The sequence below is a fragment of the Brienomyrus brachyistius genome, chromosome 15 (assembly GCF_023856365.1).
Source record: "Brienomyrus brachyistius isolate T26 chromosome 15, BBRACH_0.4, whole genome shotgun sequence".
In the NCBI taxonomy this organism is placed as follows: Eukaryota; Metazoa; Chordata; class Actinopteri; order Osteoglossiformes; family Mormyridae; genus Brienomyrus; species Brienomyrus brachyistius.
Window position 1 is genome coordinate 9,963,243 of NC_064547.1, and position 72,089 is coordinate 10,035,331.

Sequence of the window (72,089 nt, forward strand, 5' to 3'; positions counted from 1 at the left end):
TGGCATCATAAGTGACTCGTGTTTCTGGGTCAGCTGTACAGTAAGAACTGCATTCTTTAAGTGCAGTGAGCGTGTGCATTTAAAGGCATATATAACGTCAGTCAAAAATTTTACATCCAGCGCATCAGTACAGTCCTCTTTCAACCAGTTACTAGGAGAAGGTCGTGGGGGGCGTGGGGGTGGGGTGGTGGTGGGGGGGGGGGGTTATGGATAAAATCCCAGGCAGCATGGAGCACATGGCAGTGGTACATCCTGGGAAATCCATCGCAGGGAAGACATGGACGCACTCTGTGGGGGTGAGGCAATAGTGTTACTCACTGAGCCTGTGTGTCATTCTGTATTAGTGTAACCATTTTTATGCAGGATGCCAGTCCATCAGTAGGCACAGAAACACTGGCAGGACAGTTCACTTCCACCACAAGGATGCAAAGAACATCCCAACACAAGAAGAACATGCAACCCCCACCCACACAGAGCAGAGGGGGAATTAAACACCGGCGGAATCTGCAACCTCAGAGGAATGGGGGCCATAGCTCATCTCACTCAGTCATTAAATACGTGAGAGTGAAATTTAAAATGTTTGAAAAGTGTTTCTGGTTCACTTGAGACTAGATAAATATATATTTTTAGCATCTTCCCTAAAGATGTTTATTACAAAGCTGTCCTGGTTTAGCAGTGAAAATATGTGCAAAACTCTGTACTCAGCAGGAGTCAGATGCTCACTTCTACAGCTTCCGAACCTCGGAGGTGCCGATGTGACGTACTCGCTAGCTCCCCAGGTCAGCCCCCATACCTCGTGCCCCCGGGGCTCGTGAGCCAGGGCTCCCACAGGGGGGGCCTCGAGAGGTTGTCAGCACTGTCATCTCCAGGGCTGACGTAGGTGGGGTGTCCCAGATACACTGGGGCTCCTTTGCCACAGCAACCCCCCCAACCCTCCCACGCATCTCAGGCTCCTCTCCAATTCGCCTCCGGCTGCAGTCACCTAACACAGTGGGGGGGCTCCAGAGCACCGTCAGCTTTTTCCACTTCCGTGCTGATAATTCTTACAAATGTAAACGTTTATTTGTGTGGCATATATCATTTTAAAATGATTTTGTTCTCATTACTTTCGACACAGGGGCCGCAGCGACCAAAAGGCACGTCAGGCATTTAAACTGATATATTTATAACTATATTTCTCCTCCCTCAGCGCTTTTAAACATTTAGGCCTGCAGTTCTCATTGGATAATTGAAAATGTTATTTATTCAGTAGGTGGAGGACTGTAGTGGGGTTTGGTAACAGTCAAAACTGGAGTTCATTATAGCCTTTCAATAAAATTGTCTTACTTAGCTCAAGTGTATAGCAAAGTAGCCAATTTCAGTGTATTAAATTCGGGAGCGTAGTTTCTGTGTTTGATTAAGCCATACGTTTTGTTGTAGAAAAACTTAAGTCCTAGTAGGAAATGAATTTACATCATTATTACTGACAAACGGGATTTGAAAATATCACACATGCGTATGTCCTTTTCTGATTCAATGACCATTAGGTTTTGCAGAATACAGAAATGTGTAATTTGCAAGTTTAGATTACACCTTTTTAATATTAATATGTGCAACTCTAATTACATACAGCCATCGCCTATAGAATGTACTCTTTAAATTATCCTTGACCCTTTAACATGGTTGTTAATCACTTGTTGTGTTCCAGTTGGCATCATTAGATCATCAGATCGGTTATAAGCAGGGATCATAAGCCTGTCTATACACAGACGAACGCTAGTTAGCCTCCATGGTAAAATGAAGGATATGTTTCTAAATACGAGGTCCGTTGTAAAAATTCTATTTTGATCTCAGTGTCCGTCAGAATTCACCAGACACATGGCCAGTCGTACTTCGAACAGTGATAGCGATTCGCTTCTCAGTCAGGGAGTTTGTCATCTTCCTGTGTTTTCCAGCTGCAACACAGAGCTATAACAATGCTGAGAGTCACAGAGAGGGCCGCAGTGCAGCAGTCTGTAGTCAAACATGCCGAATCGCTAATCACAAAGGTTCTGCTCCTAACAGAGAGTCAGTCAGTCATTCTCAATTATTTTAATCATTCCGATTGCCATACAAATGCTCTGTGACACTTAATCCCTTCACGTATTATAACTGTCACGGTTCCAGGCCAGTTACATTGATCTATAGAGCAGCGGTGATTGTATAATATATCTCCATCGACACAAAGAACAACAGTCCTCCCAATGTTATGTAACAGTGCCTTTCATTCAAACACAGTTGCACGACAACTGCAGAGAGACTTTTTTTTCTACCAAAGTACTAAAATCTGAATTCTTTGTTTTGTCCTGAACTGTAGCTTCTTACACACTGATTTACCAATCAGCAATTGTGTATTTTTTGTAAATGTAACTTTTTTTAAGTTTTATGATTTGCACTGATGAGGCCAGACTTTTTCTCCTGGAATGTAGTATGTAATAGACATTGTCCAAATATAAATATTTTTGAGTGTCATACATTGTTTATAGTCTTTTGCGGGGAGATATGTGCACCTACTATTAACGGCATGCAGGTTTTTGTAAATACAACTAATCATTTTAAAATCTTTGAGTTTTTGTGTGCCATTTGTGATAATGGTCTGGTATTAGCAAGATGTGTGTGACTATCTGTCTGTCTATCTATCTATCTGTCTATCTATCTATTTTTGCATTATGCATTTTAAAAGTGGTTACATGCTTGACTAACCATTCAATTCTTATATATTGGCATTGTTGGTTGCTTACTGTCAGTACACGTTACCATCAGTAGTGCTGTTTTCCACCTTTGGCTGAAGTAAAGGGTCAGTTTCCTGATGCTGAGTTCCACTGAGCCACACGTTTGGGGGTATTTGCTTGAAAGCCCAGGTGCTGCTGTTTGCCAGCGGGGTTTCTGATGAGCTGTGCTGTATGGGGTGTAAATCACAGTGTCTGGGTTTGTGTGTGGCATTAAAATGGAGCTTAATGACAGTGTTGCCCCACCCCAAAGACAAAGGAGAGCGTTAATTGGGTGCGGGCGGACGGTGTGGTGCGGGGGGGGGAATGCCAGGAGCGACGGGAACCTGGGTGGAAACACACTCATTTTCTCCTCTCACACACTCAGAGCCCTGCTGTTTTCCAGGAAACAAATAACGGCTTAGTCAGAGCGCCCCCGAGTGCGGCCACTCACCAAAAATAGGCACAGCGCACGGCGCGGGCGAGCACAGAACACGGGGGCCGTAATCGCCCTCTTCCTGCTCCTCAGGCGTCCGTTACGGGCCATGCAAGGGGGAGGTCGGGACCCCACAATTTAGCACGGGTCACTGCAGATCCTGCTAATTAGCGAGAGCGGCGGGCTGCAGGAACGGGAGGGGAGGAATATGTGACAGAAAGAAAAACGAACTGTTGTGTAGCTGCGGCGGAGATCGATACACTTGGTGCCCCGGTGTCCGCGGCGACAGATTTTGGAGATCGTGCAGGACTGCAGACCTGGGGAGTAACGGGCTTGGTGGTGTGTCTTTAAATTCCTTTTATTTGCTGACCGCTTCGTTTGCATCGCCAGTTTCTGCTTCCTCAAAATGCTTTTCAAGCTGCTCCTGGCTTTAAGACTGACATGTTTGGGGATGGAAAGTGATGGAAAATATTTAAACCGACCCTAATTAAAACCTTATAAAAACAGCATCAATTGTATTTGCAATTCTACCTGGTAATTAACAACAGAAGCAAATGTAACCATTATTGTAATGAAGCATTTTGGCTTGTCCATTAGGGTTTGTTTATTCTTTTATTATAATGGGCTCTTCTTGTTCCGTTTTTACATTTTTAGATGTAAGTTAGTTTTTTTTTTTTTTGTTATTATTTACCTGCTTCCATTAGCTGGCATTTTCTGTTATGCAAATCAGAGTTGGGGGGGGATTCTCTGAATCAGTGGATTTAAGCAAAAATTCTAATAACGAAATGCAATGAAAGGCGTCCACTGGCTCTGATTGCACAGGACTGTCACCCTGACTCAGGCCTGCATGCTACAGACGGCTGTCGGAAAGCAGCAAAGGGTTCCAGAGAATGTTCCGGGGAAAGGGTCCTCGCTGAGGCGTGACGCCTGCGGCCAGCGCGGCCGGCACTCGGACGGGCCCCATGGCGGCCCGATCCCACAGGCCCGTGGGAGAGAGCGCCAGACGGCAGCTGAGGCACCTGCCAGGGCTATTTCAGGCATGTGGCGCAGTGGGCTGTACCCGCTCCCCATGCACGCGCAGAGCGGCCCGTTGTTGTGACAGGCGGCGCTCAGGCCGCCAGCCCGTGTTGGTCCACAATCTGCAGCTTCTGCCCACGTCAATGTGTCTGCGCGAGTGTGTGTCGCAGTGTGTGCGTGAGACTGCTGGGGGTAGAGTGGAGGTACCCATGGTGGGGGGAGGGGGAGACGGCGCTTTTGTCTCAGGGAAGCAGCTGAGCCTTGAGACGTCCTGCTACCCACAGTGCCGTGGCGCAGGTCCGGCTCGCTGGTGGGCGGGTTCCCCGCTCGGAAACGCCTCCGGCTGCAGCAGCTGCTTTGGCCGCTTCTCTATCCTCCTGGGGGGGGTCACAGCTTCCTCTCCCCAGCCATGCCAGAGTTTGGGCTGGTCGAGGGTTGGAGCCATTCTGCTGGGGGGCGGGGCCATGGGACCATGGAAGGAATCCAGCAAGGGAGCGACCCAGGAACCTGACAGGAATCCGCTGTTTTCTGAGGGTGGCAGAAGGAGGCTGTTTGCCGCGGCACAGAGGACCAGCCGCACTGGCGGGACATGCCTCTGTCTCCAAAGGTGTGATGGCGAAGGACTCGATGCTCCAGTGGGCTGACTGATACCCGTCTAGGTTTCCCCCCTGAAACACCACAGTCTTGCAGTTTGCTCCATGATGTTGCCTAACGCAGCTATATTAACCACACTATGAGTGTGTGGGACTGTAGTTATTTCTGTGTTTCTATTTTGGATCCACAATGGAGTACCACTGTCGGATCAGCATCAGTAACATCCGCGTTGAGTCAAGAATATCCTCCTCAGGACCAGGGTAATCCACAGAGAGTGAGGGAGAGGCACTATGTTTGCTGTGGGGAGCACAGTTCCTGTTCTGCCCCGAGCCGGCGCCCCAATAGTGTTTATGGGCCCAAGGGGAGGAGTTCTGACTTCTTGATTCACCGTGCAGCGTGGCATAGTCTCCGACCGGGCGGGGGGGGGATGGTGGGGGGGGTGTCAAATGAGAGATATTTTGGGGATGTTGAATCTTGAATCGGCCACTGGGAGCAATGATCTGGAAGCGCTAATCTGTGCAGTCTTGTGAGACACCTGGCGGTTATTTTAATGTGACACCCCCTTTCTCCATTCCAGGACAGAGCCTGGGCTACGGATTCGTCAATTACATTGACCCAAAGGATGCGGAGAAAGCCATCAACACGTTAAACGGACTCAGACTTCAAACCAAAACCATCAAGGTAAGCTCAAAAAGAGCACTCTACTACAGCATGGCTGGCAGGTCCGTGATGGCATGGAAGGCAGGCCCGCAATGGCATGGATGGCAGGCCCACGATGGCATGGATGGCAGGCCCGCGATGGCATGGAAGGCAGGCCCGCGATGGCATGAGTGGCAGGCCCGCAATGGCATGGATGGCAGGCCCACGATGGCATGGATGGCAGGCCCGCGATGGCATGAGTGGCAGGCCCGCAATGGCATGGATGGCAGGCCCGCGATGGCATGGATGGCAGGCCCGTGATGGCATGGAAGGCAGGCCCGCGATGGCATGAGTGGCAGGCCCGCAATGGCATGGATGGCAGGCCCGTGATGGCATGGAAGGCAGGCCCGCGATGGCATGAGTGGCAGGCCCGCAATGGCATGGATGACAGGCCCGCGATGGCATGGATGGCAGGCCCGCGATGGCATGGATGACAGGCCCGTGATGGCATGGAAGGCAGGCCCGCGATGGCATGAGTGGCAGGCCCGCAATGGCATGGATGACAGGCCCGCGATGGCATGGATGGCAGGCCCGTGATGGCATGGATGGCAGGCCCGCGATGGCATGGATGGCAGGCCCGTGATGGCATGGAAGGCAGGCCCGCGATGGCATGAGTGGCAGGCCCGCAATGGCATGGATGACAGGCCCGCGATGGCATGGATGGCAGGCCCGTGATGGCATGGAAGGCAGGCCCGCGATGGCATGAGTGGCAGGCCCGCAATGGCATGGATGACAGGCCCGCGATGGCATGGATGGCAGGCCTGCGATGGTATGAGTGGCAGGCCTGTGACAGAATAGGTGACAGGTTCGCGACAGCAGCAGGCAGCACACGGACCAGGACTAACAAACATAAACAGCAAGTAGCGATCAGATGGTGCCGTGGGAGGGGGGGGCTCATGGGGAGGGGGGGGTGTGTCTTCCCTCTGCTGTCACATGTACGGAGGAGTTCTGATACCTGTTAGAAGGCAGACCCGAGAGCCAGTATCCGGCAGTTTGGTCTGGGCACATCGCCGCCAGTGTGGCGTTCCTCCAAGGACATCCGCACCTGGCTAATTCCCCCCCCTCATCCCCTGGAAAGAGGCGTGCGTCATGGCACATGGCACGGGCTTGCAAGGTGGCCCTCAAAAGGGCTCCGAAGGAACGGCTAGCGGGATAATGAGCTTCCGGAGGTTGGAACGCCGAAGTCGAACAGCGGGAATAAATAAAATTGGACATTAATGGAGGGGACTGCTCCACGCTAGTGCGGGAACATGGCAGAGAGACCGCTGTAATCACAACGTTAGCCTGCGGAAGGCGCACTCCCCATCCCAGAAAATAAACTAAATCTGACCCTTTCTCTGCCATAATGACCTTGATTATCTTATGCTCATCAGAAGCTAAGCAAGACAATTATGATTATCACAAATCACAATATGGAAGGTGCCTTTGGCAGCCTAACAGTCAATTAAGAGAGCCGCCGATGGCTGCTTGCGTAGGATTCAGGTGCTGAGCAGTAGTTGAAAAACTCAGGGAGGCAGATGAAGTGTTTATGGAAGGTGCAAAACCAGCCTACGGATGAAAGTAATATATACTACAATAAATGTTCGGTGGTATCTGATGTTTTTATGGGTGTAAATTTACGCCCAAATTAGACCAGAATTAGATTAGTCTTCTGGACATGCAGAAGAATTTAATTCATATGTGTACCCAGCCAATCACAGTGAAAAGATGTAAGCTAATTACGGTGTTACAAAGATAAGACAGGGTCCTGTGGTACAGACCTGGGGGTAAATGCAGTTGCTAGCCAAAACACTAGCTGCTGATTGACATTCTCCCAGGAACGCTAACCATTAGGGTAAGGACGTGCCTTTGAGGTGGACCCCGATGGTGGGGAAACAGGTTGCGATCAGCCGGGAAGTAGCTGAATCCTGCATGACTAGAGTGATCTTCAGCTGAGGATTAGTGACTCTGTGCATCCTACTCGACAGAGAATGAGTCACTCAATTAATATTCTCTCCGTGCTGCTGCCGCCCCCCTGCTTCTTTTGGGTGAGCTACCACTCTGAAATGACACCGCGAAAACAGGCGTGTGTCACAGAGGGGCTTACAGCCGTCTTAAGCCAAGTCCTCCAAGATGGTGGGCTTCTGCGGCCAGGCCAGTCTTAAGGACCACCAAGCTGACGGGGAGCATGAAGCACAGACAATACTGATACGCGATGGAGGGGACACAGAGTGAAGTGTAGCACTGCTTTTTTGAACACCACTGTATATCCCCTGTGTAAATAGCTACACTGTAGCAGTCAGGAGACTGATATAAAGCTGTAGGCAGTAAGCCCTGGAGCACAGTGGCTGCAGGTTCAAACTGCTCACATTAACACACTCATCAAAGAAGAACTACCTTCAGCCCTGTTCCAGGCTTCAGAGGGGAAGGCGCTCGTCTCATCCCCCTCTTTCGATTAGTGTTCTCTCCCATTTCAGTTCGGTTTTAGGGAGTATTTAGTCATTCCGATCACTGCGGAACAGACCACCCCAGCAAAAAAGGGGGGTGTGTGAATGCCTCTTCTGTATTTCCTGAAAAGTGTGGTCAAGGTCATCCTGCTCTTCAAATATCCAGTGGCTGCCACGGGCCGTTATTTCTGCACCAGAGGTTATCTTGAGAAGCCATGCAGATGAAGACAGGCTCCCTAATAGCAGCAGACAGGCCGGCCTCGCAGCTCAGCGCACCGCTGTCTTTCGGGAAAGTCAGATGGGCGGTGCTCGGAATCGCAGGACAGCTTGCTGCGGAGAAGGAAAACACGTTTACCGAGAGCGAGGGTGGTGGAGACAGAGGAAGAGAGAGAGAGAGAGAGATTGGGTTTGCGGGGAGAATGACTGTGATTTGGGGGCAGGACTGTGTATGGGGGGGGGGGGGGTACTTGTATTTTGTGGGTAGCCGGGGGGGGCTCCTCTCTGATGGCATACCAGCTGCCGGCCTCCAGAGCATGACTGAAGCTCCTGATCTCCTTGACTCTGATCTCACCTTCAGGCCAACAGCTCACGCCCCGCTCACCCTCAGTGACGGGGGGGTTGAGGGGGCAGAGAGCCAGAAGGCCCTAACCCTAACCCTCCTCTAATGACCCTTTGCTCTAGGTCAGTATATGCATTTCAGCCCCCATCACTGGTGATTTCACACAGGCTTTTTTCACTCTGTTATTGCGTGTTTCTCCTCATGGGGTGGGGGGTGGAGGCAAGGCACCCAGTAGAGGTGAGAAGAACATCGCCCCCTGCAGGAGAGACGGGGATCATCAACCTGACGAAGTGTTGATGGATCAGACATCTGGATTCGCCAGACTGGAAGAGATGGGGGAGCAAAGAGAGGGAATGCAGAGAAAAAAGGAACAAAGGACGGATGGAAGACAGAGGCGGAGTCGTTTATCGCTCAGAATGTTATCGTTTTGCGTTTTGAATTATAACTGCAGTTTCTCTGCTTTCCTTCATAATTAATTGTTGATGGATTGGAAATGCAGCCGGAAACATTCCCTGCATGTGCCTTGGCAATCGAGGATACGTTTAATTTTAAAATTGGATATAAAACACAGACAACGCCTTGGCAGTAAATGAAACTGTAGCGAATCGGCACAGCTCCCTGTAAATGCCTAAATCAGCCAGGCGATTTGTTTTGGGTTAGGCCTGTTTTTCACATGCGGAGCAAGGAAATAATTTGAGATGTTTGCTTTTTAGTGTGGACACCTTGGAAATATAATGGCGGCTGTCCACAAAGACGTCAGTGGGTCTGCTTACGTTGTGGATGAAGCCTGAAGGTTGCTGTCCATGGTACTGGCTGGACACAGGGTGGGGGCTCTCTCTGCAGTCTCAGCGCCCCCCCCTCCAGGTAGCAAGATAAGCCAGAGGCCCCCCACTGCGATACCGCCTAAGACACGTGTCTGTGGCGTGTTCTCACTCGCAGGCATGCTCTGGTACCTTCAGGCGCGTGTGCACACGCGTGCCATTTGAGAGCGGCGTGAGTCACCACTCACACTTGGCGGGTGTGTGCGGGGGGGGGCGGCATTCATCGTACGTGCGTAGTAAAAGGAATTAAGTAAGTTTGAAGCCAGAAGCAGGCGACTGTGATGATTTTTAGCTGGCAGTAAAGGAGGAGGGGCATTCAAAAGAGCAGGAATGGTAATGGCAAGCACCTCTCTGTGGAGCCCTACAGGGCCAAGCGGGGGCCCCAAGGTCAAACAGGAAGGTCAAACTGGGAGTCCATAAACACATGATCGCATAATCAATTATTCTACTTATTGTTTATGAAAACCTCTTACTGAGTCCCCCCATTGTTAAAGTTACTTTATTTCCTTGTTCCATATTTCTTAGTTACTTTATAAAAAATGAATGTTTTCACATAGATTTATGATGTGTCTTAAATGACAAATAAAAGATGAAGGACTAAGGTGATAGAAAATGCATATTAATCAAAGCATTACAGTGTGACAGGCGTAGTAGTGTCTGAAGTCTGAGAAGGTCTCGTTGGTCAATTACCTAGTCGGCAGCCATTTGGGTTTAATTACCGTAGTGACCATCAGCATGCTTTCTGCCTGGCGGTTTGTATGTTGTTCTCTTTATGCCCACTAGGGGAGCAGTTCTGCCCTCTGTAAAGGTAGTGTAGTATACCGTTCGCTGACATCGCTCCCAGAATACCCCATGTCTCCCTGCCTCACACAGGTATCATACGCACGGCCCAGCTCAGCCTCCATCCGAGACGCCAACCTCTACGTAAGCGGCCTCCCCAAGACCATGACGCAGAAGGAACTGGAGCAGCTCTTCTCCCAGTACGGGCGCATCATCACGTCCCGCATCCTGGTGGACCAGGTTACAGGTATCCATGGATCGGCTGTTTACCCGCACACACAGACGCGCACGTGCCGGTCACACTGTTTGCTGCGGAAGGTCACGTGGGGAGAAGAGGGATCGCGCCGTTTCCATAGGTCTAGATGTACTCGCTTTCCAAACTGTGGACCAGCTGTACCCCAGAGGTCCCACCTACAACAGATTCTGTTTTGTTTATCGACAAACCGCAATGAGAGAGGATGACACGCGCTGTCTGTGCTCGGGAGCTGCCTGCTTTCCCGTCATCCGGAGAACGACAAAACCAAACATTTTACCTGCCTACAAATTCAGCATGCAGCCCTGACAGCAAGGCCGTCTCTAGCTATTGAAAAAAATCAGGGCCTAAGTCAAGTTTATCTCTTTTTATTTTTTGAAGGAACAGTGGCATTGGGGGTAATATACTCAGCGTTAGGCTTAAAATACTCAGGGCTGTAGCCCGAGTGATCGGATCGAAAGAAGCCTATGGCTGGCAGAACAAATTAGCTAACACTGTCAGAAAAAATGGTACCGATTTGTACCTTTGCTTGTCAATGGGGCTGTACACTAAAGGGTCTGACAATTGTACCCTTAACTGTACGTAACCTTTAAGGAGAAATGGACTCTGAGGAACATCCCCAAGGTACAAACAACATTAATTTACCCCCAATGGTACAAAACTGTTCCTCAGATTCCATTTTTGGTACATTCACCCTTGAGAGTACAGCCCCGGTGTCAGCAAAGGTACAAACTGGCACCCTTCTTTCTGAGAGTGATAGGTGCAGATAAATAGTGGACATGAACGTGTAGACGCAGTTTGGACCTCAACCCACCTTACTCCACCAGTTAGACCATTGTGCATGGGGGGGGGGGGTCACACATAGAACCACATAGAACGTGTACCTCCAATATTTCATTTGGCTTCATTCACCCCCCCCCCATACATAGACCTTTGTACCTTGGTATATACATTATTAAGCTGTGCCCCCCCAATATGAAACGCTCTCCTATGTCACTGGGGAGCTCTGTACGATGTCCCCCAATGCTCAAGCGACCCCGCAGTGCTCCACCCACCCAGCGAATCCATTTCCTGCCCAACCTCAGGAGGCCGGGCCCCAGGGAATAGGGGGGGCAGGTCTGCTGGAGGAATTTTAATGACTAATTAAATTTTAGTTGCTAGTAATTAAGAAACAAGGAGGACTTGGGAGGGTCGAGAGGAAGCGCAGCCAGTAAAGATGGCGCAGAAGGGCAGGATTCTCCAGGTGACCTCTGGGGGGGGGCAGGGGCTGGGGGGGGCACGCTTCCATGGAGATGCCCCTCTTCAGCTTTCACGCTGAAGGCATGTGGCCTCCAGAAACTGGCCAATCAGACATTGAGAATAATGCCGCCTGTCACAGTATTCAGCGTTTATTTAAACAGCCACCCAGGGTTAAACGCCATGCCGGGCGCTATGGAAACAGGACAGCCACTGCTTATCACAGCTCTCAGCCGAGACGTCAGGAGCCACTTGCACTCGCGGCGACGTACCGCGTGGACCTTCCTCTGGTCTCACCCCGTTGTTTTTTTCCAGTCGACAGCACTTGAGGGATGCCACTTTGAAGTCCTTAACCAGCGTGCCCCTGCTGGCAGAGATGTGTAGTTTCACTCATACAGTGGCCTTTCCCTCAGTTGTGCATCTGTGACTCAGCAGATCTCGATGGGGCACTTGGGGCTGTACAGAACTGCAGTCCTTCACATTCATTTAGATTCTTCTCTGATATTTCATTGATTGTTTTACATTAATATCTCATATTTCCCCCTTTTCTGACTGAGAGGACATCAGTCGCAGGATTTGTACATAATATCAGCCCACTTGTTCTTCAGGGAGAGTTTTTAGGTCATGAAGTTCAGTAATAACTATGAGTTTAAGCACACGCTTGAATGAAAATATAATAATGGGCTGGCTTTAACTGATAATTAAATATTTTAAGCCGTTGGTCTGAGCCAAGCAGGAAGCCATCGTTCCTGTCAATAAGAGCAAGTATGTCTATTAAAAGTATATAAAATAAAATAAGTTCTTCCTCTACTTCGAATCCCATGTAAGCACACCTTTAAAGTTAAACCACCAAAGATAATTTGTACTTCTCACTTACAAATTATCCATCCATCCATCCATCGAGCCATCTTCCATACTCCTTATCCAGTCCAGGACCATGGGGTTCCTGCATTTTTATACAAATATTGTCAGTGTAGGGCATAATGCCCACTCAGGTGTGACCAAATTCTGTTATATTTGTTGTGATTTATATTTATGCTCCCATGTTGAATTATTTATGCTATAAATCATATAATGTTTTACTTTCCAAGGTCAGAAATAATTTCCTAGCTCTCCCATGTCACTTGTAAACAGAGCATCACATCAGCATGCTTCGCACGCCTCATCGGCCAGACGCCTTCGATTCCACACCTTTCCGGTGCTGACCCCCCACATCAGCACCTACCTCGACGCGAGCCAGTTTTCTGCAAACCCCGGTCCGAGTCAGCAGAAGGCGGGGAGTGATTTAATTTGCCCCCTCTGTAATGTACGTGACGAACGGAGTTAACAAACATGCTGGCACCCCCCCCCCATGCTGAGCACAAAGAAAACAAGCGACAAGATGGGCCTTCACAGCAGTGAGGCGGCTTTCGTTAGTGGCCCCACCCTCCTGGAACATTCCAGGTTTTCCAAGGGGCTCTATTCGTTTTCCCTGAAAATATGGAGGTGCGGTGGTTGGTGGGGGCAGGACGCCGATGGCTCCTCGCTCCTACCCGTTATTAATAAGCCCTCCCTTCTCAGCGGCCACCGTGTGTGTGTGTGCCCGTGCGTGTGCCTGGTGCGCGTGTGTGCCAGGCTGAGATAGGGACAGGTGAGGCTGTGTAAGTCGCAATAGTGGTTACTGTGCTGCGTAATAACAGTTACTGCGCCGAGACACGGCGTTCAGCAGGGGAAACACAGCAAGCCAGCTGTTTGCTTTGCTTTGTGCTTCCATCACCAATCAGCCAGAAGCTCGTTATTTTAACACAGGGAATGAAATAGGTGCAGAAAACAAACACTGCCATCAGATTTTTTTTGCCATAACTTTATCTTGCAGTGTCTATTTTTGCCCGTCCCTTTAAGAACCTGCTCAGCCAGACAAAAGGCCCGATGACAGACGGGTCTACAGAATGAGACTGTGATCAGAGGGAGCGGCTGTCAGTGTGGCGTGCCCCCCCCCCCCCTCCCATCAGGCAGGTGTGATGGGCACAACTTCAGGGGCACAAAAGTTTAACATAAGCTCACGTTCCTGGACTTGCCAGGCCCTCTGTGGGGGGCGATAAGTCCCCCACCCCACCAACTTGCTGAGTATTATAAACTTTTCCCCGACATCTCTGTGTTATGCCTCGACCGGTGCCCATAGACCCTCTGCCTACAGGCAGGTGCCCGCAGGGTGGGAGAGGGTCACCTTAGAAGCCATCCAGAGAGACCACTCAAACAGATCGCTTTTGTGAATGCCAGGGTTAATGATGAATGACTAGCCACTGGGTGATATTCATAATGCACTAGTGTGCACACATCAGAGCTGCACCAGTGTCCTTCGGGGTATTTATGGCAGCTGAAACATTCATATGACGCAGGCCCTTTTAAAAGCGAAAGGACCGCCGTCAGCAGTTTTCCGGCTATTCGGGAACGTCTCCGGGACTTGAGCTGTCATGAGTAGGAGCTTCTGGGGATGTAGTCCATCGCGCCTCCTGTTATGGGTGCAGAAGGGAGCTGCTTCAAACCCCAAAGCAGGTTTCGTACTCATAACTCAGAGCAGTTTAACCTGGAAAGATATCCAGTTCTGTAATTGGATTTATTTACTAGTCACTCTGGATAAAGGTGGGGGCTTAACATTGAAATAAGTGTGTTCCGGTGTGTGTTTGGCCACTCGGTTTTAGGTTTCAGGGGTCACAAAACACAAGAATTACCGTAAGCAGCTTTTCAGGTCCGCTTCGGATGTGACACCAAGCGGGAACCATCCATCATACCTTCCATTCACCAGCACATGGTGATCGCAGGTTGGAGTCGAGGTAGGGGCGGAGACAGGAATGGGAGGAGCGGAAAATTATGGTCAATGAAGTCGTCGCTGCACCCTGCGCCATTTCATAGAGGCCTTTGCGCCCCCTCTCCATGCGCCTGGGGCGGGTGTTCTGTCAGGGCGTTCCCTGGGGGTGGCCCGTCTGAAGCACCTTCACAGGTTGGCAGGCTTGCCATCACTCGTTGAGGTCCTCCACGTAGGCGGGTGCGACCCGTGTCAGGTGCTTTGAGGGGGAGATGAAAGTCCCCAACCCCCCCCCCCCCCGAACCCGGCGCTTGCAGCATTCATTCCGCAGCCGCCATCCCACCCCTGTTCTCCCATTTATTCTGTCTCCAGGTGAAATTTCCCCGGTCATAACGCGATTCGGCCCCTCGCTGCAGCGCCCACTCGTTACGCGATTAGACGCTATTTTTAAAAATGCAGCAGAGCGAATCGGGGATGATGCAGAAAAGCACAAATACCTCGTGGTGGCAGGCGAAACAGCGTGGCCCTTGGCCGTTAATTACAGAGGCAGCGGTAAGCCAGCACTGTCAGCGTGTCTTAAAGGGCCGATGCTCAGTGTGCTGTGTCATCCCCCCCCCCCCCCCCCCCAGGCGGTTCGCGGGGCGTGGGCTTCATCCGCTTCGATAAGAGGATAGAGGCGGAGGAGGCCATCAAGGGGCTGAATGGGCAGAAGCCGTCCGGCGCCACCGAGCCCATCACCGTGAAGTTCGCCAACAACCCCAGCCAGAAGACCAGCCAGGCCTTGCTCTCCCAGCTGTACCAGTCCCCCAATCGCCGGTACCCAGGGCCGCTGCACCACCAGGCCCAGAGGTTCAGGTAAATAGCCCCGGTGACGCTCGACCACGGGGATCAAAGGGAATAAAGTCCCTCATTAAAGACGTGTGTGCTGAAAGGGCTCGCGGGTGTGCATAGAGGAAATGACGTTGCATCAGCGTGTTATCGCCATGCGAAAAAGGAATTGAAACGTCTGACTGTGGTTATATTTGGAGATAAGCCAGTCACAAAAGCTGTGTGCGATGGAGTAATCTCATTGCAGGTTCCCGGGAACAAGTCCCCACGCCTGGGCCTAACCAGCGCCATTAAACGCTTGAGAGAGACTGTGCACAAGAGACAGTGGGGTTCTGTCGTTCACAATGTCTCCCCAGAGTTCCCTGCAAGTGTCATTCCTGCGCCTCACGCTGCGATCCCTTCTTTCTTGTTGCCTGTCCGTTCTCACCCCTATCTTCCCCTCCATTCCCAGGCTCTTCCTTACTTTTCCTTCTTGTACTTTCCTCCTCTCTTCTCATTCCTGCTCCTCCTTCCTCTTCCCTTCAACCCCCCCCCGTCACGTGCTCAGCTCCATTTTCACCTCTCATGCTGCATTAACAGTTCTAACTATTTTTAAAGTGTGATATTTTCACCTGCCACCTAACAGTTTAAATTCCACTTCTGCCATCACAGTATCAGATAAAAGGACGATCGGCCTTTTTGGGTTTTTTTTTCCCAGACAGTAGATATTTTAAACAGTCTTATTAAACACTGCTGGTTTATTGCCAGTATAAATAGTTAGACTAGAATAAGTCTTTGATCGTGTTTAGGAGACACAGTAAGGAATCAGTGCAAACGCTCACCCCGCACGTACTGAGCAAAACGGCCATAAACCACAGGATGAAATGTTATCTAAACCTTAAAGTGCAGGAACCATTAGGGATCTGGCGCTGAAGACCAGTTGGTTAATGTTGTTTTTATGTCCCAGCCTGCGTGATTATTCTCCTCCGCCCCCCCCCATCCCCCCCCCCCCCCAATGCTCACGACGCTTCTTGGCCTGAAATGTTCATCTCATGAGCATCACCTGCTCAGCACAACACATTCCGGCCCAGAATTGAGTTTCCTATTACTGATGACTGTAATTAGCAAATTATCTCTATTATCTGTAGGCCGGCACTTATAATAATGGCGCTGGATTTAAAGGAGGTGCCCCATCTGCAGGCATTAGAGAAGTCGCCTCACTGTAGGCCGGGGCCTTGAAGAGGGAGGGTCCTCCGATGGACCGGCAGACAAGTCCATAGCAGCAGCCCACAGCAGCTTCCTCTGTACCTCTGGTCCAATTTACTCATTTAGCCACAAAGCAGACTGCACAGTCCCTGCCCAGATAATTGGCTAATTGCGGCTTTAATGATTCGTTACCTCCTGCCACACACACCTCATATTCCATCGAGTTCCCTGAAGGTCCAGTTTCCAACTGTTGACCTACTGTTGATATGGCTTGTTTTTTTAGGAGCGGGACAGCCTGTAACTGGGAGGAAGCAGGGCAGGTTCTGGTGCGAAACCGGTCCAGCCCAGTCTGGTACTGAGATATTACTGCGGGCTCCGAAAATAGTCAGCGAAAAAGAACACGTCCGCTTTGGGATTTTTAAAAACATTATTCATTTTTAACATCTGGATATAACTTAAAGATGCAAAATAAACCCTTATTTAGACTTAACAAACGAATGATAAATGCAAACCACGAGTTTTTCTACATAAGCTAACAATTTTCAGATATCACACTTTGTTTTTTTGTTTAGAACATTATAAATGTACACAGTCTCCATCCACTGTTATACCTGCAATCTTAACCATCTTATTCAGGTACAAAACCATTACTGACAGAACTCTAAATTAACCATTCGATACTGAAAGTCTCTGACTAACACTAACAGAGGCAATTGGATTCCTGGCTGTCACATCTTACACTTCATATCAGCCTTCATTCTTCTCATCTGCTGAGTGATTCCTCATTTTTTAGGTTTTGCTGTTGAGAATTTGGTAACAAAAAAAAAAAATCAATTTGTCCATTGAATAATAAAGCCAATTATGGTAATGCAGCGATTCCAATCATAACTGTGGGGAAAGAAGCCCAGTAAAATCCCACTGGTGGCTGTACTGGTGACGGTCTGGCTCCCACAAGTGCACACCAGAAAGAACGAAAAAAAGAATTACAGCAAACTAGGAAATGAGTGGAATTTCCCAGAGGGCCAGAGGGCAGACGGGGGCCTGGGCTCCATGCCCTGCTGCCGGTGCTCAGCGTGTGCTTGTCCCGCTCCCCAGTCTGGGGGGCTCCACAGTGTAACGGCCCCTTTCTGGATGTTTCTTCCTTGAGTGACGCAGGGATGTAGCATTATTTCCATTGAGTGAGCCGACCATCTGCCTGGCATTAACCCCAGAACCCTCCTTCTCTTACAGGCTGGACAATTTGCTTAATATGGCCTATGGCGTAAAGAGGTAATTAAAACTTCACCGAATGCCAGATGTCCATGTTGACAAAATTATTTATATTCTGTTTTATTTATTTTTGAAAGTCACTTGCTTTTGATTCAGTTCGAGGCTCGTACTTGAATTTCTTTTTTTTTATATATATATATTTTATTTAATTTCTATTTATATTCACCAACCACTATTGAAGATAGGAAAATTAAAAGCGAACCGGGGCACTTTCATTTCTCAGTGTTGAAATTTGCATTCCCTGATTGAGATGATGGCCGCCGTTTTGAGTGTGCGCTTTGCTGCCGTTTTCTTGCAAGTGGGGTTTTCTTCAGACTTTCTGCCACGTGTAGTTCTTGATTTCAGGCATGGCCCTTGATTTAGTTGCCCTTCCTTTTGCCTGCTGTGAAGCTCAAAGCCGCTCTGCTCTGGCGTTCCTCTGAGCTCTCAGCTCAGTGTCGAAATATCCGTAAATCCCTCACACCGTGAAAGCGTATCTGCGACACGCGTTAGCGGCACCGTGCCCGCAGCCGTCAGGCAGACTTACCCACGGGCGGCCGTCAGTTCGGACCAAAATTTTTCCGATAATGAACCTCAAGGCCCAGAATTATTGCCATCAGCAGGGGGAGGAACCCAGCGTAGAATTGGGCTTCACAGCCCAGGGAAGTGAGGCGAGACACCTGGACCCCTGCAGGAAGCGTAGCGACCCCCCGCAGGCCAAGAGACCCTCGATAACACAACCCCACTGGCACATTTCCACTGGCTACCGCCATCGTTTAGCGACTGCAAAAGGCAACATGCTTTCTGCTTGCATTTTAACACCAGTACGCCTTAGGATCACACCGAGGGCAGATCAGCGCCCTACTGCAGACCGCCTGAATAAACAGCTTGCTTGGTTGTGAAAACAGTGAATCCTTTATATTCACTGGCTTACATTACAGCAATTAGCTGCAATTTCTGCTCTTGTGAATCAAGGGGTGCACACAATACTGTGATACAGTGAGGCACATGAACAGCCTCCAAATGGCAGGCTTCCCTCCAACCTCCCAGGGTCCAGTTCACCCTGGCAAGGCAGTGTGATTTACACTCACTGGAAATGCACATTCTTAGTGTCAAATCAAAAACATATTTCACAGAGGGCTTTTTGAGAAAGCACAATGACATCCAACAACATTCTGCCTCAAGCTGTTCTAAGCAGCAACTGGCTTTTTGGGAAAACAATAAAGACAAAGATCTGAGATTAGTTGCCGACGGACGAAGCAGGAATCAAGATACCTCAACGGCGCAGACCTGCCTTATATTAAAACGACTCTGCTTGCCGGGCACGTCGCTGAACGTAATTATCCGAACAAAGGCAGGTTTCGCAGGCAGCTCGTGGGAGAAGGAGCGCTACCTGCACGAAGGGGTCTCTGTCGGCTGATGCACATGCCTTTGACTGTTAGATCAGACTGCGTCTTTGCGAATAGCGCCGTGTCGACGCCTCTGCTATGCACAAATCGAAATGCGCTTAAACGCAGAGTCATTATTTGCGCATTTTGGGTTTAGCTGCTAGGATATAGTGTTGAATACGCAGACAGGCAGGCTGCCAGTCAGGTCCGGGTCTGTCGTGCACGATGGGTTATCGATCGGTGTCAGCCGCTGCAGAGCAGACGAGGGCTCCTGGTATCGCTTCCCCCTCCCAGCAAAGCACACTTTCCGCTTCGCTGGCTCCGTCTCCACCCCCCTCCATCCACCAACAACTAGGAGAGAGGCTTCTCCCGGAGACATCTGCGTTTAAGCGGAAATCTCACTTACACGACACCCCAATAACGCCTACAGTCACTCCAGCGGGTACGGAACTTTTACGCAATTTACCTTTTACTTTAAGCGGAAACACAACTAAGCATAGACATCTATGTATCTCCGAAAGAGGGGGAATATGCATAATAATATAAATAGGTTTATTTTGTGAATGACCCGCCGCCCTCCCTGCATTTTACGTGTTTTGACTCAGCGATCCCCCGTGCCTTGCTAAAGCCGACCAAAAGCGCCGCTTCCTCCCTCTGTGCTGGCGGCATTTCGCAGCGTCTTACCCCGCAATCGACGCCGGCGAAGTGTCCTTTCATCCGGACGGCATGCAGCTACGGCTGTCGGCTATTCGGCCGGCAAAGAATATCCTTAGACCCAGGCCCATTGTCAATTAATTCCGCGATACAAAATTTAATGTTGAAGTTTGTGGCTCACATCAAAATAACAGCAAACGTCAACACCATGTCAGCCGAATAATGATGTTACATGGTCTTAATTTTGATTACCGGTAATAATTAATCATCAGCCTCAACAAATACGATATCCATGTCATGTTTTAAATTTATATTATAAAAAGACAGTTTGTACCTTGTAGATCCATCCTCATAGTGTGGATTTAATACTTGATGGTAAAATATTTAAAAGTTAAATTTGTTCCCATTGTGAAACAATTTTGGGTTGCTGTTGTCATAATTTCACTGTTGTTTTATCATTTTCGTACATCCTGATTTTGAATTAATAGTTTTTTTCCTTAATTTTATGTTTTATATATATGAAAGGTGTTCATGTTTAACGTTACTGGGTATCTGTCCCACTTTAGCCTGCAGGACAGTAAACCCAGCATAAGGTAAATACTACATATAGAACCTTCTGCCAGCATTAGACATTGATCTCTTACTGCAGTTGCTGCAGGCAGGGAGGAGTGCCCATCTTACACTGTGGGAATCTGCTTTTTTCACTGCTTAATGGTAGCTCATCTCATTAGCAAAGCTTTCAACTGACCTTGGATCTCTCTTTTTTTTCCCTTGTCCGTTCTTCCCGTCTGTCTCCATCTTTCCCACCTGATCTAGGTTTTCCCCCATAACCATCGACAGCATGACGAGCCTGGTGGGCATGAACATCCCCGGACACACAGGGACGGGATGGTGCATCTTCGTCTACAACCTGTCCCCGGACTCGGATGAGAGTGTCCTGTGGCAGCTCTTCGGGCCGTTCGGCGCCGTCAACAACGTCAAGGTCATCCGCGACTTCAACACCAACAAGTGCAAGGGGTTCGGCTTCGTAACCATGACGAACTACGACGAGGCAGCCATGGCCATCGCTAGCCTGAATGGGTACCGGTTGGGTGACCGCGTCTTGCAGGTCTCCTTCAAAACCAATAAGACCCACAAGTCCTGAAGGCCATGACTCGAGATGAAAAGCCTGTTCGCCACCGACACCACCGCCCAACAGCTGCCCACCACTGCAATTTCAAACAGGAAATCAAACAAACAGAACTGTAAATGGCTTATAATATAACTTTGGACCTATAAGCCAACGCTGCCTAAGTATTACAAAATTAAGAGAGAAAAATTAGTGATTTGGAAAACCTGTAACATTGTGGGTTTTCTCTTGTGTATCTTTTCTGTTATCGTTTTGTTTTCTCTTCTCTGTAAACAGTAGCAAAACCAGTTCCCCATATTTCAAAGAAGAGAATGTTCTTACTTAAATTCTATTTTCTTGCTGTTGTTTTAGGATTTCTTTTTTAAATCCGGATCCACTGTCCTTAGAATATTGCCTTCCTGGGAAATTTAGGGAGGGGGTTCTTTATAAAGTAAGTAACCGCTCATTCATTATCTGTGGGATATGGACACCCCCGTTTAAAGTAGTAGGGATAACACAAACATTTTTTCCTCTGATGCAGAAAAAAAGAGAATTTCTAACATGTTTTCGTTTTGTATTACAAACACGTCTTTCCTCACTGGGGATTGGGAGCTGGGGGAGAGGGATGGGATGGGATGGGATGGGATGGGAGAGCTTTCCTGATGACATGACACGTTAGGTGATTTAAAAACCACTGTTGCCAAAGAGAAGATCTCTTTGCTTGAAAATGCGTTTAGAAAAATAAAAATAAAGAGAAGAAAATCTATTTTTATAAATATTAATTAAAATAATAATTATTGAAGAATTTTTACATGAATCTGGATTTGAAAAAAGAGAAAATATTTTGACTGGCTAATTTGGGAGGGGTGGGTTGGCCACCTTGTCTTGTTCGTTCTGCTGTGGAACTTTTTAGGATAAGAGGTTGTTTGTTTTTTGGAGGACTGGATCGGTGATGGTTACGTAGGCGGGAGGTTTTCTTGAGGGATGCAAACACAGGCAGGTGATCATAACTTCGTAACTTTTCTTAGTGCGTAGCTATCCGAAGGCGAGGCCCGATGGGGGAGAGGGTGCAGGGGGGCATCCCAGGCGTAAACGTCCTCACAGTCCAGAGCCCAAACCAAGGCGATGCGTTGTCTACTCGTTTTCTGTCATCAGTCTACAGAATATCAGTAAAGAATACACACGTCCATTTAGAAAACACACCTTATTTTTTCTCCTTCTTTCTTTTGATTTTGTGGAAAGGAAAACGTTTTCAATGAAACTTCCTTTTAGCGATCAGCAGTAGGTGCTATATAACATGACTCACATATCTTAAATATCCAAGTTTGTTGTTCTATGTGTTGTTTAGAAAAAACTTCGATGTTGGCATTGAATTGAGCTGCTGTTTTTTTGTTTTTAATTGTTGGCCCTCATCAGGACTGAATCGGGGCCTTGTAAGAATCACTTAACACGTTTTTTTGGCTTGCTGACTTTTAGGTTAATTGCTGAGTGTGAAGCGTTTTGTCAGAATTCAATAATTATTAGCTAGTTTTGTTAGTCTAGGTATTTGTTTCCACAAAGGAGCTATTTAAAAGGTACAGCTGTGTCTTTATTTGTTGTGTACAAATGAATAATATATAGTCTGATTTTTTTGTTCCACAATATCTATATCTATATGAGTTGTCAATGTTTTTGTTTAAGCTCGTCTTTTTCATATGACAGCTTTATAAAGTGATGGTTCAGTTACTTAGAAAACTCGTGAGGAATCCTGTTTAATATGTTGTCATGTCGCTTGTGGAAAAAAAAACGTTTTTGGATTTACTTTTAGTTAACTGCCGCGGCAAAGAAAAAAAGATGAACAAAAGCTTCGAAAATAATTGTATTTATTTATTAATCGATCGTTTCATGGATTAATTTATTTATTTATCTGGATTATTTATTTATTTGTTACGTTGTCTGTGTTCTTGCGTGATTCTGGTATGGGGAGGGGGGAGTATCTGAACAAAAAGGGAACAAAATGACTAGGGGGGAGGCTCTTCCATTAGTCCAGTGCACTGAAACCTTTTAGAACGTTTGTGCTTTGTACCAATATATCGAAATTACAATATAAAAAATAAAAAAAGGGGAAAACAAAAAAAATGTCAAGAGGGTTGGTGACGCTCTTCCCTGATTACTAGAAAACAGTTACTCGCTATGCATAACCTAGTTGATAGTTAAATTTGCTATTGCTTTTTTCTTGTCTTGTTACACTAAATCTTTAAATCTTTTTCAATAAAGTTTAGTCTTACTAGAATGTTATAATGGTTGTTCTGGTTCAATATAACCTGTGATAAGTTTGTGTAGTTTTAACAGCCGCTCTAAGCCCCTCCCATCACACACTACTATTGCTTTACGACAAACTTTATGCAAAAATGACGGTATGAAGTGTAGTTTTAATAGGTTCCCTGTGAAGCGGTTTTTACGGCGGTACTGCAGAATATTTTGATCAAATTACTGATTTATACGGCGATACCAATATTTGATAGGTGGTGTTAGAGATGGAAGCGTGATCCCTTTTGTATTTTGATGCAGGGAATAGTTTGAGGAGCGGGAAAATGGGTCTTTATGCAACACAAGCCTTTGTGGGAGATGATTTCTACTCGCAAATACACACCCACAAACGCACTCGAACACATACCTTTTCTTACGTTTTCGAGTTATAGCCAACAGAATCTCACATGTCACTTCCAGTCGATGTTCTGAGTACAGAGTCGAAGTCGGGCCCCTAGACGCACCGGCACGGCTGGGGTTTGCGGACCGCGTGCTGACCCCAGCTGTGCATCTCTTCCGATGAGTGTGCACATCTTCTTTTCCTTTGATGTCCTGAGAGGCGTGCGTGCGCGCGCCCTGTCCAGACCCTCGTCCGTGTGTGCGTGTCTTGCGAGTGCGTGTGTCTGTAGGGGTGCTTAAAGCCGCGAGGTTAAGGCGTCGGCCTGCCCACTGTGGCACTTATCACCCCCTGGAGCTCCTTACATTGGCAGCCTGCCAATAGGAAACCAACAACCAGTAGTGTGGGAGGGAAGGTCAAGTGAGGAATCAGGCTCGTGTCATTTAATTTCTTCCTTAAATGTGTTTGTTTTACTATCTGAAAATCTATAAACTCTTTGAAGAAAAAAAAGTTCACTGGACCGAACTGGTCTCTCCTACTTTGTTATTACTTATTAATTATTATAATTATCATTATAATTATTGTTATTCTTATTAATATTATTATTAATCAAATTACTGCGATGAATGACTTCATGTTATCCTTGCTAGTTTAGGTCATTTCTGAAACTGGAAACTAAATGAAAAAAACTTGCTGTAAATGTTTTTGGTTATTTTTGTTTTTTTTTTTCATAAAATTGTTGTGTTTGAATTATTTGTACTTTTGAATGTTGGGACAATAAAATGAGGTGTTAAGAGGTGTGTCGGTCATTATTGTTAGGGCAGAAATGTACTCACTGGGTGAGGAGAGTTTCAGTGTTGTGACGTGGGTCTAAACTTAAATTTACCATCGCTCATGTTTAAAACAGTGCTTACTAACCAATCAAATTCAGATTTTTTTAAACATAAATAAAACTGTGGAGCTGAGGACAGCATAAAAATTGCAGTGCAAAACCCCCAAATTTACACGCCTGTCTATAGACCCTCAGAGTGAAGAGCTTTATGTTGAAATATAACACAGACACATTTACCTGTGAAATCACAGCCCATCCTGTGTCCTCATATTTCCATAGTGCATCTCCTCTATTGATATCATTTTAGTGACGCTCGCAAAAAATTCAAAGCTACAGAGACCCTTTGTCAAAGCTTGCAGTCGGTTTTTTTTTGTTTCCAAACAGCTGCCTTTATATATATAAAAATGATAAAGTGATCACATATTAAAAAGGCATTTTCACCAGGGTTGCTTTTTTTCCGGTTGTTAGTGGCTTAATGAGCCAAAAATCTCATCAAGACTCTAATATCCAAACATGAGTCACCCCACTCCCCGGCTCCCCCTCAGCCTTCTGTCCTGAACAGGCCTAAATCAGCATGAAGAAATGACAACGACTTATTGATGTGTGTGTGCTACAGCTCTGTGGAGCAGAACTCCCTCGTTAACTCTGTGCTAACAGCAGCCTCGCTAAGGCTGCCTCTCACCTATTTATGTTGGCCATCGGTATATTTACCATTCTGACAATCTTCAGCATTATTATCACTCCAAGATATTAACCACGATATATAAGGTGTGACTATATGTAGTCTGAATGTCCTTGGGTAAATTAATTCAATGCACATTCATTATATAAAACATTAAACAAGCATTTGACAAGTAAATGAGAAACATAATATGAAGAAAAAAATAGTAACGTACATTAAATATATCAAGGAAAAGCTGAGAAATTAGTGAATGACTTAAAAATTACATGGCTGGTTAATTATGGCAGTTTGTTATGTGAACACCGAACGGCTCTGAATGCCCCCCCCCCCCCGCCCCCCCCAACTCTATCTGCCACCCAGGTTCTCGCCTCCAGCCTGTTTTGCCTTTGAGCTGCAATGTCAAGCCTTCAAGGCTGGTAACTTTCCACTCTTATGTTCTTACGTTCCTCGGACTTCAATAACGGCAGTGAACAGCCGCAGCAAGCCGTGCCCTGAAATAAACACCACAGGGACTCACACGGTGCAACATGTGAATGGAAATGCTCCCCCCAACCCCCGCGACTCCGCTCCATATGGCACCGCGGCCCTTCATCACCCGGAGCTTTCCACACCTCCCGGGGAGCCGCCAAGTCCTCATCGCAGTGGGGCCACGCGGGCAGGGCGGGCAGTGCGGGGGCAGCGAGGCTGGGAGCCGCAAGGAGCACAGCGTGCCCAACGCTCCCTGTTTACACAGCGACAGACGGTGACGCTCTACAGCGTCCGTCCCCCAGCTTCGTGTCCTCGGCAGGAGAGATGATTCCCGCCTCTCTCTGCTTCGCCTCCATCTTTCCCTAAATGCCTATTGAGGCTACGTGTTTTCTCGTCCCCCGCGGTGGTGTCAAACTTATTTTAGTTCAAGTTCAAAGACTACAGTGAGAGCAGTTTGAAGAGATAAAATGTGATTTTTACTCCGTGATGACATGCCACAGCCCTGTTTTTAGACATCACATCCCCGAAGTTCACACACTGGAACTGTCAAGTCGAACATCTCGGCTTTGTCGACTAACTCTATAGTCATATATTATGCGACACAGATTTACATAAATACAGAGAATAAAAAAAAAGTTTTCTAGGGTGGATTTCATATGCATACTGCAAAGTACTCCAGACTGTAAGTTTGCACTATGAACTTTTCAATAACTGTCTGTTAGACATGAATGTAACAAACCTACAATCGCTGTAATAGTGAATAATCAAAAAAATTGCAGAAATTCAACAGAAGGCGATATAGTCACAGATCATGTACTGTGACACATTGAGTATAGGTGGCATTCCTGAAATGGGTTTAGGGAAATGCAAATTCCCCTAATACTCTAATCTTTTCATCAAGATGCAGAGCTGAATTGGACAGCCTTAAGGTACAATACAGTGTACATGCTGCTCTTACTCCACCCTCCTAATTACTAATTTATTTGGAAATCATGACTATGTTGCTGCAAAACACAGTCTACAAAAATGTCACTGAATGCCGCGAAGATAACAATTGCACGGTATTAATATTCCACAGTTGATTGCTACCTTTTCAGGACCAAAGTTACCATCAGAGTTCTGTTCTTGATGAACCAAAAACACATGCCCATTTTACATTTTGATAATTAGGGGGGTACACCTACAGAACTGTGTGGCCTCGGGTCTCTCCCTGAATTGACACAGAATCAGGGACACAACACCCCCCACCCCAACCCCCTTCAGCACCCCATCAATATAATCACTTCCCAGAGTACTGGATAACAAGCAGGACGTCTGAGAGTCACAGAGAACACACTAGACTTATGGTCTCTCACCAGAATTAGCATTTCAGTCACGTTATTCATTATTGGTAAATCTGTATATTTTTAGCAAATTATTTCGGCAAGTCAGAGGGTGTGAGGATCACTGTGGCCAGAGAGCCATGTGACGCAGGGATTGGCCAGTGAAGGGCGGCTTTATTGGAAGTTGTTGTTTCTCGTTCTGGGAATGGTATTGGGAGATCAGTGCAACACACGCTGTGTCTGGTGGGTTTACTGGGGACAGATGAAATTAAACAGCACAGCTATTGCTCTTGGGGATGCATCTAGGCTGCAGTCCAGGCAACTGGAGTCCAAACAAAACAGAACACATCAATTTATAAATAATGCAGAAAACAAGGGACAGACTAAACTAATCAGCAGCACAAACCCTGCTGGTCACCTGACTCTGACTCCAGAGGAAGACGTCAGTCACACCCCTCCCACAATGCCCAGTGTTCCAGCTAAAATCTCGGCACACCTGACAATTTAAACAAAATAATTCAGTTTTACAAAAGCTTCACTGTCTCAGTCTACAAGCCTAAAGTCCTAGTCAGTCACATATTAATTTTTTAAGGAAAGCTTGCCCCCCCAAACAAAAATATAAAAAATGGCCTACAGCACATGGAATAGACCTGGTATTTGATCTGGCCTCTGGTTCATGTGACTGCAGGCCCAGCCCGCTGGCCCCCAAATGATTAATTTTCCCTCCTAACCAGTAAAGGATTTAGGCCTTTCACTTCGATCATGTTGTGCTTCTAACTCAAGGGTGTCAAACTGCAATCCTGGAGGCCTGGAGCCCTACGCATTTTTGGGTTTCCCCTCATTTAACACACCTTATTCAACTCCTTGCAACTCCTTGTGCTAATTACCACATAGCTCTTGAGCTGAATCCTTTGTGGTGGAACAGGGAAAGGACTAAGCGACACAGGGCTCTGGCCCCCCAGGACTGGAGTTTGACATCCCTGTTCTAACTTGAAGACCACACACCTGGACTTAGCAACCTTAAAATGAGATTAGGAAAAGGAGAGCTTCTTGATTCTTTTTTGGATGTGGTAGCAACGCGCTCATGCTAGAGGCCTGGAGGGGAGAAAAATGAGCATCAGCGTCTAACTAGCGTGGCTGGGCTCCTCAAGCGGAGAGGGGCAATGGAGGGAGGCCAGCTCCATCTACAGCGCTAAAAAAAGATTCTTTCAGCATCAAGCACTTTGAGACTGCAGCCATTTCTACATTCCAGTCACACGTCTTTCTGAATGAAAACGCTGGCTATGAGGAAATGCTCTCGTGAGCTGCTGAGCAGGAGTGCTCAACATGTGAAGCTGTACATGGTATTGAAAAGCACTTAATGTCATTATAAAATGCTAATGAGGACAAGTTGTGTTAATTGAGCACAGAGTTAAGACCAGATCAGCAAATGTGACGTGACTCAAGAGTAACAGATGCTGGAGATGCAGGTTCAGTCTTCATTTCTGTGGTGTAGTTCAAACTTTGATTTGCAGGACTTTCACAGTTAAAGGACATAAATTCAAAGAAAACTACATTTCATTTTTGACATATACAGCAAGGTCCTCTGGCTAGCCTAAAATCTTCTTTGAGGTTTTAGCCTTCCTATACATGCGGTCAAACTTCTTGACACTTCGCTGTCATTTGACAAAGCAGATATTTACCTAAGGATTTACAGGAATGCTACAGGAGTGGAAAAAAAAGAGCTACGTCCATCTGCTGAGGTAAGTGGCATCCACAAATTAAATAGCTATCGATCGTTATCAGATCTTTGACCATCTCACAAACTCTTAGGTACTGACAGCAACTTTTGAGCTGGGGGAACCCTGGCAGAAGATGGTCTATAATAAACTTTAAGCCTGTAATTAGCAATGCAGAGTCATACAATCGACTCAGATATGGGCGCGACCCAGAGAGCCCAGCATCATGAGGAAACGTGGATGAAAACAGAAAGGCACGTTCATTGGGCCATCTGGGGGCAGGCAGCCAGACAGACATCTTCTCACCTGGTGAAGCACCCTCTCTCCCTGCTGTCACTACTGTCTGTTCCGAACTTTTCATCTCCCTCTTAGGTCAATGCCACCTCACCTATGCTTCACCTCCAGGTCTAATTAACCATGCAGAATCGGCATCATCTCGTTCACCTGTCGTGTGCCAGGTCTCTTTCAGCACTGGTGCACTCATACTTCTCACCATCACAGTTGGCGTACATTGTATTGATTTTGTGGCTGTTGACGTTTTTGTGTATAATATTTTGTGTAACTTCAGTCTAAATACATTTGTCTGCTGTTGACTGTGCAGCCAGACCTGTGCATAATTGAGATTAGGCTATGAATTATGCACTTATATAAAGAGACCCTGTAGTTCTGAGCGGTTTGAGGTGGCGTGGTGTGCTTGGGTGAAACGTCCACTTCTCGGACCACCTGTACTCTCAGTCCTCTTATAACCAAGTCCAAGTGAAGTATTAGTGGATATAAACTGCTCTTCAGATTAAGTATTTACAATCAGCAGTTAATATGTTAAGCAAAGAAGCCACTTCAGGCAGCAGGTCAATTATGACCCAATCGAACACATTGAGAAGTTCAAAGTTTGACATGAGAGCGATCACATGATGCAATGGGCTCTTTGCAAAATAGAATAGGTGCACGAGTAGTGAAAAAGCAGAGAGGTTTCAGGGAAATGTTTAGCCGTGGTCAGTTACAGGTATGGACTGTTTAGATGTGGTCACACACAGGAGTGTTCTGTTTTGTTGTGGTCATTCAGAGGAATATTCTGTTTAGATCGTGGACTGTTTACATGTGACCATTCACAGGCGAGGACAGTTCATATGTGGCCAGTTAGGGGCCTGGACAGTTCAGATGTGGTCAGTCATACATATAGACTGTTTTGTGGAGAGTTACAGGGACGGACTTACTTGTGTACTGGACAATTTGCAGGTGCGCATCTTCCCTGACAGATCTTCTTTGTAATTCTGCATCTAGATCATCCGGATTTCTGCTGAGGTAATATGTCTGCATTGATTTACACCACGGTGCATTAAGGTGCCCGCAAAGTAGATGGCCCCTTTAAACAGGCTCTGCTATATGTCGTAAATATTGAATTGGATTCTGATTCACTGACCTTCATCGCTCTCATGCCTTGCAAATGTAATCACATGTGTAAGTGCCTCCACCGTTTCCCACCAAAACCAATCTGGTATTCACATCCTCACACGACGTGCGATCTGGACCCGGAGACATAAACAGCACTGGAGAGTACAATCTAGCTGCCAGTGGGAATCGTGGCAGAGATGCAAACACGGGGGCTCCTGTGCCGAAGCAAAAGCAGGCTTAGGAGCAGCCCCTGCCGGTGACCATCCAGCCTGCTCGTATTCCCGCGGTACGCACAGAGCGTTTGGAGCCATTCCCCCCCCCCCCGCCCCACCCTCCTGTACTACTGCAGGTGGAATTTTGCATGCATGGCCGGCCCTCTTGGCTGCAGTCTGCGTTGCTAGGCGACAGACGATCCAACGGCGAAGGGGACCTGACATTAGGAAAAGCAAATTGACCACGGGAGGCCTAATCTGGCGTGAAACAGCAGCTGGACGACTGCACTCCATCAAGAAGACCAGTGGTTGTCAGGGGGACAGACCTCCCTGAATCCCAGCATGCCGCGCTCCCATAGGTGGTGGGCCAGACGGGGCCTGGCTACTTGATCCATATTGGGTCGCGCAGGAGGTCAAGGCTGAGACGTGACGGTACAGATGCCTGTCGATGCTTGGGACAGCTGTCTTAATGCTTCACGCCTGATGCCTGGGCCCTTCTCAGAAGGGCACCTGGCACAACGGACAGATACAGGACGTCACAGCACCATACCTCTTCCGTCTGTCCCACTAGGGATAATGTCCATCCAAGGGTGAATCCATTTCAAGATTTAAGATCAAGATTCAAGAAGGTTTAGTGTCATTCCAAGAACAGGGGGGCAGCATGTTAGCGAACAGCACTATAATTTAAAACAAACATTCACTTTTAGGAAAAAAAAAAACTCAAACGGCGCCAAGCAATAGGGCAACCGCCCGCTAAGCCGGGAAAGCAGCAAGGACAAAAGAGAATCACAACACACCAGAATTTAAGGAAAATTAACAAGTTTACAGCAAAAGCTGGAATTGAATTCACTTGAACTGGACAATGTGGTGCGTAAATTAACTCCCTATTAAAGTAAAACTGGCCCACAGTGGCCCCACACTGTTTACTCCCTCTGGTCCGACACTCACACCTCTCAGGATTTCCTGGAGTGTGTCGTACAGCTCAGAAGTCTTCTGTACTCTAATGAAAGAGCGTGTCTGCTAGCCTGACAAAACAACTCAGTGTAATGATGTACTGGGGTTTCCTGGCTCTGCGAGGGAAGGCAGGGGGTCTGCATCTAGTCAACACACTGTCTGAATAAATGCAAGGCACCAGACACCGGCACAATGGGCTAGGCAGCTACTTATTATATCAGTTTAGCCAACAGAGGATTGTTTGGACTTTTATGTCAATTATGTTCTTTATCAGCTTTATTTTTTAACATGTAGCAGTTATTCTTAGGAACAACAGCAGAAAGAAAGATGGGAATTTATATAACAGCCCCTCCTAGATTTTCTGTTACCAGGAGTTGGTCATATTGGCTTTAAAAGAGGCACCCAGCAACCATAATATATCTCCTTTAGTCTAACAAGTCTTCAAAAACCACAGGTTACATATTTGTCGTGTGAGGCTCAAAATATCTGCTTCCGAAACAGTAAATTCTCATTACGGGAGTTTGGTTTGCCTGGGGGCACACAAATACACACATATATACACATTCACTGACACGCTGAAGACAATTTAGGGTAAGTAAGTAACCCCAGCACCATAGGTTTTGGAATGAACACCATGTTTCACACAAAGCTGGGACCCATTTGCACCCACAATGCATTTCAACTCAATGATAGATAGATAGATAGATAGATAGATAGATAGATAGATAGATAGATAGATAGATAGATAGATAGATAGATAGATATTGCTTTATAGCCTATTACAGCCTTGCAAAGATTTACATTGAGTGGCCATTTTATTATATATACCTAGTTAGTCCCAGACAAGACATTCTTCCTCCAGAAGTGCCTCTATGGTAGGAAGGCAGAAACCACTCTCTGCTCCACTGTTGTACTGAGCCATTCTTTTAGTGCATGTGCCATTCCTGTTAGCTTTAACAAGTCACTGTCCTCTGACCTTTCTCACTAACAAGGAGTTTTCACCCAACACACTACGGCTGACAGGACGTTTTTGTTTATCGCACTCTTTTCTGTAAACTCCAGAAAGTGTGGGAAAATCCCAGGAAGGTGCCTGAGATGCTGGAACCACCATATCTGACAACAACATTCACGGCACATTTCAATTCAGTTTGATCGGGCATCTTATCCATTCAGACGTTGAGCCAAGCAGTGAGTGAGCCCCCTGACCCTGTCTGTGTGCTGTATGTACTCAGCTTCAGCCACGTGATTCACTGTTCGGAGGATCAGCCTGTTTGTAGGTACATCTAATAAACTGACCACTGTATGTACGTTTCCAAACAAGGTGAGTATCTGTATGATAACATCAAGGTGCAGTAGGAGCCAACACCACAAGTTGCTTTGAAGGTAATTACATGTACTATAATATCACCTAGCATCAAGTAGCATATAGGCAATGGAATTTCAAAAGCACACGAGCAATGCTGTGGTAATACATTACAGTATTACAGCAGTGGTGGTTCTAGATCATTTCAACTGGGGGAGGCAGACTGGGGCCAGTTTATCTGTTAGGGGGGCAGATGCAGTTGACCTTATTGTCCTCTAGGTAGTACTTACACTAGATTGCCAACATTAAGAAGCAAAAGACAATTTTAAAAACTGATTTATGCCAGGCTTTGCAGTCACATTTCACAATTTTTACAAATATGTACAGTAACTCACTGTGGTTTCTTGTTTAGACTGTCTTTCTTCCACAAGCTTGATGATAATTATTTTATTTTTTTATTGGATAACTGCGCTTTTCACCAACTGAAGCAACTCGACAACCTGGTACACCCAAATTAAGAGTCCGGCAAGAAAATGTGCAAATGTGCTTGTGTATCTGTTGTGTATTCCCAGCACACAAAGTTTTAGCCCACATATATAGATGTAAATAATAATAATAATAATAATAGATTTATTTTAAACCCATTTAGCATACGTATTTAGGGAGGCACAGGGGGGCTATGGATGTTGTCACAGCCCCCCCCCCCCCCCCCCCATTTTGCCCCTAGAACTGCCTCTGATCTACAGATTGTTAACTAGAAAACTAGAAAAAAGGGCACTGTACTATTTTTTCCTTGAGAAAATGAAGGCAATTTTGAATCAATAAGCCTCACACTGATAACAATATGGTAGGCAGAATGGAAAAGGCAGTTCTGGTCAAACATGATATGAGCCTCATGTGACAGAAACAGTTATAGATAATGCCAAGGTTTTGCAGCTCAATGAAGGAAGCTGTCAGGCTGTGAATAACATAAAACATGAGAACATGTGTGACACAGGGTGGTGTGCCAGGGAGATATCTTTTGTTTCATGTATTTTTTTGGGTAATAGATTAAAGTATCTTCAGATATCAACTTCTACGTCTGGATCTATGTATTATAAAAGTAAAAATCAAGCTCATCTTCCCAAATGGTGACTCCTATAAATACTAATGCAAAAACGAACTGGACCTAACACCAGGCCTTGAGGTACACCTTAGCTGACCCAACTTGTCTATAATAAAACTCTCTCACAATCAAACAAAAAGCATCTGGAAGGTCTAAACAGTACTGGTCCTAGCTGATGAGGTGTCCTAGGTGAGCATCATCGCTGGCATCCCCCTCAGAGCCAAAGCGGAATTAGCTGGCCAGTCAGCGCCCCCAAAGAAGCTGGCCCCTAGGTGGCGTTGTATGTCGCCTATAGGAATGACTGTCCCTGTTCGCTATTCACTGTTTCCAACTAACTGATACCTTTTAAAGCATAATAGTAATGAGACTCTATGGTGAGTATTTAATAGTTAGCAGCAATGCTATTGCAGTATAAATAGTACAGTAAAGCTAGCGCAGTATCAGAAACACCTGAAGTAGTATATGATTAAAGGCAATATGGTTTTGCTCTGATTAGTGCTTATGTACTCCAGGATCTCATCCGGAAATGGGGGACTGACAAGGCCAGGAATCCTAAAGAACACACATGTACTGTAATAACTGAAATGTAATTTAATTAGCCATGTGCGAGTTCATCCTTTTTTAAAAATTCATATCTGAAACCGTTCTGTCTCACCACACAGTTGTATTGTCGGCAGCTTCCCAGGCAGAATTTGCTCTCCGTGAGGAGTAGAGGGTCTGGAAGGCTCAAGGGCTACTGCCATTCCAGCCCAAGGACCACTGTCATCAAACGTCAGGCTCACAAGCGGAGCACGTAATTGGTCACGTCGCAATTAGGCCCGTGTGCCATTATTACACCTGAGTGTTATGTATGCAAAGCAATTAGCCAGCGGCAGGGATAGGAATAGGGGTTTGGGGACGCATTATGAGAAACTCCTGGCGAGTTCTCAGGTCATTACACCACTAACTGGACCATATGGCAAACAAACTGGCACTAACATTTTTTTCTGTCCTTAGTCTGGTATTTTTCAAGAGCAAACAAAGTTTCCCGTTCACAACTGTACTTTGGCGTATATGTGTAAGTCTAGGGGGTCTGCCATCAATCATTTCTCCCACTGCTTGTGAGAATCAGATAATGTCCTCAAGCGATATCACCAAGTTTATATTACACCTCTAGGGACAAAGCAGGCAGTTAAACTATGTGGATGATTTTGCACAATTTCTGCAGTACACTATAGCTTTCAAGTATGTTCTTGGTGAAGAAGTAGAAGATGATGTTAAGGAACTGGTATTATGATTGAAGGGTCACAGAACCAGAGCTCTGGAGGGAAAATACTGTTGTTCCCTTTGGGCAAAGGTACCTAAACGAGTATCTAGTCACAGCAGGAGAAAAGTTCCCATTAAGTTTCTAAGTAGCAGATGCACAGATATCTGTGCAAATTGACGGGGCCTCTCCACTTCGTGCCCTTCCGTTATAAAAGGCATCATCACAACATCATTGACACAAAAATGGGATCATATCACCATCTAAGCCACCATTTTTATTTCACTAGCTTGCAATAAACCCCAGTTCTATAAAGTGTGAGGCATGGACTGCAGCACTTGGGGGGGGGGGGGGGGGGCACCCAAGCCCGTACCCAGGTAACTTTTGGGGCATCATTTACAACACAATGTTGAACAAGAAAATATTACAAATAATCTAACTAATTCAACCGATACAACAGTTTTTTTAATTATTAAAAATGTAAACTAAATAAATTTTTTATTAATAAAAGCTTGAATTGTAGTCATATTTAAAAAAAAATGGTTATGCCCGCACTTATGCATTCCGCAGTCCATTGAGTGGGGTACACATACATCCACATAGACCACTGAAACAGCCAAGGAACGGGGAGAAGACTAAGTAAAGTCTCCTAGGAAGAGATTCCAACTCACTTGGAAGTATTTGTATGGAACAGGAAGAGTGAACAATTTTTACATTCACTGGAAAGTTTTGTGTAGCATTGGCAGTACTAGCTCTGGTCACACCATGAACCCAACAGCAAATAAACAAATAAATAAAGTGGTTTTAACCAGCACCGTCTAAAAACAAATCCTTGGCTCCTCTCTGCGCTCCTCTCCCTCTCTCACGGCAGTTGGATCCCAACTTCCTAGACCTTTCCTCTTTTCAGGAAGAGCCTGGGCCAGCTGGTGCCTTTTTGATGGGCCTTCCTCTTCGATACTCCCCAGCGCTGGCTGCTCCCCTGTCTGTGCGCCCCGCTCTTCCTCAACACCCAGCTCTGAAGCGAAATCCTTCTGGGTCCCAATTAAGACTCAAAGCTGCTGTTCTCTGTATGATAACAACACCAAGCGCTGACAACATGCTACCTGTCAACAGGAACATCAACACCCACCATCTGTTCCCCTGCAAATTGTCTTCATTACGCACAACTCCACAATACACCGCTTTCTCAAAAAAAATTTAAAAAAAGAATTAAAAAACTTCTAACTTAAAATCCTTTCTCATTACCTAGTAATCTCAGTCAAATGAAACAGCTCTATGTTAATTCAGCCTTCCCTCATGTAGGTATTCCGGTAGATCTGAGAAGGAACGTTTTGAAATAACAACCACAAAAAGGCACCATTTCCCCTGCCTGTTAAAACGGCGGCTAATTAAAATGCAGGCTATCGTTGTAGGTAACCACATTTTCAACCTAACACCCCTGTACCCTTAATAGCTTTCACAGTCAGAACAAATTATCCAGAAGAGCAGATAATAGATTTTCTTTTTTTAATTAAGATGGAGTTTTTCTTCTTTCTGGTCTATTAATCAGAGGATGAACTGTAGTTGTTAGAGAAGAAATGGAGGACGGACTGTGAGCGGCCATATTTCTGTCTACATTTTGAAGAGCGACAATCAAGGACGTTTGGGGGGTGTCTCTCTCCGTTCATCCCTCAAGCAACTCATGCGTGTATCGTAAGCTATTAACTGGCTACTCGGTCATTATGCGTGTACTGTATTTGTGAGCAGGCATATCATTGAGGATGCGGGCATAAGCTATACCCACAATCCTGCTCTGAAATGAAGATTACCTTCGTACACTTGCACTTTTCCACTGCACAAAGAACCGAGCCATACTGAGAAGAGACGGTTTTCCATCATAAATTATGCAAGCCATAAGCGCGCTGACATGGTCCTGCTTAACAGCTCATCAGACAGCGCGACAAAAGCGAGGTGTTTGCATCACCGCCATCTGATTGGTCAAAATTCACTGAGATACTGGTGACCTGCCTTAATATGCATGGATTATCTAAAGGAAAAAAAGGGACGTATTCTATATACAGACGCTCCTCTACTTATGAATTTTCAACTTACGAACTTTCAGACATACGAATGAAGAGGACTGTAAGTCCAAATTGTGTTTGTTGGGCTCCCGTTTCCTGTCTGCAACATCAATTTTTTTTTTCTGCGTGTCAATTCCACCTAGTATGACTTCTGGCTGCTACTCCCGCCGTGCAGCAGTGTAGCGTGCGTACTCCCAGCATACTAGGTCTTTGTATTTGCGTAAATGATGTTGAATAACAACTTACGAACATTTCAAGTCATGAATGGCCGTTCGGAAAGTATCATCCATAAGTAGAGGAGCGTCTGTATTATTAACTATCGGTAGTATCAAACTGGACCATATGGCAAACAAGCTGCAATCCCGATAACTTGAAAATTTCCAACCTCCTACTTAAAAAGTACTATAGATCAGCTGAATGGAACTTATTAGTAATGTACGCTAATGCTAATTCCGCTAGTGTTTCATGCTAACATAACACAGCGATTCTAACAGACATGCTTACGGAAGTGAGCACATTAGCAAATCATGACGTACACTGTGTGAACAGTAAATAACTATCACTCTCTAAACCCAGCAACACCTTTACTGAGCCGACCCTTCTGCAGTGGAAAATCAAAGCGAGCTGTAACCATGCTGTAACTAGTGTATCTTCGGTGTGCAGCTCGGGTACAGCATGGTTCTTGTATGGTAGTGGAAAAGCACCACATGTCTCTCACACAAACACAAAGAAGTACATGCAAAATTCAGGTGAATACCTGTATCTAGGGATACACATGTCTCATCTGTAAGAAAAGACCTGCCAAGTGAACACCTTGGTAAGTGAACACCTAATGTTCTGCGGTTGTTCTACCCTTAGACCAAATATTCAGTGATCATGATGTGAAACACCTCTGTCCCGCAGGATTTTGGCAGAAATGGATGCTATCAAAACCAGAGCATCCACTGCTGTAGGAATGTTATGGTAGAACACACAACGGGTACGTCTGACGTAGAAACATCTACTGTTAGATCACTGAGAAGTTCAACCGAGCTCACAAAATCAGCAAACAAGGGAGCCAACAGGGAATGAGAATGTAAATTTGCAGGACGTGCATCTCAGGTCTTCAGGGGGAGTTCAATTTGAATGACGTTTTTATTCCATGTCTTATCCCAGCTCAGGAGAATGTAACTATCACACGACTTGCAGGAGCGATCTCCATAGATCTAATGCCTGTCGGAGAGCTCAGCAGTCCTGGGGGACAGCATCAGTGGGTAACATTTATTCTTTCTCTTCGTTGTTCCATTCTCCAGCTTCCTTCATTAATCGCTCACAAGGACCTTTTCAGAAGTAATCACACATACACAGTGTCTCCTGTGCAGTCAGGTGAACTAAGTCCATTTCCTCTGGAAAACATTACATTTCGCAAAGGAAATAAAAGAGAAATAAATGTATATAACCAGTGCCAACAGAATTCATAGCAATGGACTTCTGCATAAAATATTTAGGTCTGCATGATTATGTCAGTTTTTTAATGATCGTGTCTATTTTTCCCTCCACCCCTGACATTAACTACTCAGTTTGTTACACTGCTTCATGTCATGAAAATATCATGTACCACGAAAGTAACTATACAAAGACTATTCATTCCTTATGAGTTTTGCTGCATGAAATGTGAGGAAAATTGCTAATTTTCAGCCAGAGTGAGAAAATCTAAATGGAAATGGGAGGGAATATTCTAGAAAATTATGGGACAGACAGAATTGTGAAGGAGAATTTAAAGTTGAGGCTGGGCAATATCTCGGGGTAATAGGGTTGTACTGGTGAGTACAAATAAGTGTACCTTCCAATAAAGTCCATTTGCGTTTTTCGTAACTACCCATACAACAAGGGAGTAAATTTAATAGAAACATTATTAGTTTCTATTACAGATTATATAGGATTTCAAGCAAAAAGACCGCGTCTGTTGTCAGCTTGTTTAAAAGGCTGATTGTTTATTTCAGTCAATTATAGAGAAACTGCAAAGGGTGAGGAATACAGTTTAAGAGGTGATGAAACAGCAGAGCGGCGTTTCTGGTCGCCTGTGCTGTGTGTCCCCTTCTCGGGATTTTGTCCTGCCCGCGTCCCCTGACTGTCCTTGCTGTTAAAAGTGTCATGCGATGAATAATGAAGACAACAAAGGTGCCAAATGTTCCATGCAAGAAGCGATGACTGCGTGATGGTGCCTGTGTCACATGTAGGGCCAAACATCTGTCGCCTGCTACACCAAGGCTGCTCCATGCCTTTCTTAGCCCCTCCCATGCTTCACACACCAATGCCTGGTCACTGGCTGTGGACCAATGGGAAGGAGGGGTGTGTGTTTCGATGGACTTGATGGATTCACTTATAGTTACATTATAACAGGCGATTTTTAATTTTTTTTTAATTGTAAGAATTTTTGTAGCTGCAAGGCACAGAATATCCTATTTCCAGTGATGCATGGTGCTTAATGTCATTAACACTGATTGCATCAATTTGTGAGAATTTGTGAGCATATGTATGTATAATGCAGTTATGTATATCTTTAACTTAAAATGCTACTATTAGAAAAATAATACCAACAAAACATTTTATGAGTTAAAACTGCCATTATGGTCCCATTTTTACCAATGTGAATTCAGCAGGCATTTCAGAACTTACTTTTTAATAGTATATGCTGTAGGACACAATCCAATGACCTTTTCAAATGCAATTCTTCTTTTAGATTAAACCGATACACCGCTGATAAAATGCATATTTTCCAAGTGCCTTGCATGTGAACAAGAAAAAAGGAATTCATCTCGTTTGGTTGCACCTCACCTAGGCCACTGCAGGCAGATTTACCAAAGACATTTATTTATTACTGTCACAAGAAAACAGGAATCAAAGATCCAAAGACGCATTAAATATGTATCAAACCACTTCATTGCTGACACTCTTCAGTATAACCAGACAGGGAAGTTTTACATGGTTTACATGTTTTAGTTAATTAATAAACAATATGCAGATGCTTAAAAAAAGACAACCATGCCCAATACTAGAGAGTGTGGCAAGCAGGTCAGGATGCTTTGCCTGTAACTGGATGGTTACCAGTTCAAATCCCAGGGCTCCTGCCAGAGTAATGTCACCGTTAGGCCCCTGAGCAAGACCCTTAACCCCGAGACTGACTGACCCTGATTTCTCTCCTTTACATGGCTTTGCATAAAAACAGTTACTGAATAAGCTAAATATAAACTAGCCAACATTGTCCAGTTAAATAGATATATCTGCACCTCTCAGGAACAAAAATCAGTGATCAGTCACAATAACATTTGGAGAGGAGGTGACTCAGTGGGTTTGTTTGTAAAGCCACCATGGACAGCAGAATGATATCACCGTCGGACCCTTGAGCAAGGCCCTAGCCCCCCCACCGATTAGATGACACTACCTTCTCAAAAACGTATAAAATGGTTTGCCAAATGTAATAATGTTTAAACTACAGACGTTTAAACACAACCAACCTTCAACAATCAATGGTAGTGAGAGGCCTCCCATGCTTGCTGCATTCTGAACACATTCCCATAGTCTTCCTGTGATAATATCACCTCCTCCTTCCACTCATATGATTTTAAATATTACACAATCCATAAAATAAGACAATGACATACATTCCAGTTTGTGAGAAAGTCCGACTGCTGAGGTGGACAATTCATCAAAAATGTATTAAAATCTATCCATGTTTCCTGCTGTCTAACACAGACCAGTTCACTCTGTCAGAATTCCGAAGGGCTTTGGTGTTTTCCAGATAACATTTGGTTAATTAGCTTCATTTGGATTAAAATTTATGCTGTTTTTTTTCCTGTGTGACTTTTCAGTTAGAATTAAATTTGTGACTATAAGTTATTCAATTAATGACAGGTGAATGTATATTAAATTATATAATGCACAACATGGCAATTCACTTGTATATGTTATATATTGTATCTGACTGCATGTGTCTTTATGTGTGAATATAAATAAAACATTAACTCCGACTTTCACATGGCAACCAGCTAAACGCTTTGCCCTCTTCCTCCCTGAGAATATGAGGGAGGCGTGCGTTTGGAAATGTGTTATTGTGTTTTGACAACAAGGCACCTGCTGCAATTTTTCAACAGAAGCACGGCCCTTTCACTTTTCCCCTGTGTTTTATCCTGCATTCTGATGTCCACAGAGGCATTTATCAGTTAAATTGCAGCACTGTGTATCAAAGAGCACATACAGGGGCGGGGAAACAGGGGCACTGAGCCCAGCTGAATGCTGATTGAACCCTGGGACAGCCCCCTCTCCTGTCACTCACCAGTTCGAAACATATCATTGGATAATGTTAATGTTGGCTCCTCTATGGCCCCACGTATGCCCGTCCCTTAGAAAATTCTAGAATTTCCCTTACGTATGTCCCAGTGTTTATCAATCCTTGGGGACCCCCAGACAGTTCATATTTTTGCTCTCTCCCAGCTCCCAGGGAATTGCGATGGAGTCAAAAATGTGCACTGTATGGGGGGGTCCCTGAGGACTGGTTGGAGAAATACTGGTATACCACACATACAGTGCTAAAAGAGCTATATGACGTAAAAGTGGAGTTCCTCGTGTTTTACGTAAGTCAGACCTCTGATTCACCACTAAGAAAGTCACCTCAAAGTCAGACTCAGATCACACTGGATGCCAGCACACCGGCCCTGGGGGTATCACAGGGTCCCGCAAGCTGAGCACCGGACTTTGAAGAGTAAGCTGCACCCAGCCCCATTAAAATGATGAGTACTCCGCCCCAGGCACCCCTCTCACTGCACCCGCCAAGATCCAGGAGGCCTCTTGCAGCATGACAGGGAATCGGACAGCTCTGCTCCTTACAGGAGTGGGCAGAAGCTTCTTTCCTGCTGCCAAGGACATCTCATAATGACATTTTGGGAAAATTCCCTCACAAAGGCTGGCCTAATCTCACCATCTAATCATCAACGTGAAATTCACATCCTACCAATGATTTCAAGGATCAGGTGGTAAATCCACGGTAACCTTTTAAACAAGCACCCTGGCAGGTTCACACTCTGCCCAGAGTTGTTAGTAATACTTTTATGACCATGCTGAACAACAAGGTCATCATTCAATCTATTTAACCTTCTAAATCCTGAGATTCAGCAGAATCAAATAGACTGCAAATGCAACTGCCTAAATTAGCACTGTAATATTTTTCACAATGCAAGCCTGCTGTCACAGCTTTCAGCATTTTTGTAACCCAGTTCAAGAGGTAATATTCCACTATTATGAAAACCAAAAAAATTTATGTTTTCAGAGTAACGAAATTTTGAGCCACCATTATTACTGTGCAGTTTTATTATGTACATTGCCTAATACGACAGAGTTCTGTATAATGCAAATCAGAAGTAAAAACATTGAAGGACAGGTGTTGTGTTTTGAGCACCGAGTCTGACTTAGATTGGAGCACGATGTTCTGCAGAACAAGACAGTAGGTTAATTCCTCTACTGCACCTTGTACTGTCTGGAAAGACAGATAAAACTGAGAATTAAGCCTATAGAAAAATACTGTTGGGACGAATACCAACAGATATTATTTCTGAAAGAGGTTGAAGGTTTTGTTCGATAATCATAATAATCGCAAAATTATGTCAATGACACATTCATAGTTCATACAAACATGCTTTACCATGATTTACCAGGTAAAGTCAGTTTTGAATGATAGGCAGTATTTCTTTGTAAAAAGGGGACATAATGGAGAATTTCCCTTAAAACACAGTGTTCTCTAATTCCTCTGCAATGGATGGACTTAGGAACAACAGTGTATCCAAAGAACAATAAATGAAAAATAATCAGCAATAACTGCTACTTGATACGTAGTTAGGCAATGATATAGGTGAGCTGACAAAATAACATTTTAAAGTTGTCTTTCTCTGTAATATTATAAGAAAAAGGTCAGAACAGAGTCAGAATGAGTGACCTTTGAGATCGCACCTTCAAACAGGCAGAAATTGCACTAAAAAGCAAAAGGTTTTAAAGAAAAGCTGGTTTGTTGAATTACTGTGTGAGGAGGGCACGTTGATGGTGAGACAAGTGAGGTTATTTATGTGCAATTGATGACATACAGAGATTATTCTTGAAAAAAGTCATTTATATTTTTGATGTTTACAACATGGTGGTGCAGTGGTTAGCACTGTGCCACACAACTCTGGGTTTCCTCCGGGTACTCCGGTTTCCCCCCACAGTCCAAAAACATGCTGAGGCTAATTGGAGTTGCTAAATTGCCCGTAGGTGTGCATGTGTGTGTGAATGGTGTGTGAGTGTGCTCTGCGATGGGCTGGCCCCCCATCCTGGGTTGTTCCCTGCCTCGTGCCCATTGCTTCCGGGATAGGCTCCGGACCCAGTAGGATAAGCGGTTTGGAAAATGGATGGATGGATGGATGGATGTTTACAACATGGTGGTACAGTGCTTAGCGCTGTTGCCTCCCACCTCTGGGACCAGGGTTCCAGTCTCTGTGTGTGGAGTTTTGCATGTTCTCCTAGGGTTCCCTCTGGGTACTTTGGTTCCCCTCCATCCCAAAAACATGCGGAGGTGAATTGGAGTTACCAAGCTGCCCATAGTTGTACATGTGTGAGTGTGCCCTGTGATGGGCTGGTACCCCATTCTGGGTTGTCCCCTGCTTTGCCCTGGCAGGACAAGTGGGTACAGAAAATGGATGGATGTTTACAACGAAATACAGCTGCTAGAGCGATATTTGATTTGTTGGGCAGTTTCATCCCTGAAGAAAGTATGGATCTAAAGGAATATATGCAGACTAAGTGTTTCAGAGTGCGAGGCGTCCAAGGAGATGCCTGTCAGACAGCAGGGCTGTGTGCTGTGTGGCGTGTGGGGCAGCGTGCAGGGTAGATTGTGAGCCTCATCAAATCACAGCCTCATAATATGTGCTCATCTTTGGCCTCGTGTCAGGAAATGGAATCTGACAATCAGCAGCTGGCTTTCTTTATGAAGAGTCGTACACCATCTCATCCAGTGGAGTGAGCAGGTGAAAGACTTTTTAAATCCAATATTACTAACCATCTCTCTTATCCCTTACGGTCAGTTCACCTCCTTTGACATTTCTGAGCATTTAAATGTGCTGAGCACACTGAAGGGGTATTCAAATACCCTACCTGTAGCTGTAGAAAATTCCTCGGTTTCTGAAACTCAGGATATTTTGCTAATCAAGGCTCTAGATGTCATGTCAACAAGCTTCCAGCAAAGTACCCAGGAGTGCAATGGAAGAGCTGCCTTCCTTACATATGTCAACGTCATGATGATGTAACTGGCCTTGAATCATTCTCATGAAGGTTACAAATCATCTGTATGAATTCTTGATCAGTTCACCATTGCAATGGGTTCAACTAGTATGTCTGTGGAAATAGAGGACCAGATCATTGAGTACCTGTGACATTTCACTGTTGCATGCAAGGAGAGGTGGGAGAAATGAGGCTTCAAGCCCACTGCGTCCAAGATTATTGTGTGCTATCAATCACCAGCTGCTTTAACATACTTCCCACTGGCTCCCGTTGGATTTAGCCAGGCAATGATTGACAATGCAGAACAATCCCACCCACCTTGGGTTTTGAAGCCTCAGTTCTTCAGTCAAAACTTTCGAGTACAACTGCACCAACTGATACATATCTGAGTGAAGCCAGGTTTTTCAACATTGAAAACTAAATACTAGAACAAATTCCATGTTGAAGACAACTTCAAACTGTCACTTTGGAAAATTGAGTCTTCTGCTACTCCACACTAGAGCAGAAATAATGCCCAGATCTTCCACAGACATGTAGAATTTTACAAAGAAATATGCATATGATTTATCTAAAGAAATCAGTGAAGGGCTCCAAAGTTGCATTGTGGAGATTGCAGTGAAAATATTATATGATTTGCTGTATTATGGAATGAGGTCATCACAATTAAAACCAAAAGGGGGCTTAATCTGGAATAAAAGGTGGAGATTCCTTGATTTATGACTAGAAAATGTGACATACTTGTGTATTGCACACGGACTTCCATCTATCTTCCATGACTGTTTATTTGGTAGAAGGGCCACAAACCTATTCCAAAGAGCCCAGGGCAAGAGACACCCTGGATTACATGGCAGTCTATCTCAAGACACACGCTTACACACACAATCGCACAATGTAGCCGACTTAGGGACAGAAATGCACCTGAACATGAAAACTGCACACACACACAGGAGAGGCGGGATCGGAGCCCAAGCCTGGAGGTGTGAGACAATCATGCCACCCACCGAAATACCACACCACCCCTGTGTGTAAATAGAACTACAGTTAATGTTTTCATAAATTACCCCATTTTCAACATTCATTGTTTGTTCCATAATTTTTTCATTGTTTTCACAATGGCAGTTGGCACCATGGGTTGGGTGCAGGTCATTAATTGCGAATAATTATTACCTTCTGTATATCCAGCTAGACATTTGGGGGAACATGAACACTGCGACTGCAAGAAAGCATCTGAATTTCTAAGGATTTACAGGCAATGAAGAGTAGGACAAGTGACTAACGGTGGATTTATACTTTCTGTCCCAAAATCTCATCTCCTTCAGTGGCCTGTAACAGACAGATTAATGTTATCCCAGACTGCAGGAAACTACATGTTGCAGCATGTGACTACAAACTACCAAATCAACACATCGGCAGACTATTAACTGATCAAATTTATAAAGACTTACATTCAATCAATTCATACACAGCAACATCAGACTACAATCCAGAAATAGCACAACTGCTTTCAGGAATTAAATTTCTCATATGAACAAGTTTACAATAGCAACTTTGAGGTTATTGGCAGTTTAAACACCAAGATTGTTTTTAAGATTTCCATGGGATGCATCCTTAAATCTTCTAAATAAGTGGTTCTCAGCCTATTTAGCCACAGGACCCACATGTTTGCTTGCTTTCTTGCTTATTTGTTTGTTTGTTTGTTCCCCAAAAATGGGAGTGTAGTAGTAAACAATAAAAATGACTTCCAGGATGACATTGCGCACCATTTGCAACCACAAAAGTCTGATATTACAAAAAAATTTCTAAATTTTTTTTTTAGCCACACAATGTGACCCCATGAAAATGTTTCCGCAACCCACTTTAGGGTCACGACCCCCCAGTTGTACACCACTTACACAGTACCGGGTCACAGTCACCCTGGAGTGTGACAGGAAACCCAGGATACAACAAAGAGATCACCCAGCATTTGATGCCAGTCCATTGCAGGGCAGACACACACACTGAGGGCAAATCTGAGATGCTTTTGGGCTACTGGAGGACAACAGAGTACCTGATGGAATCTAGCACCAAGAACAGAAGAACATATAAACTGCACACACAGCCACCCTGAGAAAACCTCATAGCCAGAATTACACAAGTGAGCACTAAGCTAACAAGTATGACCAGCCGCTGACTCCTCTGTGCTGCAGGAGAAGGTGTGCAGCTGTTTGATCACATGACAGGAAATGAAAACCAGACCAGTGTTTGATTGCCACATTGAAATAAAGCAAAAGCTGGATCAACCAGAACCTAAAATTCACTCTACTCAATGCATAAGAAAAATGATCATCTTAATATTCTGGCCCAAGGCAATATGAAAGTAAAATTAAATTGATAGGTAAAAAGCATTCAGGTTATAAGATAAAACATGTCTCTGCATAAGTTGTTGTAAAGAAGCACAGCCATCTATTAATTCCCAGCGAATTAATCATGTTTGACAACGAATCAGTGAGCACATTAATGCTGGCTAACGTTGCCTAGCCAATCACGTTCCTTCTCGGTTTTTTCCATTGGCAGTGGAAAATCATTGCGAGTCTATCCAGCTTCCACCTATATCTTCCTATTTCTAGCGCTCCGCAGAAACCCAGGCCTCCCAGGGCGCTCTTCACAGTAAAGGGTCAGCCATCGGCCTCTTTGGCAGCTTCCTCAGCGCTTTGTGCGCAGCCAGGGCTGAGCATGCTGTCAGAGTGATGGCCGGAAGAGTGGCTCCGGCAAGACCACGATGCCACTCGAGCTCTGACCCTCTTCACAGCACACGCTCAGATGTGACATCCGTGTTACGGGATACCGCAGTGCTTTCTGAGACAGGCAAAATTTACTGCGAAAAAAGCTGCTTTTAAGACTAACAGAATAAGTCAGACAAAATGACAGTATACATTAAACCAGTGTTTCCCAACCTGGCCCTCGGGCACCCACAGACAGTCCATGGTTTTGCTCCCTACCAGCTCCCAGTAGGGGAGCTGGATTGGGAAACATTTCATTTGGACATATAACAGACAAAGCAGTTTAGAAGTTAAACCTTAAAATCACCAAGTAATTACACACTGTATTTGACTGAATCTGGATTCAGAGTATCTCAGTATAGGGGCTGTTCAGCTGCTTAACCCTAACCCTCACCAGGCCTCTCGCTCCTTGGGTATTTACTAAGATAAAATAATATGTACATGTACATGCTCAACGTGCGATTTTTCACCCATGAATTGGTGTTAATTATGCTAACTGCAGTGTACTTACAGTCCTCTACAGAAACAAAATCATGCTGGTCAGATGCCAAAGTACTCATGGCAGTACGTGAGATGACAGAGGACAGCGACCTGGTCCCACGCACGGAGGAGAGCGCCTCACCTTGGCCAAACAGTGTATGTTACATTTTCACCTCTACAAGGAAGGAAGGTCTAATCAAGAGCTGCAATGAATCAAGAAACAAGTCGATACATTTTAATGCGCTAGATTGCTGTTGTAATCATCCATCCATCCATTTTCTGTAACTGCTTGTCCTGTTCAGAGTCGTGAGGAGTCCAGAGCCTATGGGCACAAGGCAGGGAACGACCCAGGATGGGGGGTCGACGGCATTGGAATCATTAACTGCTCCAGCTGATTCGAAGCTGTTAAGTAGCAGCAATACATGGAAGAGGACAAGATACTCATGATCGGGTTCTAGCAGCATATGACTGGTGAAGCAAAACATAAACAAAGCTGATTGTTTGCCTCAACAATGTACCAAACTAAAGTCAAGTTTTGAAAAAGCCCATTATGAATATAATTTAGTGTATTTTCTTCAAAAGCCTTGATATGTATAATTTAGATATTCTTTCCAAATGATTCTTTCCAACTTAACATTCTGCAGACTTCTTCTTGTTCTTTAAAGGAGATCATTTATAAAATATACTGCAATTTACATGGATCAATTTCTTGCTCTTCATATCAATAAATCATAATATTGACTGGCTAACGTCCTTCTTGGCAGCAGCTAAGAGTCCCGTTAACAGCAGCCCCCTTTAACTTTCATTCCCCTGGCTCTGATCAAAGCAACTGGTCAAAGAATCCATCCTTAAAAGGGACGTTTATATGTCACAGCCAGGGATGAGGGTGGTATTCAGGAACCGGGCAATCAAACATCTCCAGTCTGTTCTTTGTCTTTCTTGTTGGTCTGTTTTCATCCTCTTTCGAATTTAAAATGAAATATTACTGAATGTCCCTCTAAGCTCCCAGACTGGACTGGGTCACCCACCATTTAGCAGTAAAATCTGGGCTTATGCCCTCTTACAGGTAGCTGAGCAGGGTAGGGGGTTAAGGGGTGGAGATGCAGAGTAGGTCTGCACAGAGATAGCCCTGCCCCCCTCCCCTGTGCATCCGCACAGCCCCTCCAATCTGTCACTTGCTGGCATTTACAGCGCATTTCATTCTGCTATTCCTTAAGGACAATCGGTTTTCTCCCCGCTTGCATTAACATAAATGTGAGTGGAAACGAGCGCTATGCTGTATTACTCTTAGCTGAGGCACTGGCTCGGGAGCGAGGGGCCAAATACGCCCGGGGAGGGTGCCATTAACCCTTTCTGGTCCAGACAGAGGGTCCACAATGCTGCTGGTTCATGACCTTTGCATAATTTATCGTTCCTAGGAACCTAACTCAGCCCAAAGCCATGGGAGGATTCATTAATACGCCTTACGAAGGCCTGCTGAGCTAATGTATGGCTGCTTACAAAGCAGCCCGAGCAAAGAATAGATACTAATAGATAGTAATTCTCGATGATGTGTCGGTCAGCTGAGCGCGTCTGCTGGTGAGAAATGGGAGCTAATCTTTGGTTTCTAAAAGCTTAGTTTGTAGGGGGTAGGTACTGCTGTTAAACATAATGGGTGTGAGCAGCCTGGGGTGGGGGAGCAACTGACGAGCTCATGTTCTCACTTCACCTTCTTCCCAGTTACAGTCCTTGTGTAATTTCTTGCTCTATAGTGTCATCCTCTCATCCTCAGTTAATGATCAGATCTTGATGCTCCCCCCCATCCTCAGATGCAGTTTCCATTACCTGACACCCCCCTTCTGTGTCCTTTGTCCTCGTCTCCCTGCCTCAGTCTCCACTTCCAGCGCCAAAGGACGTCTCCGTTCTTTCACCCCAGCCCTGCATCATGCGGCTCTCTTCACCATCCCGCCTGGCTTCCGCAGAAGCTCACGCTGCTGTGTGGAGCGTAATGGCGCCACCTACGTGTCTGGAGCGTTTAAACGGCAGGTGTTTCATGACTTTCACCTTGAAGTACACCAGGGGCCTCCGTGACGGAGGTAATTATTCCGGAAGATGAAGGACTAAAGCTGCCCCTTAAAACACGGAGCTACTGTTTTAGGCTTCACTGCATTATCAAATAACATTTCATGTCTCCCTAATAAGGCCTTTCCTGTGCAGGCAGCCAAAGGGAAAATAGTGCTGCAGAAAAAGGTTGCACAAGATTCATCTAGTTTTTTTAAAACCAGACAAATAAATTGCTTACCTTTTTAAGAGCCTTACCTTAAAAACATGGGTATTAAGAGTCAGCTGGAGATATTTCAGTGCATCCAGACTTCTAACAGCTGAATATATCTTTCATTTGCCCTCACAACCCGGCTTGCAGTAAAACTGCTTTATTCCAGGCATTTACGTTTTCAGCTAAATCCTCTGATGATTATATAAACACTTTTTTATAGTTATACTTGCTCTGTCAAATTAGGTCTTTTAGTAACCTGGCCCCTCAGGAATTACAGACTTATTTCATTATGCTGAGTGCAGATAATGGTTTCAGTCCCGGCCTAAGATGTTTCTGTCCTCAAATCTGATTCATCTATCACAGAAAAAGTATCCCAGCGACCTTTTAAAATCTCTGATGACGATGAATCTTCCTGTGGGATTTTGTGGGATTACCGGCGGCAGACAGAGGTGTGTTTCTCAGTTAGAAGCTTAACCGGGCTAAAAGATGGTAAACAACATTGGATTACGCCAATAATCATGGTAATAATATAGTCAGAAAACCTTTGCGTGTTCATTGATGGCATGTTTATCAAGCAATAAATACAAAATAAGGAAATTATGGAAGATGCACATCTGATGGAAGGCTGCATTCTGTGACTTTGTAGTAAAATGGCCTTTTCTTACATTTCCAAAAAAAATCAAGATAATTGAGCATAGAAAAGGTATAGTACGAAAGAGCCATGTTGCAGTGTATTTTTACTGATTTCCCTTATTTATGTTGCAGGAGCAGACGGTGTCGACAGCAAGTGACATTTCCAATAGCTCTGTAGTTCAGAGAACACAGTGTCCCCGCACACCGTCCCTTATCTTTAGGTTTTCCTGGTGTAAACACAGACACTCATATGGCAAGGCGAAAAAACACGTGCACCAAGGGGAAAGCACATCCACAGCAATGCACGTCGTCCAGATAGCGGCTTGTCTGCCACAACTCACTCTACGATTCCACTTCACAAAACAGGCGAAGTTCAACCCATGTCAACACAAACAATTCAGCTAATGTTTTCCCTTTTTTGATGACATGTGTATGAAAAATGCATTTAAAATGATAAACAGAATGACTCAAAATCCCTGGCTGGCATAAACAGGGAATTCTATCAATGCAGTACAAAGACATATTCTCTCCTGCTTCAACAAGCATTTCCATACAACTTATGCTACGCTTTATCACAAACGCTTGTTTACAATTTGAAATCAGCTCATTATTCACTGTCTGTTCCTCTATTTAACAAATAATTTTGTTAGTTTAGTAAAGTGGGTTGGTTTCTCATGCTGTTTTGTTAATATAACGGTTTGTGCTGGATTCCTAGAGATAATGCACCATGTTCACTGGAAGCATAATCAGAGATCTGAACAACATATCTACTCTTTCAGAAGACACAATATAGCACAGTATCAGAAGTAAATGTAAACATGCTTATATGGAGAGGGAAGCAGAATGACATTTTGGGGGAGAGGGTTAATCGTAGTGTTTTTGGTCTTCATCTCCATCCAGAGGGACTCCTTCTTTAAAGTGCGCATTTATTTGATGTATCCAGCCAGGACACCAAGAGGCATGAATGAGTTGCCTGTTGGCTCGCCTAGAAGCTTACGAAATCAGCTCAGTATGATGGTTTCTTCAGTTTACACGATTCATTCCAGGTTTATAAAACAAAATGTTTTCTGAAATGGTCTTCCTACCATCACACAGCAAATCCTTAGGAAACAGAAGGAGACCTATGGAGAGTCTATGGTCTCATCAGCTGAAAATGTGAGACAGGGTGTTTCAAGGTCTGTGCATGACTGTGCATCTGGTCGTCTCAATGCCTGATAATTTGTTATTTTCAGGATTCCTAGTGAGGGATGAGTTGGATTCCTCCCCTAGAAACTTTCCCATGTCTTCGGGTTGCCAACCCCTTGGCAGCTCCGAGCCAAGGAAGGGCTGCGATTGCTGATGTTTCAGTTTTTCAGCGGTGATTTGAATATGTAATGAATAGTGATGGGCTGTGCAAATCAAAGAATGTAAAAGGTCACCGAAAAGGTTGTCAGAGACACACACGTCCTACATTTTTAATGGTCTGCAATCATAAAATTTGTCGGCAGAAGAATTTCACACGAATTGAATAACCTTTTTTTATGAAGTGTAGACATACTTGATTGTCTGGAGGAGAACCACTGCTTCAAAATCTTCCACCAGCCAGCATTACCTGTGGCATATTGCCTGGACCACCGCATGCAGGTTTTCTGACACAAGGCAAAGTTTATGTAATCAGTATTAATTAAATCAAAATATCATTAATTTTACATTATGGGGCTTATTAAATCAAATTCGGTTAAAGAGGAATAAAAACAATAATGATATACAATAGTAATAGTTGTAATAATAATAAATAAACAGTGTGCTGAATGAATCTTTAGGAAACTTACATAGGCCAGTATCTGTGATAAGCATATCAAATAAAGTGAGCCTGGTTACAGTATTGCAGCAGTATTGCACATGGACAAGGCTGGAAAAACTGCTGTGAGAGGTAATGAGTCCAGGCACACAGGTAGGCATTCACCCAGCTGACCTCAGGGTCCTGCGGGAGCATCTGTATGAAGACAGCTGATGCAAAACAGTATCATCGTTCAGCTTTATATGACAGTACTGTGTGTGTAACTGTACATGAGGTCCTTGAATGGTGCTGAGGTAGTAACTGATATGCCTGATTGGAATGACCCTTTCGCAAAAACTTACAACATCAAATCTAGGCAGGATGTAACCAAGGAACACATGCAGTTTCAGCTGACACCATCTCCGTCGGCCACCTTATAGGAGGTTATCTCACCTTGAATATTGCGCTATATTATTCACTTCTCCCAGAAAGCTTGAGTATTTGGGCTACACAACAAAAAGTTTAGGGCCAGGATATATACAGTAGCTTTGTTGCATATTTCAGAGAAGTACTCATATGTTTGTAAGGATTTAACGTTTTGCATGACTAAAACATGAGCTTCGGAGTTCCCCGGGTCACCATCACCTCCGGTGGGATTGGAGCGATGATATTTCCAAGGCAATATTGCTCTGGTAAAAACTGTTTGGAGAACAACTTCAAATTGCAACGCCCTCCCTACTGGGGAATATTACTCTGTATACATGTAATGGCTTCCTGGTCATTAACGAGCCATCCAGGCTTGAGATGAAGAACTTCTACAAAGTGAGGAAAAGACATTAATCTCATTGGGGTTAGCGTTACTTTTAGGGGTGCATGAAGCCACCGAAAAATCTAGATTTAATTAATTTCTTTATGGTTTGTGGTTGTAATGTCTGCCAATGTTTTAATTTGCAATATCAGCCTCCAGGCAACCAATTGGCTTGGTGAGCAAGGAGTTTGCTTACATTGTCTTCAAATTCATGGGTTTAAAGATGAAATTTAAATATCGTTTCTCAGCTTTTAAAATGGAAGCTAAATTGTACTTTTTCTGCAAGTGCAAATGCCTTTCGAAGACATCTGCAGAAGAGCGATTACATCAGATAGGTCTTTAGGTTGGGTAGACTGTTCTTTCTTGGCCTTTGACGGGAACGTGATAATGGCGGGCTTCATTTGACTGGCCGAGGAACAATCAAAGAACAATCAGGATTCGGGCAAAGGACACAATTTAGATCCCCTCCTGAAACAAAATGACAAGTGCCTACATCAGGCAGAATGAAGAAGAGGAAACTGTTGAAAAGGCAATCAACCAATTTTGTTTAACAAAAAAAAAAAAAAATCACAGAACCCCGTGTATAAAAGTGAGTATTTTGTTGCATGAGCATGGTAAAACCACACTTTTAACATGACACAGCCTTCTTTGGCTGCCAGATGAATGAATGTGTAGTTCATGAAACCTTGATAACTCTGGGGATTATGGGTAAAGAGTGCAGTTGTGGCTCTGCTGGACTCCCGTGGATAGTAAGCATGGGCTTTTGGAGAGTTTCCTTCACAAAGGTCTCCATGAGGATGGATCTTTGACTTTTATTTTTGGGGGGGGGGGGGACTCTGATGTTTATTCTAAATAATTATACAATTCTCTCTTCAATACAATTCAATTATCTGTTCACTGTCACCAGTAAAAATTAAGAGCGCTTGGAATTCAATGGCTCTTCTTTCAGGAAAAGTCCTATGTATTCAAGTGTTGTTACAGAGGGCCTCCATGTTTTTGAGATGAGCTACTCAATATCATGGTTCTTCAGGATCTCAGTGACATACAAACATGGTTGAAATTTCACATCTTGGCAAACTGTCAGAATAGTGTAGCGCTGTATGTAAGAACCAGACCCTCTACCATACCCGACATGAAGCACGTCGTATCAGTTTAGGGAATCCGCCTCTATCGCGCTCGTCTTTCCACCAGTGCCCCTCCAGAACGCAGCATATGGGAAACTATTACGTAAAGCAGAATGACTTAGAAGTAAATCCTCTCCGCCCTGTGCTGAAAAGGCGGCAGCCAAACTGCAGGCTTTCCCGGAAGGACTGCAGTTTATTTGGATGGAAGATGAGGCCCGCAGAACACCAGTGTTTAATCCCATCCCAGCTGCCCTGTTCTCACAGCTTTATACCGCAGCCTCCCGTTCTTGCCTGTACAGAAATAAAGCACAGAACAAGCACTATAGATTTGGGCTTTTTGGAAGGCGTCCCCGAGGTGCTGTAGCCCCCGCTTAACTTCTTCCCTTTTCCCTCATTCTCCTCCTTTTTCATAAAGTTGATCTAACACGAAATGAACGACACTCTTGTGGAACTGACTAAGACATTTCACGCTATCAAAATAAATAAATGCACTCTGGATCCTAAAGATGTAAATCCATCTACTTAGGCATACAGTGGGGTATTTTTGGGATGTTTGTTTACTCCTCTCACTGTTGCTGGAGTCAGCATAGTGAGCTGTGAGTAAAGAATGACCTTCATTGCCTATAAAACACGCTCTGCACAACATACTAGACAAGAAATTCAGACTTGCATCACAGACTTCAGTGTATCGCCTTAAACTCAGAGGGGTGCCACCATGTTGAGTGGAGCCAAACTGTCTATAGTTGGCATCTATCCTATCAGACTATGACAGGTTGCTCCCCGATGTGACACTGTTGTGGTTTTTCCTTTTATTTCCAGAGGAGTCCGTAATCCCAATGGGAATTCCAGGAAGCAACTTGTGAAAAGCAAATGGACGCCTCACTGGGGTCTTAAATGAATTTTAAAATTGCCGCTATGTGTTTTCGTTCTTCGAACTAATTTTAGACTGAGTGAAACAAAGAGGATGCATATTAGGAAGCATCACAACTGAATTTAGCTTCAGCTTGCGGTCACAGCTGATGAACCACACATTGCACATTAAAAATTAACTCTGTGGAGTTGAGTGTTTTTGCAGGAGAGAATTGACAAGTATGTACCGTGACAAAACTGAAAAAGCAGCTATTTCGATGTTTTGAATTATATTATTTCTAAATCCAAAGTAAAAAATCTTCTTCTTAGAGGAAGTTAGCTTGCCTGACTTTTTTTTTTCTTTCTTCTTACAGTTTCAACAGGGAACATATCCAGCCTAGCATGACGTTATAATACCTCACATTTTAAAAAAGGTTTTGCCTTTTGAAACAGCATGCACAGCAATCAGCTGCCATGTATAAATAGGTGGTACAGTTAGCACTATATCTGTTTCAAAACAAAGAAAACAGCTTGGCTTAACGGGCGCGTTTTCTAAATTTAAATCTCTTCGGAAATACATTCCGAAGCGCGGTGCACGGGCTGCCTGAGCGTGTCCTTCCTCGCTCACCAGGTAAATAGGCCAGTGCTGGGAAGGAGCAGCTCGAACATCAGCATTCCCATGGTGCACCAGCACATACACAGGTCATGGGTTTCTCGGGGAACCTCCTGTAAGCGCTGCTTCCAAGGTGAATGCCAGCGGTTCCGAAGAGTTGGGACCAAGAGATAGCGGAGGCAAGCTATTAAAATATGGGCAGGAATTTCCGTTATCTCCCCTGCCGAGGCTGCAAACGAGGCTTTGTGTTATTAGGGAGATAAAATGCAGACGTTTCGAACGGGGGAAGGAGCTGGGTGGGGGGGGGTGGGGGGGGGGCACCGGAACGTCAGATTTATGGAGCTGGGGAAGCTTAAGGTTATTAAATCTGAAGATTACTCGACTGCGAAATTGTTGAAGTTTTTACGAGAAGTTGAGGGATTTAGGCAAGTATTAAACACTAGGCATTAGAAGCCAGTGATACATTATTCAGGATGCCTTTTATATTTCTTTCTTGTCTTTCTTTTCGTCATTTTTCATTAATCTAGGGCTGAATGCTGGATTGAATGGCTCTCCTTTGCGAACCAAGCAACATTCCCCTCCTTTTGCCTCCACCCCTTAGTCCACAATTTCTAAGCAGGCTTTCTCTGTCATAATACCAGTATACAATGTAGTCTGAGCTTTCCAGGGCTACTGATCAATTAAAGGTGGTCAGATTGCACCAAAACAGGGTCGTCTGGTACCATGGTGATGTCATCAAACCTTATTTGGTCGGTTCAGAAATGATAAACGGGTTCCCTGGAAACATACGCGAGGCAGCTGATATGGCGCTGATCCCGCTATGTGGACATGCGGTTTATCCTGCAGGACATTCCGGAGCCTGTCCCAATACTGATAGCTCCGCTCCATGGACGCCAGCTACATTCCTGCTTTTGTGAAATTGATATCTCAACTATCCTGACAAGAAATGATGTACCAAAACGTGATTAATATTTTTACCCATTGCAAAATATTTTACATTAACTCATCCTTGTGTACGAAAAAAGAAGCCAAAAATAGAACAGTCCAATGTCCCAAGCAAAACAGACTCTGTATTAAGCCAAAGATCTAAACCAATCAACAGTTCAGGACCACAGTTCCCAGAAGTACCTGGGAAAGAACGTTGTTGTTCAGGGGGAATGTAATGATAGCAAATGCTCATTGGCTCCGTCTGTTGCACGGCCGGATATAGAAGTGGGCAGGGGTGCGCAATGCCCAAGCTTCTGCTCTGCCCACCCAATTGGTCACCATTAACCTGCACCATCTGACTCTGCTAATCACGGTTATGTCACTTGTCCCTTCAGATATTCTTATGCAGAGCTTTTGTAGTCACCTGTGAATGTGGAGGAGGAATATTACCTTATTGAATTGAGCTCACTGTGGTGCCAGTGGACATGGTGAAGCATGTTCATTGTGCTATTTGTGTATGTTATCAGTCTTTTATAATGTTTGCACACAATGTAATGTTTTTGTCTTGTTTGTGATTTTCTTGCCGTTTTCGTTTGTGATTTATCGGAAAGCTAAAATGCTGCCACACCACCGATTTAAGATCGAGGGGTGCGTCCATCCATCCATTTTCTGAAACTGCTTAATCCCCGCTGGAGTCGCGTAGGAGCACACAGTCACATAACTACAGGGCCAAATTAGACTCACCAATCAACCTACCCTGCACACTTTTGGACCGGAAACCAGAGCCCCTGGTGAAAACGAGGAGAGCGTGCAAACACCACACAGAACGGACCTGGGACTGAAGCCAGAACCTTCTTACTGTGAGGCAGCAGCACTAACCACAGCGTCACCGCGCCGCCAGGTGGCACGTCCTCAATTTTGAATTCGCTCGCCGTCTCGCGTTCGATCAAAACCAAAAACTGACATACAACGTCGATGCAAATACGCAGTGACATCTGACGTCGAACTGACGGTTGATTGTGAAATCACATGTAATATTACGCCAGTTTTTCTGTTAAAGTACTGTGAAGTACTCCTAAAATAACGAATCGTTTTCCACATCAGCCGGTTTAAATCGTCATACATTTACACTGATTTTTAACCGATTCGCGATTCATCATTACATGCCTACGTTTCAGCATTCATAGTTCCTTCCAAAACATGCAAGCTGCCCATACCGTATGTACTTATGCATCCCCCATACCATGAGGTGTTGGCTTTTGAACTGAACGCTGATAACGCACTGGAAGGTCTCCCTCCTCTTTAGCCTGGAGGACACGGTGTCCGTGATTACCAACAAGAATGTCAAAGTTGAATTGGTCTGACCATAGAACACTTTCCCACTTTCAAATAAGTCTTGGCCCACAGGACACAATGCAGCTTCAGGACCATGTTCAAATATGGCTTCCTTTTTGCATGATAGAGCTTTAGTTGGCATATACAGATGGCACGGCGGATTGTGTTTACCGACAGTGGTTTCTGGAAGTATTCCTGGGCCCATTTAGTAATATCATTGACGCAATCATGCCGATGAGTGATGCAGAGTCGTCTGAGGGCCGAAGACCAGAGGCATCCAATAAAGGTCTTCGGCCTTGTCTCTTACGCACAGGGATATCTCCAGTTTCTCTGAATCTTTTTATGATGTTATGCACTATAGAGATTTGCAAAGCCTTTGCAATTTGACGTTGAGGAACATTGTCTTTAAAGCATTCCGCAATCTTTTTATGCACTCCTGCACAGATTGGAGAGCCTCTGCCCATCTTTACTTCTGAGAGACTCTGCCTCTCTGACATCCCTTTTATAGCTAATAATGTTACAGGCGGCCAGGCCTACACCCATGGGGCCTGGTCGGGCGCAGCCCGAACAAGGCACGTGGGTCCCCCCTCCAATGGGCTCACCACCCATGGGAGGGGCCATAGGGGTCGGGTGCGAGGTGATCTGGGCGGCGGCCAAAGGCGGGGACCTTGGCGGTCCGATCCTCGGCTGCAGAAGCTGGCTCTAGGGACATGGAATGTCACCTCTCTGATGGGGAAAGAGCCTGAGCTGGTGCGCGAGGTTGTGAAGTTCCGGCTAGATATAGTCGGACTCACCTCGACGCACGGCTTGGGCTCTGGAACCAGTCTCCTTGAGGGGGGTTGGACCCTTTTCCACTCTGGAGTTGCCCGCGGGGAGAGGCGCCGAGCGGGCGTGGGCATACTTATTGCCCCCAGGCTGGGCGCCTGTACGTTGGGGTTTACCGCAGTGGACGAGAGGGTAGCCTCCCTCCGCCTTCGGGTGGGGGGACGGGTCCTGACTGTTGTTTGCGCTTATGCGCCAAACAGCAGTTCGGAATACCCACCCTTTTTGGAGTCCTTGGAAGGGGTGTTGGAGAGCGCTCCTCCTGGGGACTCCCTTGTTCTGCTGGGGGACTTCAATGCTCACGTGGGCAGCGACAGTGAGACCTGGAGGGGCGTGATTGGGAGGAACGGCCCCCCCGATCTGAACCCGAGCGGTGTTTTGTTATTGGACTTCTGTGCTCGTCACGGACTGTCCATAATGAACACCATGTTCAAGCATAAGGGTGTCCATATGTGCACTTGGCACCAGGACACCCTAGGCCGCAGTTCGATGATCGACTTTGTAGTCGTGTCGTCGGACTTGCGGCCGCATGTTTTGGACACTCGGGTGAAGAGAGGGGCGGAGCTGTCAACCGATCACTACCTGGTGGTGGGTTGGCTCCGCTGGTGGGGGAGGAAGCCGGCCAGGCCTGGCAGGCCCAAGCGTATAGTGAGGGTCTGCTGGGAACGTCTGGCGGAATCCCCTGTCAGGGAGAGTTTCAACTCCTACCTCCGGCAGAACTTCTCCCATATCCCGGGGGAGGCGGGGGACATTGAGTCCGAATGGGCCATGTTCCGTGCCTCCATTGTGGAGGCGGCTGACCGGAGCTGCGGCCGCAAGGTGGTCGGTGCCTGTCGCGGCGGTAATCCCCGAACCCGCTGGTGGACACCGGTGGTAAGGGATGCCGTCAAGCTGAAGAAGGAGTCTTATCGGGCCTTTCTGGCCTGTGGGACTCCAGACGCAGCTGACGGCTACCGGCAGGCCAAGCGGAATGCGGCTTTGGCGGTCGCTGAGGCAAAAACTCGGGTGTGGGAGGAGTTTGGTGAGGCCATGGAGAACGACTTCCGGACGGCTTCGAAGAGATTCTGGTCCGCCATCCGGCGGCTCCGGGCGGGAAAGCGGTGCAGCATCGACACTATTTATGGTGGGGATGGTGCGCTGCTGACCTCAGCTCGGGACGTTTTGGGTCGGTGGGGGGAGTACTTCGAAGACCTCCTCAATCCCACCGACACGCCTTCCGATATGGAAGCAGAGTGTGGGGACTTGGGGGTGGACTCGCCTATCTCGGGGGTGGAGGTCGCTGAGGTGGTCAAAAAGCTCCTCGGTGGCCGGGCCCCGGGGGTGGACGAGATTCGCCCAGAGTTCCTCAAGGCTCTGGATGCTGCGGGGCTGTCCTGGTTGACACGCATCTGCAGCATCGCGTGGACATCGGGGGCAGTACCTCTGGACTGGCAGACCGGGGTGGTGGTCCCCCTCTTTAAGAAGGGGGACCGGAGGGTGTGCTCCAACTACAGGGGGATCACACTCCTCAGCCTCCCTGGTAAGGTCTATTCGGGGGTCCTGGAAAGGAGGGTCCGCCGGATTGTCGAACCTCGGATTCAGGAGGAGCAGTGTGGTTTTCGCCCTGGCCGTGGAACAGTGGACCAGCTCTATACTCTCAGCAGGGTTCTGGAGGGTTCATGGGAGTTTGCCCGACCAGTCTACATGTGCTTTGTGGACTTGGAAAAGGCATTCGACCGTGTCCCTCGTGGGGTCCTGTGGGGAGTGCTCCGGGAGTATGGGGTACCGGGCTCCCTTTTAAGGGCGGTTCGGTCCCTGTATGACCGGTGCCAGAGTTTGGTCCGCATGGGCGGCAATAAGTCGGACTCGTTTCCGGTGAGGGTTGGACTCCGTCAGGGCTGCCCTTTGTCACCGATTCTGTTCATAGTTTTTATGGACAGAATTTCTAGGCGCAGCCAGGGCGTTGAGGGCGTCCGGTTCGGTGACCTCAGGATTAGGTCTCTGCTTTTTGCGGATGATGTGGTTCTGTTGGCCTCATCGAGCCGTGACCTTCAGCTCTCACTGGAGCAGTTCGCAGCCGAGTGCGAAGCGGCTGGGATGAGAATCAGCACCTCCAAATCCGAGACCATGGTTCTCAGCCGGAAAAGGGTAGAGTGCTCTCTCCGGGTTGGGGATGGGGTCCTCCCCCAAGTGGAGGAGTTTAAGTATCTCGGGATCTTGTTCACGAGTGGGGGAACGATGGAGCGGGAGATCGACAGGCGGATCGGTGCGGCGTCAGCAGTCATGCGGGCTCTGCATCGGTCTGTCATGGTGAAGAGAGAGCTGAGCCAAAAGGCGAAGCTCTCGATTTACCAGTCGATCTACGTTCCTACCCTCACCTATGGTCATGAGCTTTGGGTAGTGACCGAAAGAACGAGATCGCGGGTACAAGCGGCCGAAATGAGTTTCCTCCGCAGGGTGGCTGGGCTCTCCCTTAGAGATAGGGTGAGGAGCTCAGTCATTCGGAGGGGACTCAGAGTAGAGCCGCTGCTCCTCCGCATCGAGAGGAGCCAGATGAGGTGGCTCGGGCATCTGATCAGGATGCCTCCGGGACGTCTCCCTGGGGAGGTATTCCGGGCATGTCCCACTGGGAGGAGGCCCCGGGGAAGACCCAGGACACGCTGGAGAGACTATGTCTCTCGGCTGGCCTGGGAACGCCTCGGGGTCCCCCCAGAGGAGCTAGACGAAGTGGCCGGGGAGAGGGAAGTCTGGGTCTCCCTGCTGAGGCTGCTGCCCCCGCGACCCGACTCCGGATCAAGCGGGAGATGATGGATGGATGGATGGATGGATAATGTTACAGACCTGATATCAATTAACTTAATTAGTTGCTAGATGTTCTCCCAGCTGAATCATTTTAAACTTTTTTGCTTTTTCAGCCTTTTGTTGCCCTATGCCAACTTTTTTTGATTAGAGAGATGACCATGAGAGCATAATATAGAGTTCATAAATAGTTCAAACATGCGCCCCACCTATTTCTCTGGTCACAAGCTACTACTGCACTGTAATATAGTCCATTGTGTGAAATACTGACCACCCAAAATTTCTAATTGCTCCCCCAACCTGAGCAGCCTAGATCCGGGCCTGGCCTATAGCAGGATTGGAATCAGTACTCAGTTTGGATCCATCTGAACTTTCTTTCTGTGACCATCCAGAACCTTAGAAAGCAATAGGAAAACAAAAAATTATATGTATTTTAATGGCAGCAAAGATAATCAACCCATGCTCAGTCACCTGTTCTGTTTGCTTATGCTCAGCCAGTGTATTCTACCACCTGTGCTGAGCAATCCAGTTAGGCAAGCTTAGTAACCACCCTGCAAACTACCCTGTTCCAGGAATCACTGGCAACAGTAAGATCCTTCTCCTTTATCTCACATTTCCACGGCGATTTGCCAAGTGCTTCATCCAGTGCTACACAGGTCAGTCTCAGCTGGTTAGTGGACTGGCAGGGAATTAGCTCGTAGCTCTCAGCTGCAGTCCATCAGGCCCGGTCGATGAGCCGTCATCGCCTTCAATTGTCACACAGCTTCCAGACAAACACACCTGGTAAAGCGCCACAAAAACAAACTCAGAATAACCGCAAATACATATAAAAACACAATTTCCAGCAAAGGTGACGAATCATTGCTCCCCAGCTCAGACCCGGACGTGCCACTACCTCCTATTTGTGCATTTCTTGACCCTATAAACCATTTCGTTTTCTGTTTACATTGAAGATGCAACCCGTTTATTCAAATTATGGTTAAACAGGGAGTATAAAAGTGAGCATAGAAGATTATCAAATAACACATGGACTGGAAGTTTGAAGTTTTTCCTCCTCGTACCTCTTAAAAAAAGAAAATACAGAAATACAAAATACAAAATGTGCCTTTTATTACAGTAACTAAAAGGATATACATTTGTTCCAAACTCCTCACAATAAATGAGACATTATACCTCCTCTACACTTAAAACTCCACAAAGATTTAAATTTCCTATCATATTTTATTGTCTTTATATTCATATTTCATAGCCTTACTTTGTATTTCAAATGCATATGTGATTCTCATGTTGCGCAGAGACCTCAGGCTGCCTGTAATCTGATAATGTATGGAGATTCTTTTTGTTTTCTGACTGGCGAGGGTACATCACAGGCGTTCTGTTTACACTGAACAAAAATCTTGTCACGGGGGCCACTGCAAAATCCACACATTCTGTTCCAGCACCTTGATGGACTGAAATTCATTAACCCCACAGTCACAAAATCATTTCTGGAGATATCCATGCCTAATGTGGCTTAAAGGAGCTTTTAAAGGTGTAAACAGCAGATAATTGGCAGGGTTGTAAGTAGATGAACGCAACATGCGTGCTCTAAAGGAGTCATTAAAGACGCGTTGATGTTTGAATTGCTCTTTTGGGGAATGGCCAACCCTTTTTCACGGTTACAAATACTGCATTGCGATATGAGGTCCCCTGACAAAAAGGCTATAGCCAATAATTTTGTTTGTTGGGCAAACACCCAACCAATCAATCAACAAATCATAAGGCATCTGAATTTCTGGGCATCTGCCTGAATTTGCCATGTGATACCTCGAAAATGGAATGTAATTGGCCCTCAGGACAGATGCAGGTTATGCCACATACACCATTGAGCCAAAATATTATGACCAGCCGCATGTGAAGCGAATAATGTTGACTATCTCGTAAAAATGGTGCATGTCAAAGTCTGGGATGTACTAGACGGTAAGTTAATATTCAATACTTGTAGTCAAGACTTTGAATGCAGCAGAAATGGGCAAGGGTAAAGATTTGAGATATTTTGACGAGGACTAAAACCATTATGGTCAGAAGACTGGGTCAGAGCATGTCTGAAACGCCAAAGCTTGTGGGGTGCTCACAGTCAGTTGTGGCGAGTGCCTGCTGAAAGTGGTCTGAGGAGGGAAGAACCACAAACCACTGACAGGATGTTGGGTGACCAGGGTTCACTGAAATGAAGACTATCGCACGTGGTACAAACCAGCAAACGGCTTCTGCAATACAAATGGCAGATCATTTTAACGATGGTTACGGGTGTGATGTGTGACGGCTCAGTCCATGGAGCCTTGCTGCATATGGGGCTACCTAGCTGTGGACCGGACTTGGTGATCCAATGCATCCCATAGATGCTCGACATGTACCTGACTGTACCTGACACTTGCATCCCCATTGTAGGCACTTTCGATGGTGGACAGGGGTCAGCATACTGTAGACACTCAACTACATAGCACCATACACAACATTGCTTGATGGCCCATGTGTCATGACCCATTACATTATTCATTTCATGTGGGGGTGATTGCAATGTTTTGGTTCATCTGTGTATATACACTTGCCACTTATATAAGGGGGCAACCTTTTTTTCCAATAAAAAATTCGAATTGAGTAAGCTAGCAAACAAATCTCCGGAAAATTTTGTTTTCCATCAAAATATTTTTTCAGCAGCTCACATATCCAAGTGATATATTGAGCCTGTGCTGGTTAAATCAAACAATCATAATGATCAATTTTAAACAAGAGAAAACACACTGGCATTCTAAAGACTGTGGAAGACTGTGGAAAGTCGACCAGACACATTTTACAGTGCTGTGAAAAAAGTACACAGACTCCTTGAAAATTTTTGTCTTTCTCAACATATTTGGGAAAGAGATATTTGATTTTCGTTTGCATAGTACTGAGAGATCAAAAAATCTAACATAAAAAAGGCATTTTGATTTGGAATTTCGTGGCATGGTGGTGCAGCAGTTGGGGTTTCCTCACATCTCTGAGATCAAGCTTCGAGTCTCCACCATGGCTCCGTGGGTGGAGTTTGCATCTTCTCCCCATGTTGTTGTGGGGTTTCTTCTGGGCATTCTGGTTTCCCTCTGCAGTCCAGAAACATGCTGAGGTTAATTGGAGTTATGAAAAAGCCCATAGGTGTGCCTGTGTGAGTGAATGGTGTGTGCGTGTGTCCTGTCCTGGGTCGTTCCCTGCCTTGCACCCTTAGGATCTGGACCTCCCTGTGACCCTGAATAGGACAAGAAGTTACAGAAACTGGATGCACTTCAAAATGATTCATTTAACAAAATTCAACTAAAAAGTAAGTACATTTAGTACCTGCTATTTACTTCTTTCATACTTATAACCTCTTGAAGGGATTTCATATAACTGTCTATCAGTTTCTTAGATTAACTTGGAGAAATGTTTGCCCATTCCTCCAGGCAAAATTCCTCTAACTGTGTGATGTTAGACGGGATTCTTGCATGTGCAACTCGCCCACGACGTTTTGGTTCATAACCAGTGGATTCATTTGACTTGACATTCCATATGCTTCCATTTATTTTTTTGAGCAACTCCTTTCAAACTACAAGTTCAAGTTTATGGATTTGCTCATATGTTCATTTTGAAGGGCCCACTAATGGTTCACGTTCACCTTTTTGAGGGATAAACCCATATTCTTGTGAAGCACTCTCTGGTAAGATGTTGAATAAATTTTTGTGCCAATCATGATATCAGGATTTGTTCTCAAACAACTCCAACTTTGACTTATCTATTCAGAGCACATTGTTCCATAATTGTTATTCTTGATGTTGATATTTAATGGCAAACCTCAATCATCAATTTTCCGAACCGCTTATCCTACTGGGTCGTGGGGGGTCCGGAGCCTATCCCAGAAGCAATGGGCATGAGGCAGGGAACAACCCAGGATGGGGGGCCAGCCCATTGCAGGGCACACTCACACACCAGTCACTCACACACCTATGGGCAATTTAGCAACTACAATTAGCCTCAGCAAGTTTTTGGACTGTGGGGGGAAACCAGAGTACCAGGAGGAAACCCCACGACGACATGGGGAGAACATGCAAACTCCACACACATGTGACCCAGGCGGAGACTCGAACCCGGGCTGCAGAGGTGTGAGGCAACAGTGTTAACCACTGCACTACCATGCCGCACATGCTCTACTCACAGAAGGGTTATTATATTTGATCACATCTAAGACTAAAACTAAAACTAGGAGTGAAAAAATAATTCCATTACCTGAAACAAAACTAAAAACTTTGCAAAACAAATGACAACTAAATAAAAATTACAATAAACAATGCGACACAAACTAAATAAAATAGCAATGCAGGTAAAACCAGCTTCATTTTCATTTTTACCCCCTCGATTTGCAGCATGGTTGTGGGTCGCTCACAGGAAGCAAAGACCGTCGTCCGCCATGTTGGTGCATTTCTCATCTGGTCAACATATCCGTATATACTGTGGGGAAGTGGGGAAGGATGAGGCAGGCAGGCGAGGATGCTGGATACGGGGGTTTATTAAGACAAACAGGGCAGACGGCGACAAACATCAATGACGGATCTCGTCCGCAGACTGAAATACACAGGACAAGCCGAGGAAAACAGGCAGCAGGTGATCACAATGGGAAATAAACACGAGGTAACGGGGGGGGGGGGCATGGAACACAGGAGGATCAGACGAGCAGGTCATGACAAGAGACATCAAGTTTTATCTAATCAGCGGATGAACGTCGCTGCTCATTTTCACGTATGTGCTGTGCAGTGGTTATATTAACGAAAATGTACTGCTCTAGGCTAATCTTTTGGTGAAAAAAAAAACTATTACTAAATGGAAACCAGCTTTGTTTAAAGGTTTGCCATTAGATTTACAAGTATGTTTATTAATTACACTTATTTCTTATTTCTTTCTTATTCCTGTACCTATTATCAAGGATAAAATAGGGCTGCTGACATTGCAAATAACTGTTAGAATATTTTGACTCATTCAGTGTTGAGTGAATTGTTATTGATTTTGGCATTTTGAGTGTGAAATAGACTTTACTTTCCCCCAAAAGTGCCAATTCCCATTCAGTACATATTGTAATCAGGGACTGGGAGCATCAATAACCCAGGTCCTTCATAGTTATGAAAGCATGATGATATACAGGACAGAGGTGAGCAGTTTGGAAGGGAATGTTAAGGCAAGAAAACAAAATGCTTCACACTTTCTCAGCTGTTTCATGTGTGGGGTGAAATCATGTCAGTCACTTCCAGTGCGGTATGAAAACATGGTACTGAAAAATAAAATTAATACTGAAACTAAAAAAAAATTAACTAAAACTAGAAAGATTCAAATAAAAACAAAACTACAACTATTTGTACATTCTTAAAAGAAAGTGAAACAAAAATGGAAAGCAAAATGGACAACTAAATGAAAATAAAAAATGCAGATTTGAAAACTACAGTAACCCTGGCTCACAGGTTGAATTTAGTGGGACAGCCTGGCCTGGACAGATTTCCAGTGGTCTGCAACCCCCTTCATTTGTAAATTATTTTACAAACAATAGCGTGCTTGGTTGTACAGTAAATGGCTTTAAATACATTCCAAGACTCATATCAACAACCTTCCTTCCGATGACCTTGGGCAGCTCTTTTCATCTTATAATGATGGCACAATGTACCTCAATGGCTATGATCAAACGAGAAAACTCGTTTATATAAGGGGTGAATATCCATCCATCCATCCCATCCATTTTCCAAACCGCTTATCTAATATCAAAAAAGCTAATTTTGAGGTTTAACGTAGATGATAGGAGTGTGCAAACTTTTTCCTCAAAAGAAATTTGAATTTTTAATTGTATAAATGGTTACTAAAAAATATAAAGTGTAATATCTTCAATTTTATCATATTTATTGATTAGTATTGTTGAAATGAAGATCTAATATTTCTCTGTCTATGTTGAAAAAGGTTGTCATTTACTTATATTTTCTTGGTATTGTATAAGGTTGAAGAGAGAGAACTGACCTACAGACAGCAACACAAATAAGAGGACTACACCAAAGCATGCACCACTGTCTGGCTTGTTTGCTGGTAGCGCGCCTGCAGGCCTGGACAGTCGGTTGTCCTTGAGCCGTCAGAAGTTTTTCCCCCGCTATGGAGTTTTGTTTCCTCTCCTCTTCTGTATTCTGGTTGTAATTCACTATTCATTTACAGCAGTGTTTCTCTACCCGGTCCTGGGAGGCCACTACACAGCTCACGTTTTTGCTCCCTCCCAGCTCGCAGCAAAAACATGGACTGTCTGGGGGTCTCTGAGGACCGGGTTGAGAAACACTGATTTACGCTATCCATGCCCTAAACTGGGATAAGTCAGTAAATGCCACAGTTACTTGATTTTATTGGTTGTTTGGGCTAACCTTATTTGGAAAGGTCCTATATTAAAATTAACTGAATTGAATAAGTCTCTAAATTGGCCATAGTACATGAGTGTGTTTATGTGTGTTCCCTGTGATGGGCTGTTGTCTCTCAGCCTTGAGACCTGCCACCTGGGGTAGACTTTGGCACCCACATGGCCCTGATCACAATAAGCAGATGGATGGATGGATGGATGGATGGATGGATGGATGGATGGATGGATGGAATACCGAGTCAAAAAGTATATCAAAAAACTGGCATGCAAATAATTAATATTTCAATTGAACAAAAATAATATGTTAAAAGGTTATGTAATTAAAGTAGATGCTTAGTACAGTTGTCACTCTGACAGTGTTTTAATTTATCCCCTCTGTAGCATTCTGTAGTACTTCTGTTAAATCATCAGTCTTTCAGGCAATTTAAAACTCACTCCCGCATCTAAAACTTATACCAAACCCATTACCCAAAAGCAGTGACCCAATTACGAGAAACATTCATTTTGTAAAGAGATTTGCTGTAGGAAACATGCATTTCCAAACACGATCATTGTGCCGAGCATTCCCCTGCTGTGGGATGACAAGCCGCGGAAAGCATTAAGAGAGCCGCGCTCAGTCATGCTCCACCTACAGGCCACCGTGCTAATTGAATGTAACCGTTTCGTAACATCCTCGATTTGGGCTGCCAGTCGTTTTCAGAGAGCAGGCAGGGAATATCGTCTCTCAGCCGAGGGCTGCACTGATTCCTCCCTGTCATGTGCTGGTCAAACTCTACAGTGGTGCAAACAGCAGCAGCATCAGAATGAATGTGCCTTCTTTTGTGTCATGGAACTGTACTTTCTGCCATTAACAGAGTTAAATAACTCAAAACATGAGCTGATATGCCGTGGTACAAACAGCACTAATAGCTTCATTCCCGACATTAAGCCCCCACCCCCCCCCCCCCCATGAAACTTTCACAAATGAATAATCTGAAGTAGAAGAGTTCAGTATACGGTCATAGTGCAAAGATCGATTTTTTCAGAAATTCAACCCATTTCCCTGTGGAGTAAAAGTGATGCATCCTACTCATGATTTAAGTTTTCTGTTTAAGCAGGGGAAGCGTAAGCAAATATGATAAGTAAGATGTTGTGCAACAACTGAGATATGAAAAGCACCTGAAGTCTATTAAGAGTGTGACAGTGAGAGTGATGTCATCCAGGCTGATAATGTCACCCAGCTTTGCACAGTGACACACTCCATCAACCAAACCATGTCATCATAACCGGTGTTCATTTTAAAGGACACTTCATATGAGCAAAACTCCGTTTGAATCCTATTAAGACCGCTTCTCTGAACAAACCTGGTGATTAAATCAAGTTCTCAAGACTGATGGATGAATTAGAACAAAAGACAGAGTCTCTTTTGTTAAACTGCCTTTTTAAAACTTTAACTGTTTGTATGTAAAAATAAATTAATTCTAAAACTACATTTCAGATACTACGGTACTCAGGTGTGCTTATACCATGAGAATACAGTTTTGGAAAATATTGAGAGACCACTCAATATTTAAAAAAAAAAAAAATCAGCATTTTTAAATCCTGGTTTAATCCTGGTTCTGCTGGCAAAGGGCTACACGGCAGGTTGCTTCCAGGTTCAAAATTAGTAAGACCGCAATACACAAGAACAAAGTGATGCAGAAGACAATGGCAATAACCAAAACCCAGCCAGGTGGAGGGCAGAAGCAACTTTCTAATACCAGAGATTACCATCAACCTATCTGGCAGTGGCTCATAAATCGGAGGATGACCTCAAATGACCTTCAAGAGGAATGGGAAACATTAAGTGCAGGTGTGAAGTTCACTGCTAGGACAATTCATAACAGGCTCCTAGATGCAGGAAGGGGAAGGAACTGGAGAAGAACCAGGTTGAAGTATATATAGAGATAGAAAGAGAGAAATAGATGCAAACACTGGGGTCAGGGAGAGAGTCCTGTTCACAGTTCCACTTCAGCTAGATAACGCCCGGTTTTATGGCAAAGTTTGCTGCCGCTTGTAGGACTCTGGCTTGAGGTTTTGCTTAGTACATCCTAGGTCATTGTTTCCCAACCCAGTCCTTGGAGACCAGCGGACAGTCCACGTTTTTGCTCCTTCCAAGCTCCCGGTTGGGTAGGGAGCAAAAACATGGATTGTCTGTGCATCCCCGAGGACTGAGTTGGGAAACACTGTCCTGGTAAAAAGCATATAAACCTCTTCATTTTCAGTTGCCATTTCTCATCTTCTGTCCCGTGTACTGGATCTCACACTAGGCAGTGCAAAACATTGTACATTTATTTGTCCGAATTGCATGCTTATTGTCTTATTAAATTGGGAAGGTGCTGTATCAGTTTTATAAAGAGGGTCAGAAACAAAGATCCTCTCAGCCCATGACTGGAACTAAAGAAGCCGCAATTAAATTGAAAGGCAAACCAAGCATCCTTTTTCCCCCCAAAAGCCGGGGTATAGAATGAGTCTGTTTGCCCTAAACTCTTTGATTATATGAGAGTATCTATCTAAAGACATTACATCCACAATATTCTCAACTGGTTTCTTCAAATGTCTGAAAAGGCGAGTCTCAGAGCGTCGCTGAAATATTGTTTTCCTTCTGCCATTAGACATGCTTAGACAGGTTTGGCATTATTGTGCTTTAGCTGCTATATCTAACTTTGCTCTGAAATGCTTATAGTTTCTTCATTATATTAGGCAGGGTAGATAATTCTCTCTCTTGCCATTAATTTTAGGACTTTGTGCTACCTTTCTCCTCGTAGGAAATATGCACAATCATGTATTTTCTCCTAACCGCTGGTTTTAATCTGATTGGATAATTTTTCATGACAACAGGATTTAATCAACCGTTGGCTCAACACACACCCGTTATCATATCTGCCACTTTCAATGATTGCTTTATGAAAAAAAAGTGAAGGAATTGCTAATTTATGTCCCACCCACGAACATCCTGATTGGATGATGTCTGCCTGTCAGAAATTGTGCATACATTGGGAATGCAAATCACTTGGCTAAGTTAATGAAGTTGTAAAACAATAATATTCACAATTAATTAATAATGCATTGGTCAGGGGCATGAGTTCATGGTCCCTCAGGGAATTGTAGCAAGATGCGAACCACAGGTTGCAGAGAGTAAAAATTTGACAGTAATACACCAAGAGGCTGCTCTCATGTTCAGAAATGGCCTTGCTTGACCCAGGGAACAATAAATGCTTTGGCCAATAATGAAGAATGCGAGTTAATACATATTCTTGCATTATTTGTTTAAAGATTTACATTTATTAGAAGTATAATAAAATGTAACATTGTACAGAATTAGAATAGAATTAAGATCATTGGCTTCTGTGCCCTATTGGAGATTCTAAATCCATCAGGTTCAAAATAACAGTACAGTCGGCCCTCGTTTATCGCAGTTAATCAGTTCCAGACTCTACCGCGATAAGTGAATTTCCGCGAAGTAGGACACAGGAACATCAAAACATTAATGACAGACCTGAGGTTATAGACTCTGACGTGGACTTAAACACACCGGACGAATCAAACTGACAAAAAACAGCTGGTCACGATCGGGGCTGCACATGTGGTTAATAAGGGGGCGTGGCACACAAGAGGATCGCACGGGCAGGTCATGACAATTACACTAGTATTCCCCAATATATTAGAGAAAATTGAGAAAATAAGACATATTAGATGTTACAAATATGATATTATTATTGTACATTTAATTATGATGAGCAAAGATGCTTCCGATGCGTAGCGATGTATCATTTTCACCGTCTCGATCAACTTTTTAGTGAATATACAAAAAACCGCAATACAGCGAAGTCGCGAAAGTCGAAGCGTGAAGTGGCGAGGGACGACTGTAATGTGTAACACATAACACAGTATGATAGTATAAAGTGTCATAATGCATTAAGAAGAAACATCACCGTAAAAGCAACAAAAACATTTAGAAAAACAAATTTTGGTAGGGGAAACACAAACAATGGAGGCATTTCTGCTGTGGCTCAGGTGACTTGTTTGAGTGCAAATGTAGGAGGGCTTGGAGATGCGCTTTTGTTTTTGCCAGGTGAGAAGGGTTCACACGTCACACACTTCTGATCCAACTAACAGAGCCCAGGCAAGGGGAAAGATTCTCGAATGAGTGAGGGAAGCAGAATGAATGAGTACAGTCACAGAAAAACAGGGGAAACCATTCATTCATTATTAAAGGATTTTAACATTTAATTCCCAATCCAAAATTGAGATACAAAGTAAATGTGAATTATTGTACTCTACACTATGCTTGCAGTTTTGTCAGGAACCATATGCAGTGGGAAACTGACTCCCTGTGCATGTCAATGTAGCAGAGGCTCACTCAGAATGCAGCTGCTTTTCAGGCAGTAAGGACAACCCAGGAGAGCTTCTGTTGCCTAGTTTTAAGCAATAGGATTACGCCGTACCTTTTATGGGAAATATGCAGACCGTTGCAGGAATCTGAAGTTCTGCTCAGCCCACTGTTCCATGTTTTGCAGGTTGCATGCTCTCGGTTTGGTTCCCCTGCCACCCTGGCCATTTTA

General features: G+C 45.1%; 1 protein-coding gene across 1 annotated transcript; it reads left to right on the forward strand.

The window, feature by feature from the left end:
- The first annotated feature begins 4,009 nt into the window (after nt 1-4,009).
- LOC125709341 (ELAV-like protein 4) lies at nt 4,010-24,151 on the forward strand. Its single transcript, XM_048977661.1, has 7 exons — nt 4,010-4,177; nt 5,296-5,454; nt 10,152-10,305; nt 14,962-15,187; nt 17,576-17,614; nt 20,202-20,228; nt 20,452-24,151. The coding sequence occupies exons 1-7, from the start codon at nt 4,010-4,012 to the stop codon at nt 20,777-20,779; spliced, it is 1,101 nt and encodes a 366-aa protein (XP_048833618.1). The 3' UTR covers nt 20,780-24,151.
- Nucleotides 24,152-72,089: the final 47,938 nt, after the last annotated feature.

Coding starts and splice junctions, on each gene's coding strand:
- LOC125709341 (XM_048977661.1), top strand. CDS start 4,010: ATGCTACAGACGGCTGTCGGAAAGCAGCAAAGGGTTCCAGAGAATGTT. Junction 5,455..10,151: donor TTCAAACCAAAACCATCAAG/GTAAGCTCAAAA, acceptor TGCCTCACACAG/GTATCATACGCACGGCCCAG. Junction 17,615..20,201: donor ATGGCCTATGGCGTAAAGAG/GTAATTAAAACT, acceptor GTCCCACTTTAG/CCTGCAGGACAGTAAACCCA.